This window comes from Siphateles boraxobius, unplaced genomic scaffold (assembly GCF_051911475.1).
Source record: "Siphateles boraxobius isolate OS27281-9 unplaced genomic scaffold, OSU_SipBor_1 189, whole genome shotgun sequence".
Lineage (NCBI taxonomy): Eukaryota > Metazoa > Chordata > Actinopteri > Cypriniformes > Leuciscidae > Siphateles > Siphateles boraxobius.
The window spans coordinates 706,564-771,391 of record NW_027508798.1 but is presented as its reverse complement, the minus strand read 5'-3'; the positions used below and the strand labels follow the sequence as shown (position 1 = coordinate 771,391).

The 64,828-nt window shown below is 40.1% G+C and overlaps 1 protein-coding gene, 1 long non-coding RNA gene, 4 other non-coding genes and 1 pseudogene across 6 annotated transcripts; 6 read left to right on the top strand and 1 right to left on the bottom strand.

The window, feature by feature from the left end:
- Nucleotides 1-15,665: 15,665 nt before the first annotated feature.
- On the top strand, nt 15,666-15,843 carry LOC143741350 (U2 spliceosomal RNA; annotated as a pseudogene).
- A 433-nt stretch (nt 15,844-16,276) lies between these two features.
- LOC143741352 (U1 spliceosomal RNA) lies at nt 16,277-16,440 on the top strand. The gene has a single exon (XR_013205022.1). It is a non-coding gene; the product is annotated as a U1 spliceosomal RNA (small nuclear RNA).
- Nucleotides 16,441-25,602: 9,162 nt separating this feature from the next.
- On the top strand, nt 25,603-25,784 carry LOC143741349 (U2 spliceosomal RNA). Its single transcript, XR_013205019.1, has one exon. It is a non-coding gene; the product is annotated as a U2 spliceosomal RNA (small nuclear RNA).
- A 2,135-nt stretch (nt 25,785-27,919) lies between these two features.
- On the top strand, nt 27,920-28,083 carry LOC143741353 (U1 spliceosomal RNA). The gene has a single exon (XR_013205023.1). It is a non-coding gene; the product is annotated as a U1 spliceosomal RNA (small nuclear RNA).
- Nucleotides 28,084-28,880: 797 nt separating this feature from the next.
- On the top strand, nt 28,881-31,571 carry LOC143741337 (uncharacterized). Its single transcript, XM_077233765.1, has 5 exons — nt 28,881-29,330; nt 29,887-30,511; nt 30,630-31,030; nt 31,126-31,202; nt 31,331-31,571. The coding sequence occupies exons 1-5, from the start codon at nt 28,956-28,958 to the stop codon at nt 31,569-31,571; spliced, it is 1,719 nt and encodes a 572-aa protein (XP_077089880.1). The 5' UTR covers nt 28,881-28,955.
- A 16,655-nt stretch (nt 31,572-48,226) lies between these two features.
- On the top strand, nt 48,227-49,660 carry LOC143741330 (uncharacterized). The gene is made up of 3 exons (XR_013205008.1): nt 48,227-48,514; nt 48,897-49,021; nt 49,248-49,660. It is a non-coding gene; the product is annotated as an uncharacterized LOC143741330 (long non-coding RNA).
- A 12,549-nt stretch (nt 49,661-62,209) lies between these two features.
- On the bottom strand, nt 62,210-62,373 carry LOC143741354 (U1 spliceosomal RNA). The gene has a single exon (XR_013205024.1). It is a non-coding gene; the product is annotated as a U1 spliceosomal RNA (small nuclear RNA).
- Nucleotides 62,374-64,828: the final 2,455 nt, after the last annotated feature.

The window sequence follows — 64,828 nt, the reverse complement described above, 5'->3', positions numbered from 1 at the left end:
CGCTGTATATGGATGACCTCACCCAGCTACTTACAAATAATCATTCAGTAGAAATAGCACTACTGGTATGCGATCGTTTTAGGTTAGCAACGGGTATGAAGATCAAAAGGAAGTAAAAGTGAGACTCTATATTTTAATTGGACAGAACCTCAATACAATTTTGGGTTAAAGAACCGAGACAAAGCCATTAAATTACTAGGAATGGTATGGTGTAAGGATATGGAGGAAAGGAATTGGAATTCTAGATTACATCAAATAGAGTGGAAAATAAACCAGTGGGAAGAAAGAGATCTCACTCTTAGAGGTAAAGTGTTATTAATCAATGCAGAGATCATAGCATCACTTACATATGTAGCGGCAACTTTCCCTGCCCCAAGACGGTTTTTAAACTCCGTAAAGAAAATGATGTTTCGTTTCTTATGGAGTTCTAATCAAGAGAAATTGAAACGCGAAATATTATGTAAAAAATTTGAGAAAGGTGGATTAGCAGTTCCAGATATTGAAACCAAATTGGATGCTATGTTTTCTCTTCCTATAATAAAAGCCTGTTTAAAAGACGAAGAAACAAACCTTAGTAGTTATTTTGCGAAGTTTTGGGTAGGCCAAGAAATAATGAGAATATGGAATAAGAGATCGCCACAAAACACTCCACATGCAGAAACTAGACCAGCTATATACGATAGATTATTATGATTACTTAAAAAATCGTCGTGGTCCAATATTTCAATCGATAATTTAAATAGACGGATAATAGAAGAAAAGTTATCCCCTTTCTTATTTAGAATGACCCCCGTGGGTAGGCTGACGGAAGCAGAATGTGTTGTAAGGGGTGTACAGTTAAAGACCCAGAACCAGATATGAAAAATGAAGACCCAGAGTCAGAATTATAAAAAATTAAAGAAAATATTTACTGAAGATAGTTTGCAGTTTCATCAGCAGTAGTCAGCTTCAATACTCGCACAGGAGTTCGTAGGCCGCCCCGCTTACAGTTACAAAGATCACAGCAGTTATACGATTTCCAAGGTCTAAGCTACGTCATTGCTTACAGGATGAATGATTCTCATTGGCTATGAAATAGATAAACACAGTAATTTTCCACACATATACAGATAGACTGAAGCATATCTCCATCGATTATGCAGCTGAAGTTAGGCACGTCATGACCTTCCAGGTCGCAGATTTGGGTTGCTGGGCGCCAGCATGACCATTACAACAACTCAGTCAATCTCCAATAATGCCAGTGGTTCCTTAACCTGTAACCAAGAAGACTAACAGACACACCGACACACAGCTTTTCCAAGGTTGGATTTGGCCAGGCTCTCACTATAAACAGGAGAGTCCTCTCCAAACATCAAGATAATGCGTTCTTTCTCTGAAGGATAGCTAAACTTTAGTCTAACTGGAAAGAAAGGCTTTAACAAAGAAATGGCCCCTTAAACTATTGGCTTCAATGACCCCTATATGTTTAAACACATTGAAGACCTTTCTCAAACACAAAACAAGTCCCTATTTCATTTCTGGAAGCTGGGTTAAATAAGCAAGCACTGCATTCAGATATCAAATAGATTAGAACATTTCAGTAATCACAATGGTAACTTATATAAATAAAGTAAAACCTCCAGAGAAGTCATTCAACTCATTTGATATTTAGAAGGAAAAATATTGATTAATACCTTAATTATAATCAATCATTACATATACATTGAAGCAGCAGTGGATTCCAATCCACCCCCTTCAGTCCCCCGTTTTAGACCAATGTGGAGTCCTAAACACCAACATCAGGTCTATCCATAAAGAGGCTGCTTCAAAATGTTAGGTTTCTGACCCATGCTCCTCTGTCAGGTTAATTTTTATAAAACAAACAATATATTTTTCCTTCAATGACTTAATATCAACAAAATATCCCACATACTATAATATTGATCTCCAGAACCTTTGGACATAGCTGTCTTTACATGTCTTACACAGCTATTATTCATCTAGGCTAATTTGGTTTCATCATCAAATTAACTGATACAATACAAGTACATATTTATTCTCTGGAAGCCGGCTAAATAAGCAAGCACTGTTGCTGTATTCCTAGCATGGGCTAGACCCGCAGTCACTACTCAGATCCCAAATACAGACATTGTCTATAATCATAAATACCAGGATATATGCACTAGTTTTTATAATTTCCAATTCATTTTATAATAAACTAAGAAGAATAGTTAATCCATTCTTTTCACTACTCCCATTTATAGACCCAAAAGGTTCAAACACTGGTTGAAAACAAAAAGGTTGTCAAACTGAAAATAAACAACAATAAAAAAAATAAGACCCATAATAATCCACTTTAAGTCTCTCCATGAATTCATCCTTCAGTTTACAGTCACCATCTTAATTATATAACATCTTATACTTTTTTTTACTCTTTTCAAAAATAGAAATAAAATAAAACAAATTCACATCATCATTTCGGTCATTATTTTACCACTAAAATATAGGATCGTTCCCCATTCTGCTTAATAAAGCTTTTGTTCATTCCTTATCCTTATATCACTTGAATCCCTGTCAATCATACAATGTCTTATTATTTTTATTTTGAAACTCACCATTTAAACTTAATTTGACTTCCATAAATTCTATCAGAAATTGTATTTTCATAACATACATTTTTTTTTCTACTATATTTCTTCCATCTTGCCCTACATGCCAGTTCCTTCTGCATCCGAGTCTCTCACCACTGTCAGCCTAGTGACACTTAAAGTTCCCTCGTTAGGGAAATCATGGTATTTTATTAATTCTTCAATACTCTTGTTTTCTTATCATTAACTTCAACTTTATTTTTCATTATAACTACTTCTCACAGTATTTGTCTCAGTTCCACTTATCTTTATAGTTTTACAGAAACCAAAATATTATGTTACTCAGATCCCAGCCCACAGCCATATAGCTGCTTTCTCTTTTTACCTTTAGTAAATTGTAGTTTTCTTAGACATCTAATGTCATACATACATTTAATGGATGGAGAAATAAAACCTTTTCTTTTTAGAAGTTATATTCACTCCTCCTTTGTTCGCCCTCCGGCCTTTCAATAAAAATGAGGGAGCTCACTCTGGATAATTTGGATAGTGACTTAGCCAATGTGTCACTTTGTCTCTCTGCCGTCAAGTCTATATATATATATATATTTTTTTTTTCCTACGTTTATCCTTATGATCCCACCTAGTTGTATATTTAAATTTAGACCCTCAGTTGAATTTAGACAAGAGTTTTACCCCAGAATGGACGGCAATCTTCTTTACAATTCCAATTTATATAAAATACTAATCCAGAGAGTAATTCAGTTCAATATCATAAATGACAAAAGCATTCATAATTACCAATAGCAGACAGAGCTGGAGAACCACTCCAATTAAAGCTCGTCCCATGTTCTGCATTGTCTTTTCATCAGATTGACTTAGAATTATCAACTTTTTTAAAGTTGGTCATTTCACTTAACCCATCTGTAATGATAAAACACTAATTCCAGAGGTTAATGACAAAATATCCTCAAAATCAGGAAATAATAGTACCCCAAACTAATACATACATGACATAAAGTGCAGTCACCATCACACACACACATATTAGACACACATATGTTAACTGTTCATTTTCAATGTTCATTTTTCTTTATATTATTGCTAAAATATTTAAATTTTAAATAAGATTTTAACTTCCCATTTTCCTGTAGCTTCTACCTAATTTTACATGGTCTCTTAACCAGTTTCAAAGCATGCCTGTTCATTATTCATTAGAATTTAACGAGGTCAGCTGGGTTGTTTTGTTTCATTATCATTATTTTGCTTCAGCTTGCTCTAGCAGGCCGATAACAGAAAGACAGACACAGTTACCAACCCTTCCTCCACTCAGACAGTCTCTCTCTCTCTAAACAAATAATCTTTTCAACAGCCTCCTAAGACTGTAATTTAGACAAAATGTAATATTAAATCCATTACATTAACCTTTTACCATTCAGCTTTATTATCCAGACTTTTCTCAAATCTACAAAGCTGTCTTCACCTTTAGCCACCACCATGCCTAACGACCTTCAGGAGTTAAAACTATGTTATAGACATATTAGCTCAACATTAACTCTTCTATACATTTTACTTCCCCATATGGCAACCAACATCATGTCCCTCATATAATTAAGTTTTGTTACTGTCTCCGCAGCAAATAATGGCAATCACCTCATGGAATCAGCTGGCTCCTGAAAGCCCTCTCCCGTTATCTCTTTATCTCTAATTTTCTTCTCTTCAGGGTGTCGTCCCCTGGCATAGTTGCAGACACTTGTCACAATGAAAAACAAGCCATACAATCAATGCGGTTTCTGGTGAGTGGTATAGAGGAACTCACATTTCTGGGTCAGACTGCCGTAACATTAATTTTAACCTCACAGCCCATCTCACCTCTCAATGCTCTGCTGACCCCGGTGGCCTCCAGTAATCAGCGCTCAACTCTCATACCTTTCTCACAAATAACACCTGCATCCGGAGGTGCCCAGTGTTCGTGACCCCCTGCGTTGGGCTGTCCCCTGGCCAGGAAGATCATCCCGTCATTGAGTAGCCACTCGTACACACGTACACACTGGTGACCGCTCATTCCCAATACAATCAGTTTTCTTCAACAGAACTCAGCTGTTTTCTGGAGCTTAGGAAAGGCACGTTCAAGAGTCACCAGAGCCATTCCGATTGCCTAATAGTGTTCACAGGGAGACAGGTTAATAACAACAGTATTTAATCACTTAAATCCATTAACTATCTTAAAAGCAGCAACCTAGCTACTTAGACTATACTCAGTGAATTTAGATCACAACCGTACATTCAGTGTACTTCATCTGTAGCCGGAGCCATCGGTCCTGAATGGTGGAGACTAAAATGAGACAAAGTTGTTACTGGTCCTAAAATACGCTGATCAAAATGTCACCTCTATCGTTTAAGGTCTGTATTATTATTTTAAAGACTTCTTTAAAGTCATTCAGTTTTACATTTAAAACATTTTTAACATTTAAATACAAATTGCCCTCTGAATGGTAATGATTTCTTTTAACATCTCTGTGTCTCTGGTTTTCAACTGAAACACTGTGCTTTACTATCAATAACTTATTTTCACTTATGACACAGGCTCAGATAACAGCTTTTAGCTGACATTGAATGAGAGAGAGACTCTGAGGCATTCAAGACTGGTACACTGCTCTCTCATATACTTCTAACATCAAACTTTATCTACCATATTTTAACTCTATCCCAGCGTAAGGCCTCTTTGCCAGAAATTACATGTGTTTTCAAATAAACATAGTTTTACAGTTGTCTTTTGCCCACGTCAGGGAATCTAGACATTACAAATTTCCATTCAGATTGAGTCTCTGTCGCACTGGCTGTTTCAGCCACAGCACACATCAGATTTAGATAAGCGAACTGTTTCATTACAGCCAATAGCAGACTTATCTTTTGAAAGCAAAACATCAGCTTCTAGCTCTTTCATGGTCAACTTTTCAAGCTGTTTGTTTAATCAAATGCCTTTCAACACATTTTACATTTAGCAACTGTTAATTCAGTAGCCTACTACTTCTGCTTATTTGTTCTTACATAAAAATAATTATTCTAGTTCTCAATAACGTTTCATATTTCTCAATCTCAATTTTAATTGTCAAGTTCTCAACCATAGTTTAATATTTGACTTTAGTTTTCTCTTGGAGTTTATCAATCTCCAATTAGGATTCACACTATAAGTTTGACGAGGCAAGCACTCTCTGCTTGTGATACTTTTGCAGTTATTGTAAATCATCTGTGAGATTAGTCTCTCTATATCATCTAAAACCTTTTTAAAATGTTTAATTACAACACAATCATCCTTTTAGTTACTTTGATATATTTTGCAACTCACATCTGTTGGAGTCATTCATTTTACATCAACCTGTATTCATCAATTCACTTATAAAAATTACTATTATAGAAATTACTATTATAGATATTTTCTTCAAAAGGATTCACTTTAAGACTTCAATCTTTTGACCTTTTTATCTCTTATTTCTCAGACGAAAAATGTCACTGTCATCATTTAAACACTGATCTACTTTCAAACCAATATTATTACCAAAAATGTGTTGTCATTTTATCACATTTTAAACACCTTCTCGGTGGGCATTTACAGTTACGTATTAAATGGTCCTGATGACCACCATTAAAACACTCTCGGCTCCAACTTACTGCACACCCTTGAAGCAGTGTGTCCCATTCAGGAATGCAAACCGAGCTGATAAGCAGTTCTTTGTATTCTTTTACAGTCCACCAGTGGCTGATTTAATCATAATAGCCCAATCATAATCTTCATCATTATTATTGGCAGAACATTAATTTTCATAAGCTGCAAAATATTCTAAGTTGTTTTCACAAAGTGTCTGTTTAACTTTAGTCACACTTGTCCAAGGAAATGATCTTCGACCCATAATTTAATATACTTGCTTTTTGTAATCATCGTAAGCAATACAAGGCTAAACATTTTAATTTTTCAGTTTCTTTGTTTGTTTGTAGCCAGTCAAGTTGTTGTTTAAATTTCCAAACAGAAGCAAAACTTATCAAGACAACCATTTACTTAATAATTTCTGCAAATTTCTCTGAAGTGAGGGCTTCAGAGCACAGCTGCTTACAGCGTTCGCTCTTTTCTGTCTCACTATTAGTTTCAGGACTGTTCAGGTTACTGATCAAGTTACTCAGTTTGTCTGCCATATCTTAATAACAGTTCAAACTCACCTGAAGTCATTGCAGAAATGGAGGCGGCGATCTTTGAACAACACAGCTTGGCTTCTCCGTGATGAAACTGCAGAGTATACTCCAAAATCACAGTTCAGGGTTCCCACTCTAAACCAAATGTCAAATTCCCTGACTTTTCCCTGACTTTCACTGACTAAAAAGATGAATTTCCATGACCTATAATATGAAAGTAAAATAATGCCAAATGTTTTTTAAACAAAAAGCCTGTTGAATTGCAGATGGAAATTAGCCTAAGGCTATAATCTGACATATTTACATTTGTGAAAATGTTCATTAATATGTATTGTCCCTTTTGTTTTTTCAAAAAAAAATTAAAAAAAAATTGTACTACTTGAAAAAATATGTATTGCATTAACCCTGCTTGTATTTTAATGCTTTGTATTTTTAGGGTTTGCATTTTTATGGGCTGAAATTTAGCATGGTTGAATATTTAAGCTGTGAATATTTAAATTCAAAACATTTCAAACACACTTTCATTAGTCAAATTTCAATAATCCATATTCACCTTTCATATTTCACTTCCAAAATATTCAAACTGATTATAAATACAACCTATAATATTCAACAGGCGGATTGAACAAATTCAGTGGTTCAAATTCGACAGTAAATTCAACATTGACGTCCAGGAACTGCAGGAAACGCAGTAGATTACTCAGCATAATCTCCTTCTGCTGTCTGTCGACCTCACCAGCAGGGGGTGAAAGCGCGTGTTGTTGACGAAGACCGAGCAACAGTTAGTTAGAGCAAGCCATTCATTCATAAAAACTCATTTACAACAATGTAAGTGTATCTGTGACTATTATGTTTTATGTGAAATTCAGTGTCTTCACGATTACTTTTCCTGTGTAGCCTACATGCATCTCTACCGTGAACGAGATTATAATGTTATTCCACCGATACGGATGTATACAGATCCAATGTTACATTTGAGTTTGACATGTTTAGTTGCCTCAACCTTATATTGCGGCAATTGTGCTTCATGCAGTAGCTACTAGGGTTTCCCTCAATACGTCAGGATTCCCCTGCTGGACATATAAAGCGCTTAACGTAGCTTAATGGACTAATACAGTGATATAAAAGACCAAACTCGCAGGCAAGCAGAAGGACTCAGAATATGAACTTAACGCGCAAAGTTTACATCTGAGCGTTTCTCAGTGATACTGGCATAAGTTGGCTTGACATTGGACATTCGCACATTTAAGGACCGTCTCTAAAGTAACACACGACATTGGTAAACACGTTTCTAACTTCAATAGCATTTGAAGAGAACAACTTGCAGTCATAAAACCAACTGTTAAGTGTTCATGTAGGTGTCAGGCATAATGCGCAATTTATTCAAATAAATTGAAGTTTGCTATTGAAGTTAGAAACGTTTAGGCCTATAGGACTACCAATGTTACTTTAGAGACGGTCCCTACATGTGCGAATGTCAAGCCAATTTTACATTTAGTCTTATACATACATCCCAATAAGGTGCGAGTTTGGTATTTTATATCACTGTATTAATCCATTAAGCTACGTTAAGTGTTTTGTCCTGATGGAATGGGAATCCTTGAGTATGATCAGGTATTGAGGGAAACCGATTATAATCCCGTTCATGTTAGAAAAAGTTGATAACATGTAGTCTAATTCACACCGGACGCGAATAGCGCGTCAAATTCGCGCCTACCACGTCTAGTTATACGCTTGACCACTTTGAATCCATTCACGGGTTTCGATTGTGACGCGCGTAAATTTCGCTTCAAACTTTTGTTTTTTTACGCGCGTCAATTTCGCTCTTGACGCGCGTAAAAAAACAAAAGTTTGAAGCGAAATTTACGCGCGTCACAATCGAAACCCGTTGGCGGCCATCTTTTTTATGTTGATCGAGCATTCACCGAGAGAGTCACAGCTCTGTATTTGCCATGGAGAGCAGAACGGCGGCGTAGGGGTCATCGTCGCCGTATTTGTGTCCACCTGACCCTTTGACCCAGTGTGGCGAGTTTCACCATTTGCTTGCTCCAGGAGCTGCGCCTGGATGACAGCCGCTTTCAGCGGTACTTCCGCCGGTCCCGCACCCAGCTTGATGACCTGTTGTCCCGCATCGGAGCGAGGATCACCCTCGCCCTCATCCACCTAATCTGTCATTTATTTTTGTTTTGATGATGGAGCCAGCCTCCAAAAGTGATTAATCTGTCCTGTGATTTTTTTCTCTCTCACACACAACACTGTCCAGACATGAACGTATAATGCAGTATGTTTGTCTTCACATTATAATAATATTTAATATAATCTAGATATGGAATAAATAGCATTCAATACAAAATGAATGTCTATATATTGAAATCAAGTTTTATGTGATAAAATAGTTGCTTTGTTGTGCATTAGAACCATTACAAAATAATGTATTGAAGCATCCAGATACTTCACCACGTGACAGCAGCAAGCAGCTAGGCTTCTGATTGGTAAACGCGGCGCGAATTGACGCCAAAGTTCAGATTTTTCAACATGGGCGGCAGACGCGAATTCGCGTCAAACGCGTGAATGCACAAAATGCACCATTCGCGCGTAACGCGCCAGACGCTCAATTCGCGCCATTCGCGCGAACTCGACGCGCGAATGAGGCGTATTCGCGTCTACCGCGCCGCGCTACACGCCTCATTCGCGCCGCAGGAATTTTTTACGAGTGTAACGCGTCTTTGCATTGACTTAACATTGAAATCACTCGCGCCTGACGCGCTATTCGCGTCCGGTGTGAACGCAGCATAAGGCTACACAGGGAAAGTAATAATGAAGTTAATGAATGAAACATAAAAAACAGCTTTTGTGCCTTTATCATCTTTTCCGCATATATACTGACCCAGATAATCATCACAAAAAACTTAATGCATGCTCAATTGTTGTAAATGAGTATTTATGAATGAATGTCTTGCTCTAACTGTTGCTATGTTCTTCGTCAACAACACGCGCTTGCACCCCCTGGTGGTGAGAATTGGTATAGAAAAATTACATTTTGATAAATGGAAACTAAAATTTAAAGCAACAAACTAAATTCCCTGATATTCCATGACTTGGACAAAAAATATATAAAATTCCCTGACTTTCAATGTCTGGAATAGACCTTTTAAAATTCCATGACATTCCAGAAATTCCATGACCCGTGGGAACCCTGACAGTTACATATACTGGTCCATGCCAATTTGGGTCACAACTTTTTTTTTTCTCTCTCGGGATCGTTCCTGATGCATCCCTGGCAAACAACCCTATTTTTGTTAGTATCCCTAACTGCCTGATTCACTAAATTCGGGGATCCCCTATCTGAGATGGAAGAGATTGAGCAGGTTTACGGTGCCACTGGACCTCCCGTCCAGGGACGTACTCTGCTGGGGTGGTGCTACACCATTAATGCCCAGCGGGGCCCACACAGAGCACGCTTCGCTTGCGCTGTCTGCTGCCGTTACCCTTAACGACGCTCTCAGCGACTTCTTATCCTCTCAGCAGTAGGCCTACAACTTACTCCTTCACTCGCCTCATCGGAGTGAAGGCTACTTACTCCTTCACTCGCCTCATCGGAGTGAAGGCTCTCCCGCTCTCCTTCAAAATCTCTTCCAGTCAGACAGCCCTAACAATTAATAAAAGCTTACTACCTTGTGTGTTGATTTGCCAGAGATGTCACCACGGAATGATTGCCCGCATTCTCAGCATGTCCAGAACAACAACTCAGTCAATGTCCAATAATGCCAGTGGTTCCTTAACCTGTAACCAAGAAGACTAACACACACACCGACACACAGCTTTTCCAAGGTTGGATTTGGCCAGGCTCTCACTATAAACAGGAGAGTCCTCTCCAAACATCAAGATAATGCGTTCTTTCTCTCAAGGATAGCTAAACTTTAGTCTAACTGGAAAGAAAGGCTTTAACAAAGAAATGGCCCCTTAAACTATTGGCTTCAATGACCCCTATATGTTTAAACACATTGAAGACCTTTCTCAAACACAAAACAAGTCCCTATTTCATTTCTGGAAGCTGGGTTAAATAAGCAAGCACTGCATTCAGATATCAAATACAGACATTAAAGAATACATGAAAAGAACATTTCAGTAATCACAATGGTAACTTATATAAATAAAGTAAAATCTCCAGAGAAGTCATTCAACTCATTTGATATTTAGAAGGAAAAATATTGATTAATACCTTAATTATAATCAATCATTACATATACATTGAAGCAGCAGTGGATTCCAATCCACCCCCTTCAGTGTTAAGGTTTGGAGGAATGTGAATGATGATTTTTTATTTAACTGTCATAAAGATATCGCTTGGCAGGTTGTACAAAATTGTTTACCCACTCGGGTTTTTTTGAAGAAAAGAAACTGTAACCGCACCACGCTGTGTCCTAGAATGAATTGTGGTGAAGAAGAGAAAATTAGACATTGTTTGTGGGAATGTTCATATGCCCAAAATGCATGGAATTTAATTCGTCTATGGTTGTTAAATCTTTATAGAGTGCCAAGTGAGGGAGATATTTGGTATGGAGAGCTAAAGGAGACTCATTTGAATAAATGGATTCGTTGGTGGACAATTTTAAACCTCTTTAAGGAAGCGTTATGGAAATCTAGAAATATTTGTGTTTTCCAGAATTATGAGATCCCGGCTAAATCAGTGGTAAAATCAAGCTTAAGATGTATTGGGGACCATATTTTAAGAGATATGCAGACACTTAAGACCCATGAGACAAAAATGTTATGGAACATTCCAAATGTCCCCCCCTTTGACAAGATATTGAAGATCGGTTGATTTCTTCAATGCTGCATGGAACTTAAACAGTATTTTATTAACATTACAACAGGAATTTGTAGATATTTTGTATTTTGGTTTTGTTTTTTTGTATTTGAACTGTGATGAATTATAAATAAATAAATAAATAAAAAATAAATAAATAAAAAAAGGACTAGGAAGTTTTGCTTCTGCTTCCTTGCTAAGTACTTTTTGGACTCGGTTTGAAATGTGTAAAGCCAATTTCTCCATGTTCACTGTGGAAAAACTGACTGATAATTCACTGAAAGTTGTGATTGTCAGGATGTTTAATGAAACAGTTAGTGGAGAAGATATTTCTGTATGGTTGGCAAGATATTGCTCTATTCGTGGACAACCAGTCAAGGTTTTAGATGAAGACGGTATCTGGAGCTGTGCGTGGAGAGTGCCCATTAAACAATGGGCAGATCCCAACAGCTACCATGGCCTGAGTCAAATACCTTCTATGATTGTGTTGGGAGAGAATAGAGGCTACATCCATTACCAAGGGATGCCCAAGCTATGCCGCAAGTGTGGCAAACTTGGACATCTCGCAGAGGCATGCCAAGAAGTAGTGTGTAGGAAGTGCAGAGAAATTGGGCACATTTTTGAAGAGTGCCAAAATGGCAGAAAGTGCAACCTCTGTGGAGAATCATCCCATCTCTACAGAGACTGCCCTAAAAGTTTTGCCAACAAGTTAAAAAGCAACAAAATGGCCGCCCCACCCAAAGAACAAACAATTGAGGAGGCGGGCCCCGAGGTTTTGGCGGGAAATTCAAACCCCCAGCCAGCCTCAGGGATTGGACAGGAAGGAGGAAGTGGGGCGGCCACAGGGGCGGAGTCAATTCTGGCAGTTGGTGAGGGGGAGGAAGCCAATCCTCAAAATGAAATTGAAAAAGAAGACAGTATGGAGGATGAAGAGGAGGAAATGGCTTCCTCCCTAGTAACCGTGTCTGAGGTTAGTGTGTCCACGAGTGGGAGTGAAACAGATGTTTCGCTCCCCAATGCTCAAGTGCAGAAAAGAACTGTGGAAGCTGAACTGCTCCCTTTTTGAAGATAAAGACGTAGTTAGTGAGTATAGGGAGCAGTTCAGCCAATGGCAGACCCTCCAAGACTTTTACGACTCACGTGCACAGTGTTGGGAGATGGTAAAAGAACGGACGAGACAATTTTTTAGAGAGATAGGGAAAATAAAAAAGAACAGATTAAATCGACGCATGATGGGGCTGCAAAAACGACTACAGAGATATTTGAATCTTTTAAACGATGGGATCGATTTTAGTGAAGAAATTAAAGAAATAAAGCAAGAAATGTCAGTTTTATCCGAAATTCAAAGCAAAGGTGTCATTTTAAGGAGCAGGGAGAGGGAGATTGAGGAAGGTGAAAGGTGTACCAGGTATTTCTTTAAAAAAATTATTTCACGGGGTGGGGCAATCACTGCTTTGAAAAGTGGAGGGAGGGAGGTTTACACCACAAAAGAAATTTTAAAGGAAACTTACTTCAAAGAAGTTCACAATGACACGTTAAGGGAAGTTTTAGAGTTTTTAGAAAAGAAAGTTTATTGCGAATGTAAAATTTTATCTCAAGATTTCAACATTTTAGAAATTCACAAAGCTCTTAAAAGTTTTAAACGAGGAAAGTCCCCTGGCACAGATGGACTTCCTCTGGAGTTTTATTTGACTTTTTGGGATATTTTAGCTTTTGACTTACTGACTGTTTTTAAAGAATGAGACTCTTGAAAGAGTTCCTGACAGCTTTAGAATAGGGATAGTTTCACTTTTACATAAGAAAGGGGACAAGACGGACTTACGGAACTGGCGACCCATTACTCTTTTAAACGTTGACTGTAAACTTTTTAGCAAAAATTTAGCCACACGCATGTCGACAGTTTTAGAGGACGTAATCCACCCGGATCAAGCATGCGCTGTGCCAGGAAGGAAGATCACGGACAGCCTGGTGCTGATCAGAGATGCCATCTGTTATGCGAGAGACAGAAACCTTCGGCTAGTAGTCCTAAATTTAGACTTTGAAAAAGCATTCGACCGCATCTCGCACCAGTTCCTTTTTAAGGTACTGGGTAAAATGGGGTTTCCAGGGCGGTTCATAGCCTGGGTGGGACTGCTGTACAACAGTCTGGTCAGCAGAATTTTAGTTAACGGGCATTTATCCAAAGCTGTCAATATCCACAGCGGCGTCCGTCAGGGGTGTCCCTTATCTCCCCTCCTGTATGTGACTTGCATAGAGCCACTGGCACAAATCTTGAGAAGGGACAAATGGATTAAAGGACTAGGCATTCCAGGGACTAGTGGACTGACGACAACCTGCGTTTTATATATGGACGACGTGACCCTTTTAGCAACGGACGTTTTATCGGTACGAAGAGCAATGGACTTGACTGACTGGTACGGTCGGGCCTCAGGCGCCAAGCTCAATAGGAGCAAGTCTGCGGCCCAGCTCTTCGGGCCGTGGGGGAACGTTGACACAGGTGGACTAGATTTGGATTTTAAAGACAATAATTTGAAAATTTTAGGTGTAAAATTTGACAGAGAGGGTGGAGGACAGGGAAACTGGACTGACATATTAGGGAAAGTTAGGCAAAGACTGGGCTTTTGGGGACTAAGAAATCTGACGTTTGAAGGCAAGATCTTAATTTTTAAAGCCGTGATTTTACCACTGATTTTACTTGTCTGTTCTGTTTTTAGTCCCCCACGAAGTTTCCTGATCTACCTGGAGAGGGCAGTGTTTTATTTCCTGTGGGGGTCCAAGTGGGAGCGACTCAAAAGAGAAGTGGTGAAGAAAAAAAGAGAGAATGGCGGAAAAGGGCTCCCAGACCCCCACCTGTTTTTAGGCAGCCGCTTCACCGCCCTCCACATTAAATACGCCCTGACCCCATCCAGAGAACACAAGTGAGCAGCCATGACCCGATTCTGGATGGGGTCGTACCTAAGATCTTTGAAAATTTTACCAGTTGATCTTAAATGTCCAGTGTCTTTTAATCTGTCAAAAGAACATCTTTTTATTAAGAAATTTTTAAAGAAATATCTTTTAGAAACAAATGATGCCACTATTTTAACTAATCACAAGTCTCTCATCTCTCTTGTGCAGGATCGAGAATCGGTGAGTCCGGTTCCAGGCCTCACACTAGGTGAGGCCAAAGACGTTTGGAGGAACGCAGCCCACCCAGCTCTCCAGAACAGGCTTAAGGACTTGTCGTGGATGGTGGCTCATGAGATCCTCCCGGCCAGGGCGGTTATGCACTCCAGAGGCATGGCCAAAAACTCCACCTGCCCACGGTCCGGATGTGGTTCCCCGGAGACCGTTCAACATCTGCTCTGGGAGTGCGGCGCTGCGCGGGACCTGTGGGCCAAGACCGGCCCCCTGTTTTTCCCGTGCCTGCCAGCGGGTGGGGCCCAGGTGGACTATAAGCTGGGGGTGGGTCAGGAGTTGACACCACCAACATTTGCCTCACTCTGGCTCACCCTAAACGTGATCAAGGATGCCATCTGGGTCACCAGAAACCTGCTGGTGGGGAAACGCGTGACGGTCCCCCTCCACGCGTGCGAGCAGTGAATAAGAACAACGCTGCAGGGTGGGCCGCACGTCGTTATTCGGATGGGGGGGCCGGGGTCACACGGAGAGGGTCCCGGCCGCCACCGTACCTGGCCGCCCGTAGATGCACCCTCACCACTCTGGCTACGGGAACAGCGGGCCAGCGGGCCGGAGGAGAGGGGATCTCCACTGGGCACCAGAAGCGGGGAGTCTGGGGCCTGTTCTGGAGACCTGGAGTGAATGGACAATCTTGATAGGGACTCACCCTCGATCCTTTACAAGAGATGTTTTATTTGGCATGTTTTATTGTTCTATTGTTTTTATGTTTTATTCCTATTTATTTTAATCCATTTACGTTTCCTTTAAAACAACACAAATATTAACATACATAGACTTTTACACAACACACAATCAATAATTGATTTTTAACTATAAATTGTGTCTTTTTTATTTGTTTGTTTTTGTTGTTTTAAGATGTGTAAATAAATACTTGATTTATAAAAAATGTAAATGGAAAACATGGAATGAAAACTTGTGACAATAAAACTTTTTCGAAAGAAAAAAATCTGTTCTTATCAGTTTAATATCTGATACGTGCCCTACCCGGGCACCATATATTAAATTGGTTTTTGGAACTGGGAGATGGAACGGAGGCCTTCTCCCTGTCCACTCCACGCATCGACCCGGTATTGCAGTACTTCTGGGAACGGTGCACCCCCCAAAACTGTGTTCAATGAAAGAGATGTTTTAGTCTTGTGTGGCAGCAGGTGTTAATGGAAGTAACGTATATTGCTGTGTATGGGTGCTTTAAAGGTGTTGTAGGTGATCATATGCTATACAGGTAATGGTGGTGTGAGAGGGAAAAAAAACAACAACTCTGTTCTTATCTCATTTAACATCTGATTCGTCCACTATCCGGTGACCGCGTATGAAATTGATTTTTGGCTCATGGATCCAGAGCATGAAAACAACATCATCCACAACAACAACAGCAAAAGAGCCCGACGCTGCAGATTTTTGATGTCTCTCTCTTATCTCTTGGAGTTTTTACGAATGAGCTGATGAGTTGAATCAGGTGTGTGTTTGATTGTCCGACCGTTGGTGAGGATTGCGGAGAGGGACAGGGTGCCTCTGACGGGAGGCCTGGGAATTCATACTTACCTGGCAGGGGAGACACCATGATCAGGAAGGTGGTTCACCCAGGGCAAGGCTCGGCCATTGCACTCCGGTTGTGCTGACCCCTGCGAATTCCCCAAATGTGGGAATCTCGACTGCATAATTTATGGTAGTGGGGGACTGCGTTCGCGCTCTCCCCTGGACACAGTGGTTAAAAGAGCAGATTGTTCGAGTTCCTCTTCTTCTGGTAGTTAACGACCTAGGAAGTCCAGAGAATTGAACTGCAGTGGTTGATCGAGAGATGTAAAACTCTCAACCTAGGACCAGTCTGCAAAAGTAGGGCTGTTTTTTAGGGTTTTTTTCATCATTCTTCAAATAATCTCCATTATTCAACCAGCGCTTTGATTGGCAGCAGTGGTCCTAGAAGCAAAGTTGTTCCGAATGAGGAGTTCTATCATGTGGTATGAATATCTTGTGCATGTGTGAAAAATCACCTGACATATGGCCGTATTCAAATCAAATCAAATCCTTTTATTGTCACACAACCATATACACAAGTGCAACAGTGGGTGAAATTCTTAGGTGCAGTTCCGAGCAACATAGCAGTATGACACGGTGTGACGAAAACAATTACAGCAAACATCAGATTTACATCGATTACACATCTAATGTGCGCACAATTACTCACAGTACCATATACACTAACAGAACAATAAATAATATACAATGTGCAATATACAACAGTTTACAATATACAACAATATACAATATACAACAGTTTACAATATACAACAGTATACAAAAATACAAAAAGAGGTAATTATACATAGAATAGATACTCGTAAGGTGCAAATATATATATATATATATATATATATATATATATATTATGTAAATGCAGTAGGTTATGTTGTGCTGTGTTGACAGTTAGAATGTTTATGGTTATTGATCATGAGGGATCAAGAGTTTAGAAATCTAATTACTTGTGGGAAGAAGCTGTCATGGAGTCGGCTGGTGTGTGTCCTGATGCTGCGGTACCGCCGGCCTGAGGGTAGCAGTGAGAGCAGCCCATGGCTCGGGTGGCTAGAGTCTCTGATGATCCTCCGAGCTTTCTTCACACACCGCCTGGCATAAATATCCTGGAGGGAGGGAAGCTCACCTCCGATGATACGGCTGGCAGTGCGCACCACCCTTCGCAAGGCTTTGCGGTTACGGCTGGTAGTATTGCCATACCAGGCAGTGATGCAGCCAGTCAGGATGCTCTCGACGGTGCTGGTGTAGAACTGTGTGAGGATGTGGCGGTTCATTCCAAACTTCCTCAGCCGTCTCAGGAAGAAGAGGCGCTGATGAGCCTTCTTCACGACGGCCTCAGTGTGGACGGACCATGTGAGTTCCTCTGTGATGTGGACACCGAGGAACTTGAAGCTGCTGACTCTCTCCACCGGTGCTCCATTGATGGTGATGGGGCTGTGTTCTCTGTCGTTCTTCCTGAAGTCGACCACTAGCTCCTTGGTTTTGCTGATGTTGAGGGAGAGGTTGTTCCTCTGACACCAGTGCGTCAGAGTGAGCACCTCCTCTCTGTAGGCCGTTTCATCGTTGTCGGTGATCAGACCTACGACCGTAGTATCATCAGCAAACTTGATGATGGAATTAGAGCTGTGAGTTGCCACGCAGTCATATGTGTACAAGGAGTACAAGAGTGGGCTGAGAACACAGCCCTGTGGGGCTCCAGTGTTGAGGGTCAGTGATGAGGAGATGTTGCTGCCTATTCTAACCACCTGGCGTCTGTTTGACAGGAAGTCCAGGATCCAGCTGCACAGCAAGCTGTTTAAGCCCAGAGCCCGGAGTTTCACATCAAGCAAGGAGGGCACTATGGTATTGAATGCTGAGCTGTAGTCTACAAATAGCATTCTCACATATGTGTTCCTCTTTTCCAGGTGGGAGAGAGCAGTGTGTATTGTAGATGCAATAGCATCATCAGTGGAGCGGTTATTGCGGTATGCAAACTGCAGTGGGTCCAGTGAGGAAGGTAGAACAGAGCAGATGTAATCTCTGACTAGTCTCTCAAAGCATTTACTGATGATGGGGGTCAGAGCAACAGGGCGCCAGTCATTTAAGCAGGTGATGTTGGGTTGCTTCGGTACAGGTACGATGATGGACGTTTTGAAGCATGTGGGGACTACAGACAAGGAGAGGGACCAATTGAAAATGTCCGTAAAAACACCAGCTAGTTGGTTCGCGCACTTTCTGATGACGCGGCCCGGAATACCGTCTGGACCCGCGGCTTTACGGATGTTCACCCGACGGAAAGATCGGGTTACATCCGCTACAGAGACGGAGAGTGTACTAACCTCTGTAGCTTCAGCCGCGAGAACTCTCTCCGCGAGGGGGATGTTAGTTCCCTCAAATCGAGCATAAAAAGTGTTCAGCTCATCTGGGAGAGAGGCAGTGTTGTTCACTGTGGAGTTTATGTTTCCTTTATAGTCCGTAATGCTATTAATTCCCTTCCACATGCTTCTAGAGTCGGTGGTGTTGAACTGTCCTTCAATCTTGTCCCTGAATTGGCGTTTTGCTGCTCTGATAGTTTTTCGGAGGGCATAACTTGCTTGTTTTTGCTCCTCCGCACTCCCGGAGTTAAAAGCGGAGGTCCGCGCGTTGAGTGCTGCACGAACATCGCCATTAATCCATGGTTTCTGGTTCGGGTAAATCCGTATTGTTTTGATCGGAACAACGTCTTCTACGCACTTCCTGATGAAACAGGTTACGCTATCAGCATAAGCCTCGATGTCGTCATCAGAGGCCGACCGGAACATCTCCCAGTCCGCGTGATCAAAACAGTCCTGAAGCATAGAGTCTGATTGGTCCGACCAGCACTGGATCGTTTTGAGGGCGGGTGTTTCCTGTTTCAGTTTCTGCCTGTAAGCGGGCAGAAGGAGAACGGAAGAGTGATCCGATTTGCCAAAAGGTGGGCGGGGGAGGGATTTGTAGCCATCCCGGAAAGGGGAGTAGCAATGATCCAAAACCCGGTCCCCTCGTGTGTTAAAGTTTATGTGTTGGTGGTATTTAGGTGCTATTTTCTTAAAGTTGGCTTTGTTAAAGTCCCCGGACACAATGAACGCGGCCTCAGGGTACGCGGTTTCCTGCTCGCTTATTTCCCCATACAGTTCCTTTAGTGCCCGGTCTGTGTCGGCTTGTGGGGGAATGTACACAGCCGTGATAATGACCGCTGTGAATTCCCTCGGTAGCCAGAATGGTCGACACAGAAGCATGAGAAATTCCAGATCAGGAGAGCAGAAAGACTTGATAGAATGTACGTGCCTCTGATCACACCAGGATTTGTTGATCATAAAACATACACCCCCACCTCTGCTTTTACCTGAGAGGTCTTTGACTCTATCCGCTCGGTGCACTGAGAACCCCGCGGTTTCGATGGCCGAGTCTGGAATCTCAGCAGACATCCAAGTTTCTGTAAGGCAGATAATGCAGCAGTCCCTCGTCTCCCGTTGGAAAGAGATCCGCGCTCTCAACTCACAGAGCTTGTTGTCTAGAGACTGAACGTTTGCTAGCAGAATACTGGGAAGCGGGGGTCGATTTGCACGCCGTCTTACTCTGACGAGAACGCCGGCTCTTCTTCCCCTTCTCCGGCTGCGTTTCCGCGGCCAAGCTGCCCAGACAAAGGGCTCCGCTGCCGTGTTTGTAAACAGCGGGGCATCACTGAAGAAATGAAAGTCCGGTTTTCGGTGTTCGATTGCGGAACCAATGTCCAAAAGTGTTTGTATGTCGTACTGAATAAGACAGACAACATCCGAGACAAAAAACAAAAGAACTGTAAACAGAACAAACAAAAAACTACCATGTTGTGACGGAGCTCGCAACGCAGCAGCCATACTCGGCGCCATCTTGAACATCTGAGTTCATGTTGTTGTTTTTACTGTTTACAGCGCCACCAAGTGGCCAGTCGCCACATCCCTTTTCACCTGAGCACAGGCTGAGCCCGTGCACAGGTGTACCGACTTGGGTGTAATTGTCTCATTCTGTTGGAGAGTTATGGCCATTTAAGTAAAGCCCCCCTCGCCCACTCCCAACGTTTTGGCGTCCCTTCGCCAACGTGAATCGAAATTCCGACTTTTTTCCCCATCGCTGTCGGCAATCAGACTCCAGGGAATCTTTCTGCACCGGTTTGGGTCAGATCGGGTGAAAGACCTGACTTTTGACCAGATGGCAAAAGTAGCTTTTTCACAAAATCCCAAATACCCGAAAATCTCGCCAGCGCAACCATCGAATCCGAGGCCTGCGTCTTCTTCGGCCCGAGCCAAGGATTCCGGTGATGTAAGACACTTGGGTCTGCGACGGACGGTTCAGGAGTTACGAGGCATTTCGTACTTCTGATCGCTGCAGCGCCACCTTGGGGCCGATTGGGCCGAGCCTTGGTGATGTTGTAGACCGGGCGGGTACTACCATCCCTCAAGAGTTTCAAGTCTCTACGACGTACGCTTTGGTCTGCCCGCTCACTTTTAGGGCAGAATGTTTGTTGGTCCAAAATCCCAGGTTGCACTCCAAAGTGTCGTGTTGTGCGCTTTGCTGTGATCCATTTTCGGTGTCAACAGTCAAGCTGAGCTTGTATTGCTGTGAGCTGAGCTTGTTTGTTGGCGACCTTTAGACCCTCTCGCCACGGCCCAGGTGGGCGTGGCCTTTGACGGCTCCCCCGCCTCTGCGTCATTGTGTCATCGCTTCTCGGCCTTTTGGCTAAGATCAAGTGTGCGATCGACCAGAATGGACGTGTCCAGAGAGGATGCTCCATTGCCGACCATGTTGGTGCGGCTAAAGAACACAGTGCACTTTCAGGTCAAGAAAGATGCACCGATGGATGTTAAGAAACGATTTGGAAGAGATTTTGTGGTGACTGAGCTGTTAAGGGAAGTTTTTGTGATTTCAGCGTCTTTAATTTTCTGTTTGCAAGATTTTTCGACTTCTGGTTTCATGGATTTGACTTTTTTTCAATTGAGAGACTGTGCTGCCTTTTATGAAGCTTGGGAGAAGAAAAAAGATCATCAGCGTTTGAGTGGCATACAGCTTTTCCCGGCTTTTGCTCAAGATTTTCTGCCCTTAACGATCCACCTCTACAATCCTTTTGTGGAAGATGGTGATGTTTTGACCTTCTTGGCCAGGTAGTGTGAGACTGTGAAAGGTGGTGAGCGGTTGAAAGATCGTTTTGGTATATGGACAGGGAAGAGAAGATACCTGGTGAAGTTGCGTGCAGACCCAGCTGTTGAAGGAGGATTAGTGCATCCGCCCGGTTCCTTCTTCATTGGTTCAAACAGGGGCTTTTTGCACTATCCAGCTCAGCCGGTGTACTGTAGGAGGTGTGGCGCACAGGGTCATGTGAAAGCAGAATGCGCAGGCCAGAGATGCCGCTTTTGTGGATCGACAGAGCACATGGCAATAGCTTGTCCGGAACCTAAGAAATGCAGTTTATGTGGAGGATTGGACCACCTGTTCCGGGTATGCCCTAAGCGGAAAAAAACATATGCCAGCCTGTTCAAAGAGGGACAAGATCTACAGGCTGATTTTGATGGTCTATTATCAAGTGTTCCTGTGGCGAGAGACAGCCAGGAGGCGGGCCCTTCAAATGCGGGTGTTGGTGAAGCTACTGTGAGAGTGCAGGCAGCTGAAGTAAGGAATGGAGATGAGGTGGAAAAGAAAAGGATTGAAGAAGAGGTGGAGCTTCAGATTGGTTCTTCGCAAGTATGGTCAGAGTTCGATGTGGCAGAAGTCCTGTGTGGCATTTATGAGGAGAATGGACAGGGGTTGGGGGAGTCAGCGGGGGATGAAAAGGAGCTCCAGCCAATGGAAGTTACTGGACAGGGGCAACAGGACACAATGAAGCTGGGACAAGGCATGAGAAGACGGAAGCTTTTCGGTCACATGACTGGTGATAGAGAGAGAAAATGCAGTAAGGTCCAGGCTCAGGATCTGGAATTCAACCGAGCCCAGGGAGATGAGGGTGGAGGTGAGATGGACATTGTGGAGGGTTTTATAGAAGAAAGTACTGTAAAGGGAAGAAGGGGAAGTGGAGGGGTGTTGGAAAAAGTAATGTCGATTTTGCAGGAGGATGAGGGAAGAGGGAGGGAAGATGTCGATGAGGAAGGTACTGAATGGACTGAAGTTTTTGGGAAGGGGAAAGGTAGGGGGAAAAAATGTTCTGAGCAAAAGGGGAGCTTGTGACATTGGGATGGGAAGCAGTCTGGTTTTCTTTTTTCCTATTAGGTGTTTTTTTAAATGATATGTTTAAAGATGGCTACCTTGAATGTAAGGGGTTTAAAAATGACACAAAGAAGGACTGCAATTTTCCTTTCTTTATAAATGTTACCTCTTGATGTTTGTTTTTTTGCAAGAATGCCATCTAAAGGACAAAAATGATATTACTGTTTTTTCTGCAGAGTGGGATATGGGGCCTTCTTTTTGGGGAGTGGGGAACGTCAATGCGGATTGGGTGGGTATTTTATTTTATTTTATTCATGGGATTTTGTTATTGAGTCTGCTATTGTAATCATCCCAGGGAGGATAGTGGTTGTGGATGTGAGGTGGAGAGGGATTGCTTTTCGCTTTATCAATGTTTATGCACCGAGTAATTTGGGTGACAGGGAGGGGTTTCTAGATAGCTTGAATGCTATTCTGTATACTAACAGGCTGCTAGTTTTGGGAGGGGATTTTAATGTGTCTTTGGACAATGGTTCAGGTAGTTTGCTGGCTCTTTTGACATCAGGGTTCTCGCTACGTGACTCCTTCCGAGGGGCGGGGGGGCGGGATCCCATTTTCACTTGGCAAAACAGCAGACAGGTGGGGGCACGTTTGGATTATATTTTTGTGCCGTCACACATTAAGGTGTTTAATTACACGCAAGCACCCATGTGGTGTTCAGACCACTGTATGGTGGGAGTATGGTTGGAAGTAGGAGGGGAGGAGCGGGGGAGGGGTGTGTGGAGGTTTTAATACTTCCTTTTTGAGTGACAAAGTTTTTTGTACTGCGCTCTTTAATTTGGTGGCTGGATGGAAAAATTTGCAAGGTTTGTTTCAGTCACAAGGGGATTGGTGGGAGGGGTTCAAAGAGAGAGTAGCCTTTTTCTGCCGTAATTGGGGAAGGGAGAAGGCTAGAAGAAAGCGGGGAAAAATAAGCAAGTGGTCAGAAGAGCTTCAAGCTCTTTGGACAGAAGGTGCATTAGGGTCAGCTGAGGGATGGGCCAGGGCTAGAGATTTGCAGGATGACTTAAAAAACATTTTTGGGAAGAGGCTAAGTCTTTCTTGCAATGGTCAAGTGTCCGAAAACGACTCTATGATGAAAAGCCAACCAGTTTTTTCTTTGCCACAGTGCGAGCCAGACAAAGGAAAAGTTACATAGAGGGTCTGAGGGGTCAAGGGGAGGTGCAAACTTCGGTAAAGGGGATGCTGGATGTAGCTGAGGGTTTTTATAGGAATTTATTTAGTAACAGAACTCCTTCAGTTACAGCATATGAGGAGTTTTTTGGAGGTCTTGGAAGGGGGTTTAGAGGAAGAAGAGAGAGCCGCGCTAGAAGGGCCTCTGACTTTACAAGAAGTTGGCTCGGCGGTGTCTTCTCTTAAAAAGGGCACGTCTCCGGGATGTGATGGCCTTCCGGCTGCTTTTTATGAGATGGTTTTGCCGTGGATAGGAAATGAACTTGTGGGATGTGTACGAGGAATGCCTTAGAAGAGGTGAGATGGTAGCGACAATGAGAACAGGGCTGGTGTCGTTACTGTATAAGAAAGGGTTGAAGGAAGAATTGGGGAATTGGAGGCCAATTACCTTACTAACTACTGATTACAAAATTCTGGCCAAAGTTCTGACAGTAAGGTTGAAAAGGGTTATAGGGTCGGTTGTTCAGGCAGATCAGACATGTGGGGTCCCAGGCAGGTCAATATCTTTGAATTTGGCTCTAGTCAGAGACATAATTAGTTGGGCAGAACAACGTCAGCTTCCTTTAGCTATCTTGAGTTTAGACCAGGAGAAGGCTTTTGACAGGGTTAGTCATACCTTCCTTGAAGCCATGTTGAAGCGGTTGGGGTTTGGGACAGTCTTCAGGGCTTGGGTTAGATTGCTCTACAGTAAGGCTTTTAGTAGAATAGGGATAAATGGTCATTTTTCAGAAAAGGTGGAGCAGCTAGGGGGAGTAAGGCAGGGGTGCCCTTTGTCTCCCCTGCTTTATGTTTTGTCTTTGGAACCTCTGCTGGCGGCACTGAGAACAGCGCCTTCTTTCAGAGACATTCATTTGCCTGGAGGAGGGGGAATATGTGCCAAAGTGGCTGCTTATGCAGATGATACAACCCTGTTTCTGTCTTCTGGTTCAGATTTTGAGGTGGTTGGCAGAATTCTAGAGGGGTTTTGCAAGGTGTCTGGGGCACGTGTTAACGTGGGTAAGTCCTCAGTTATGTTTTTTGGACTGTGGGATGATAAAACAAAGGCAAAAGGAGGTTATAATATTTGTGCAGACGGGCTGATAATCCTAGGGGTCAGATTCTTGAGAGGGAATAGTGCAAAGGAGAATTGGGAGGCAAGATTGAAGGTAGTCCAGGCGAAGATAGTGAGGTGGAACTCAAGGGGGCTATCCTTGTGGGGTAGGTTAGAGGTGGTGAAGGCTGACCTTCTCCCTAGCTTGAATTACTTGTGTAGGGTACACCTCTAAAGGTGTAGAGAAATCAGTTTCACCATATGGAGTGAGTTGGACTTTGTTGCAACCATCATATCTAACTGGTTTTTGTAAAGATCTAAACTGGTTAACAGTACTGGGCCGGTTACCAGTAAGAGAAAGATTATATAGACATGGTTCAGGTAGGTCTCCGAAGTGCCCAATTGGTTGTAGTCAAGATGAGACTGTTGAGCACGTCTTTTGGACATGTCCTGGGGCCGGTGCGTTTTGGAGGTTAGTAATGCGATGGTGGGATAGATGGGGAGGGCCGATTGTTTCAAGGAATCTGGTGATATATGGGGTGGGTTTAGAAGGTTTTGTAAAAGAACGTAGGAGAATAATTTGGAGTACGATTTCTGAGGGAAAACAGGTTCTTTGGGAATCGAGAACTGTGTGTTTGAGGAAGCAGATTCCTCGGATGGAGTCAAAGAGGTTATTTTTAAGTTTACTTGGGAAAATGTCAGCAGAGGTTAAAGCTTACAAAGTGTGTTATGGGGAAGAGGAGACTAAGAGGGTATGGAGAGGGTTGCAGAGGGTTGGAGTGGGGTAAAGGGAGAGTTTTTCTGTTTTTTTGTTCTTTGCTTTTCAATAGTCTTTACATCATGGAATGTAAAAAAGAGAAATTATGCTGTATTAATATTGAGTGATATTGCTGTGACATATGGTTTTGGTGTAAAAAAGAAAAAAAAATCTGTTCTTATCAGTTTAATATCTGGTACGTGCCTTACCCGGGCACCATATATTAAATTGATATTTGGAACTGGGAGATGGAACAGGGGCTTGCTCCGTCCACTCCACGCATCGACCCGGTATTGCAGTACTTCTGGGAACGGTGCAACCCCCAAAACTGTGTTCAATGAAAGAGATGTTTTAGTCTTGTGTGGCAGCAGGTGTTAACCTGTTAACCGTTTCCAGAGCGTCGGCGCACTGAAGCGGTTTTTTTTTATTTAGTTCAAATTTACTATCAGATTTAATGTTATACCTTGACAAACTATACATCAGTAAAAAGATATAATACTCAAGATTCAGTATTTGACCACTATTGTATTCTGAGAAACTTATAGTGACAGTTATGTCTTAATTTGTGTCAGGAGTTATGAAATGGAAAAATGAGTCGATACCTTTAATATGAATTATGAGCGTCAGCTGGTCCATTCATAAAAAACACTCCGTGCTGTCGTCATGACAGCGATTCACAAAACATCGTCCCTCAGGGCTTTAGCTCAAAAATGTGCAGACTTGGAGAAATATTGATATATTCTCATAGATTCACATCATATTTATATAGACAGGAATAATATTTGTTGAATTTATACCCAAATGCGTCGATGTAATCATTATGATCGCTTCTTACTGAGATGTGCTGTGTTTTCAATTCATACCAATAGCCTGAGGGCGCTATATGCACAATAACAGTCCATATATGGATCACGAAGAAGACCCATAGTCATGTGACATTCCAGGACGTCACTGATACATAAAGGAGCTGACAGAGATCGCTGTAACATGCAGATAAAGATGTTTTGAAGACAATAAACATGATTGTAATGATATTTGAGTTACCTGTGTTCTTCAAGCCATGCCAGGTATTTCATAATAATAGATTATATTTATAATGTAATGCTAATCGATATAGATTTCATCATCGTGTAGAACACTATAAATAATACATTTTCTGTCGGATTTTTTTTTATCTGAAGCCAAATTAGATCACAGAAGATTATTTAAAACACTCGACTTGCGTTATAAAGTAAGTTTGGAGCACAAACATGGTTTCAATCTCATAAATGGTCGTGTATTGATGGTGTGCTAAGCTAACATGCTAGCTAGCCCAGGTGCACCTGCCACCAGCAGTTATTGTTTTATGATTTTTTTCTAAATAGGAATGCTTACTGAAATGTTTCAGTGCATTTGATACCAGTTTCAAATATTTAGTGAGAACTTTGATAAAAGAAATTAGGGTTTGAAACCCTATGAATAGCCTGTGAATAGCCAGTCGTTAGTAGCTATAATGCAGACAAAAGAAATGCATATTTAGAGCCATAACCAGTCTGGAGAGGTGTAAATGTGTGCAGGGAGAGACTGACTCTGAATGGGGCTCGTTTGCACCACAAAATAATAGAGACAATAGACTGATTAGATGACTCAGAAGATGACTAAACATCAGTTTGCATTTTAGAGTCTAATCAAAATAAAGTAATTTGACATGATCTTGAAAAACATTTAACTAAATACAGAGTTTTAGACTTGTCATTTTCAGATTTTAAATATAAAATGGTCACACATATGGCTTTAGCTGCAGTGCATTTCTAGATTGCTCCAGGGCCAACTTCAATTTTATTTTTATGAAGATGTTTCATAAAAATACATTTCTAATAACTTTACAAAACTTTGAAGCTATTTAAACATTTTTTTTTCATTATGACAATAATTATTTCTACATTTACAATAAACTACTAGGTGTCAGCTTTCAAATGAGATCATACTTGTGCTTTTAGTGCAAAGGGTTCATGAACTGTATCTGTTTAAGTTTGGGTATGCCATTTCTGGGGATTTTTCAAAAGTGGCCTTGAAGGTTAACAGGTTAATGGAAGTAACGTATATTGCTGTGTATGGGTGCTTTAAAGGTGTTGTAGCTGATCATATGCTATACAGGTAATGGTGGTGTGAGAGGGGAAAAAACGGGGAAAAACACAACAACTCTGTTCTTATCTCGTTTAACATCTGATTCGTCCACTATCCGGTGACCGCGTATGAAATTGATTTTTGGCTCATGGATCCGGAGCATGAAAACAACATCATCCACAACAACAACAGCAAAAGAGCCCGATGCTGCAGATTTTTGATGTCTCTCTCTTATCTCTTGGAGTTTTTACGAATGAGCTGATGAGTTGAATCAGGTGTGTGTTTGATTGTCCGACCGTTGGTGAGGATTGCGGAGAGGGACAGGGTGCCTCTGACGGGAGGCCTGGGAATTCATACTTACCTGGCAGGGGAGACACCATGATCAGGAAGAAGGTTCACCCAGGGCGAGGCTCGGCCATTGCACTCCGGTTGTGCTGACCCCTGTGAATTCCCCAAATGTGGGAATCTCGACTGCATAATTTATGGTAGAGGGGGACTGCGTTCGCGCTCTCCCCTGGACACACTGGTTAAAAGAGCAGATTGTTTGAGTTCCTCTTCTTCTGGTAGTTAACGACCTAGGAAGTCCAGAGAATTGAACTGCAGTGGTTGATCGAGAGATGTAAAACTCTCAACCTAGGACCAGTCTGCAAAAGTAGGGCTGTTATTTAGGGTTTTTTTCATCATTCTTCAAATAATCTCCATTATTCAACCAGCGCTTTGATTGGCAGCAGTGGTCCTAGAAGCAAAGTTGTTCCGAATGAGGAGTTCTATCATGTGGTATGAATACCTTGTGCATGTGTGAAAAATCACCTGACATACAGTCGCCTATGGCCGTATTCATGTTGTTGTTTTTACTGTTTACAGCGCCACCAAGTGGCCAGTCGCCACATCCCTTTTCACCTGAGCACAGGCTGAGCCCGTGCACAGGTGTACCGACTTGGGTGTAATTGTCTCATTCCGTTGGAGAGTTATGGCCATTTAAGTAAAGCCCGCCTCGCCCACTCCCAACGTTTTGGCGTTCCGTCGCCAACGTGAATCGAAATTCCGACTTTTTTCCCCATCGCTGTCTGCAATCAGACTCCAGGGAATCTTTCTGCACCGGTTTGGGTCAGATCGGGTGAAAGACCTAGGACTAGTGTGCAAAAGTAGCCTAGCTAACGCCAGACCCAATCTCGTAGAGAATTGGGTCTGGGAACCACATGCGCAATTTCTAGTATTTGAGGCGTGGTTTCAGAATGCCCGTCGCAGTTTATTGGGTGCTAAGAATGTCTATCAAATATGCCTGTACGTAGCTCATAGCCAATCGTTTCGATTATACCAGATGACGTATGTAGAGCGACAGAAATTAGACAAGGAAGAAGACGATGGGAAAGATCTTTTTTGTAAACAATGACGTTAAGCGATTATTGCCGTTTGTGCAAGATAAATATGAGGGTAGAAGGTATATATGGACACTCCACAGACATGTTTTCATCCAAAAAACCACCAAGTTTATCCGAGAGGTTAACAATATTAGGGGTGACAGTCGCACCGGAGTCAGGGGCATCGCGAAGATCCTGCCAGCGTTGCTCAAACAGAATTTCCAGGCTGGAAAGAGACTTGCCCACATTCAGACAATGGGAAGAAGAGTTCCGAAACACGGACAGCAACATAGCCAAAAGGCAACGCGAGCCTACACCATCGAAGACCCCGAGGGCTTTGAAAAAGACCTGCCCAAACCCACCGAGTCCACGAGACATCTCCACCAGGAAAACCACAACCCAGGTATCATACGTTTATTTGTATTTTCAGTCGTTTCAGCTTCTTAAATAACATGCACTTAAATAACTATTGTAACAGCTCATTAAAATCTTACGATAAGCAACCTATTAGTTCTTGCTTGGCGCTGCCTGAACTTTTTTTTTGAATTCAGTAGAAAGGGAAAAAAAATATATGTTTTGTTATTTATTTACTTGTCCCAGACAATCTAGAAAGGGGAGAGTATTTGACTTCCATGTTCCCCAAGCACTGTTAGAAAAGGTTGACAGAGGTTTGCTCCTACTATCTGGTTTATGTATGTTTATTGCCAAATGCGGCCTGGCTCATCTTTAAATCTTCTCTGTAATCTACCTGCAAACAGTCTGCCTGGCTGTGGCTTATCTTAACTTGGCTCTGAGCATATAGTAGTTTCAACAGATGTGTTTGATTACTGATTAGTGAGTATCAAACTATCAAAAATGATTCTAAGATTTGAAATTTATCATTTAAAAAAATATAAAAGCACATCAATGATGAAACTATTGTGTATAACTGATGAAATTAAGTGTACTTTTTATTTCAGGTTACCATCACATATCCGTCGCAAACAGTATCAAGGGTGTGCAATCCTGAGGAAGATCCAATCATAAAATTCATAATTCTAAAAAGATGGAAAGAGGCTGCCAGTCATGCATTAAAACATAAACACCTGCAAGAGGAACTCAAATCTGGAATCATTCAGTTAATTTTTGAAGAATGTGAGAAACTGTGCTCTCAAAGAAATGACTTCATTTTATGGAGGTCTAAACCAGCAGACCTTAAGTCATTCTCTTTCCACAGTTTAAGAGATGACCTCCATCGGCTTGCACCCTTTATGCTATCGATTTTCAATTGCATCACCAACAATAACAACTTGTCAACATGTACTGCTGCAGCAATTGCAATCAGAGGACGACAACCCCGTCTGGCTGCATTATCACATTACATCAACACCATTCTCCAGTATGGTGGAGCAAAAAAGTCAGTTTTCAAACGATTGAGCCAGTTATCAATAACCACATCACACGGCAGAGCCATAAAGAAGCAACATGAGTTGGCACTTGGCTGTGGGGCTGACTTCCAAAAACTCAAACTAAGCTTCAAAGATACAGACAATGATGAAGAATTCCAAGAAGCATTCCGAAGCATGGAGGACCTTCATCTGTCAGGTGAGGGAGAAATGAAACCAAAATAAAACACACTTACAGTTCTTTTTTTTTTTTATTGTTAAGTTCATGATGAGATCAATTTTTTTTTTTTTTTTTTACAAATTATGCTTTTATAAAGATGAAAACAGCGCACCTTCCACCAGACAGAAAGACAGCCGTGTGACCTGCCCATCATCATATTCAATTATCATGGACAATCTGGATCTCTTTGTACACAGACACCACCAGTCAATCGATAACAGCAACAGAAGTCTACACTGGATACACCATATAGCCGTCAAAGACCGAATACCCACCCACCACATCTCCAATATCAAACCCACAACAGACATTCAACGATACAATCTTGCCTTATCACTTCCACAGAGGAACACCCAGGCTTTAATGCGGCGCGAATTAATTGTTCTTGGGACCAGAATGCTGAACAAACACCTGACCGTATTTGAAAGCTTTGGAGACATTGTGGTGCATCACATTCCTCACGAATATTCCAGTGAAATGTCTACACGCTCAACCGATGTAAGATGTTACAATGACATTCTAATGTGGCTATATGTTATAAAAATGTTTGGAATTTAAATACCTTTTTATTTTTACTTTTTCTCGTTCTGGAGTACCCCTTAGGCCTCTATTTCAAGGACGAGAACAAAAGAAATGACTTGGTGGAAGTTATGAGACATATACAACAACAGTGAGTATTGATCATGATATATGTTACAATCTCTTGTGACCAAGTCTATGACAATCATATACCAATTCAGTTACTCTGTAAAATTTTTATTTGCATTCAAGTATGTTATTGTGTCTCTTTTTGCTTAGGTATATGCCCAAGGATCCTGATGGGGCACAACACCTACTAATTGGAGGGGACCGTCTCACAGAGGCTAACTGCCGCAATGTACAATGGGGATTTTCAGATGCAGACACTGAGGAGGAAAGAATGGAGGGGATGCATTTTAAATTCGAGGACTGGCATGCTATTCGAGTTATCTTTGAAGTGAGTTACCATGTGAAAAAGAACAAAAATTGGAATTATTTGTTTATTTTCAATATTCATTAAAAAAAAAATTATTTAAAATTATTAAACTTGTGTATATGTTTGAATGTGTTTTTATTTTGAAATTGTAGATCCATCATAAGATTTTCTTTAAGGAGTCTGCCAAGGACCATGGAACACTCTTTGCAAACATGACCAAGTGGAGGTATGACAATAGTAGTTATAACCATTCGGCTTATGTCAAAATGATTTATGACCCTATGATTGACAGGTGGGCGGGGCTAACCTTTGACCTTCCGGAGGGTGTTCCGGAGGTCCTTTGATGTAGGGATTAACCTTTGACCTTCCGGAGGGGTTGTTCCGGAGGTCGCTTAATTTAGGGATTAACCTTTGACATTCCGGAGGATGTTCCGGAGGTCGCTTAATTTAGGGATTAACCTTTGACCTATCGATCGATCAAGTTGACAGTTGTCTTTGCCCTATTGACCTTTGTATGATATATGAAGTTGCCAGTTGTCTTTGCCAGTTGTCTTTGCCCCATTGATTTTGACCTATTGACCCCGGGGGGAAATAACTTCTTGCTGTGGGAAATCCCCTCCGTGTCGGGGTGAGAAAATAATTGTTCTAATGTCGCATATAGATTAGAATAGATTAGAATTACAAAAGTAAAATCATCTTACCGTTTCACTATGGTGAAGAATTGGATTAAAGTTGACAGTCTCCGCACTGTGTGTGTGTGCGTCTGTCTGTGAGTGTGTGCGTGTCATCCGATATCCTGGCATTCCTGAGCACGCTATATAAATGGGGATATTGAGAAAAAGTTTTTCTAATACTCTCACACTAAAGTTGAAAAGCATGCTGCTCCTTTAAAAGTATATGAATGAAATATTTATAAAATTTAGTCATTTACAATTTTCACACTAACTAAAGTTGAACACATTGATCTTTTAAAAAGTATATAAATGATTATAAAAATCAAAACAAAAATAAATATCTTACTAAAAATCTACTGAAGCAGTCATTTCAGATTAAATAAGTTTAAAGTTTTTAAACACTCTGTGTTTTGACACTCTGTGATTCAGAGTGGTGGAGGAATGTGTTTGTGTGTGTGTGTGTGTGTGTGTGTGTGTGTGTGTGTGTGTGTGTGTGTGTGTGTGTGTGTGTGTGTATGTATGTGTGTGTGCGTGTGTGTTTCATGACACCCTCCTTCCCCTCAGTCTCTCAAACACCAGCGCATGACAGCAATGGTCTCCGCGCTAAGTGTGTGCGTCTGTCTGTGAGTGAGACACCACCCTATTCCTGCACCCCCTGCTGGGGGCTGAAAGTGAGAAAATATCTCCCAGTAACTAAAGTTGAACAACATTGTTCATTTAAAAGTATATAAATAAAATGCTTGCATCATTCATTGTAAATAAAAAATATTCCAATTATAGCAGTCCAAAAATAAAAATCATCTTCCATTTAGACTGTTGAAGAAGCTATACAGTATGAACGGATGATCAGAAATAAAATCATAAAGTATTTCATGCAGTTTACGAACCGATGACAAAAATAAAAATCAGCTTACCGTTTCACTATGGTGAAGAATTGGATTAAAGTTGACAGTCTCCGCACTGTGTGTGTGTGTGCATCTGTCTGTGAGTGACATCCGATATCCTGGCATTCCTGAGCACGCTATATAAATGGGGATAGTGAGAAAAAGTTTTTCTAATAATGCCAAATACCTTACACTAAAGTTGAAAAACATGTAGCCTACATTTAGAAATATAATATTTTTCATACTAACTAAAGTTGAAAAATCATACTGTTCTTTAAAAGTATATAAATGAAATGTACATTTAGTCATTCACAAATATCTTACACTAAAGTTGAAACACATTCTATTCTTTAAAAGTATAGAAAATATTTTTTTTCAAAATAAAAATCATCCTCCATGTTTTAGAGATACATACAGGTTATGAATGGGTTTACAAAAATAAAATCGTCTTACTGTTTCAGAGAATTGGGTTAAAGTTGAAAAGTTCCCCGAGTGATTCCCTCTCACACCCCTTGCATTTTGACAGTCTTTGAGTTAAATGTGTGTCTGTGTGACACCGGATATCCTGGCATTCCTGAGCACGCTATATAAATGGGTATAGTGAGAAAAAGTTTTTCTAATAATTTCACATATTTTACACTAGAGTTGAAAAACATTGATCTTTAAAATGGTTATAAATTTTAGTCATTTACAAATATCTTACACTAAAGTTGAACACATTCTGTTCTTTAAAAAGTATATAAATGATTATAAAAAATCTTTTAAAAACAAAAATAAAATCATCTTACATTTTAGAGAGTTGAAGAAGTAAATCCCAACACATCATTGTCCATATAACGTATGAATGTATTTACAAAGATGCAATAAGTTTAAAGTTTTGATACAAAATATCCCCGAGTGTTTTTCTCCCACACCAGCGTTTTGACACACTGTGATTCAGAGTGGAGGAGGAATGTGTGTGTGTGTGTGTGTGTGTGTGTGTGTGTGTGTGTGTGTGTGTGTGTGTGTGTGTGTGTGTGTGTGTGTGTGTGTGTGTGTGTGTGTGTGTGTGTGTGTTCAGCCAGCAGTATGAGACGTTGAGGATGTTTTGTTAGTGTTAATCTTAAAAGTTAATGTTAAAAATAAAAGATAATTTAAATTCAATGAATTATTTAAAGTCTTAATAAAAACGTTGTAATACAGTCGTATCTTCTATTTATCTTTTGAAGATTACTGTAATGATTTTATTTAACGGTGACCTAAAGTATAATTTTTATTAATATAGCCATAATGATTTTTGTACTGTAACAGCATATTTAATCCCGTACACAAACACGACCATCACAGAAAACAACATCTTTACATTGTTTTTACATACATTGCACTCACACTAACTCAGTTCCATAAATTAACTAATCTCCATATTTAAATTAAATGATTATAAATATAGAATAATAACAAGTATGTTACTAAAATGAATTCAAACAATTTAAACATAGTTTTAGCTAAATGAATTTATATAAAAAAGTATATAAAATTACCTTACATTTTCATAGTGCCGAAGATGTAGTTCTTTATGCAATGATAAAAACAATCCAAAGTCATAAACAAAGCCCTCCTGGTTCCTTCAGTGATAAACTACAGGGTGAAATGAATGCATGACCCCCTCACAGAGACGAGAGGAGTTACAGGACAGATGAGCCTCTGGGACACAATTTCATAGCATATGTAAAGTTAGTCTGCTTTCCAAAGTTTTATTCATACTAAATTCATTTGAAATATTAAAAGCTTAAATTAGATCTTTTAAAATTAAAAGACTGTTTAAATCAAAGCTTTAACGTTTTATTAAAATTGTATCTTCTATTTATTTTCTTAGAAGACTTATGTATGATATAAATGATTTTACATAAATTTAACCTAAGCTATTATTTTTACTAAAGCGTCTGTTCAAAAAATAAAGCAAAAAACCGTACTTTGGTATCTTAGACAAAAATATTTCAAACAGTATTTTTTGTCCATGCCGCATGAAACATGTTGTCACAATGTTTTGTTGTTTTAAAAGAAATCCCAGGACTCTACATTGCTCTTATTTAGATTAAATTGTATCATTTAGAAAATCACCGCACATGTTCAGAGACGCGATGTGCCTCTGTGGTCCATGAGTAATAAGTAAAGTTTGTCTTGAGCGAATATATAATTTTACTCGTCTTAATTCAAAGCATGATCTTACTTTTTCTACGGTAGCTATGATCTATTGTACGTATAAGATCATTTTTACTTTTCTTGTATCTCCCAAACTATCCTTATTCATTGTGGAAACACACAGGGTGAACCCCTTTACTGAGAGTATACTATCGGTTATCTACTCAAAATATATGTAGAATTTTAAAATGTTAGCCTTTGTTGATGCGACAGGCCACATGAACAGACTTTGGAGAGAGCTGATGATACTATAGCGGGAAGCATGCCCCTTTGACCTCCTCCATTTTTGTAGGCTTTTTGTTAAATACCCTATAGCTTAGTCCTTAATGGTACGCTGTGTAGAAATTTCCCCATCTAGCGGTGATATTGTATTTTGCATTCAAACGCATAGTGCTCTCTAGCGCTTCGCTTTTTCAAATGCGTATTGCAACTACGGTAACCGCTATGTGCCAAGAAGCTACGCCCTGTCGTCCAATTGCACTTCATCCAGTTTAACTATACACGTTTTACCGTTATGTTGCCTATGTAATGAATTACACAACCACGGAATGAAAAAGCTTGTAATTTAGACCATAACACTGACTTAACTGTCGAGGAGAAAGCAGGACTTCGGTGTCCCTTTCAAAGTCTTTTCTCCTTCATTAGCTCTATCCACCTGGGAAAAGCCACCCCCATATTTACCCTCGTTTTAAATTTGCCGGTCGCGTTTCCTTTTAGATTAAATTTTTAAGCTTTATCATGGCTACGAGGATTGCATTATGAAGTGCCGTGCAATCTTTCAAGCGCCTCTCACTGACCGCTTCAGTGGTTTCAGTCAGCCGGCTCTGAACGAAAAGGTTGGCTAGTTGAGCTAGGCTAGTGCTTTTTGTCCCTCTCTGCTATTATAGTTTTTCAAGATGGCGGAACGACATGGAGGCCTCCATGGACTTACCCGTACCATGTAAATAAAGATAAGAAATTCTTTGCTTACGAGGATAAGTCAGTTCGTTGGCAAAGGTAATTTTACACCAACGAGAAAATATTTATGAATAAAGACATTGATTTTAGCTAATACAATACTTTATAAAAAAACTACCATAAGTTTAATTTCAGATGTGTAAATTACGAAACTCAATTTTTTAACCGAGTGAATCTACGCATGAGAGATCTTCATAAGTCATAACTTCAAACCAAAAGATTAAAAACCAAAGATTAAGCTAAATGACACTAGGTTCCAGCGTACCTAAAAAGTTAAAAAGTTAAAATCATGCATACGTGTTGTGTTCTGACACAAGGCCATTAGCTGATTCTTTTTGTTTTATAAATTTACTTTACTGATTTCTACAAATATCAGCCTGATAATATGTACTTAATACACGATGAAACAAGATAATCATGCTACCAATTACGTCTGACACAATGTTTTTAAGAAAAGTAGAGTTTTAAAATGCAACTAAACCAGATGATTTTTCTTTTGACAAACCTACAGAAATGCATGTCGATTACTAAGTTTCAGGCATAGTGCAAACATGCAATGTTCGAGAAAGTGTAATCTTTGCGAGGTCTCACCCACAAACGCAAAACTTTGTGTTGGGAAAATATTATGGAAGTAATTTTCAAACCGTAATTATATCATATTTATATTTTATTACTATTATGGTTTCATGTTGATTTAAAGTATTTGTTATTAATTAATACCTTTATTTTTATCTAACAATTCAATATCCAGCTCAAAATTTTGTTCAAAAATTGATCTCTGATCCCAAATAATTAGATAATGTAATGCTCACAAGCCACAGATATTCTCCTGCATAGTATGTGTGTAAATAGTAGTGCTTAAATCTTTGGCTGTATTTTGTCACCCTCATGCTGATCCATGCATAGCTTTTTACTAAAAGAAAATATTATGGAAGTCATTATCAAACTTGAATTAAACCATATTTTATTTATTAATATTAGGCTTTCGTGCTGATTTAAAGTTTTTTATTTGTTATTAACTAATACTTTTTTTTTTTTTTACATCCACCACAAATTTTTTTTCAAAAATTGTTCTCTGACCCCAAATAAACAGATAATGGAATCTTCACAAGCTACAGTTAGATATTATTCTGCTTAGTATGTGTGTAAATAGTTGTGCTTAAATGTTTCGATGTATTTTTACACGCCAACACATTCTGTCACACCGTAGTGATGTAAAGTTCCACACTCTTGTAAAGACTATGGTCTAACTTTAAAACATAATCTTTATACATGAATTCAAAAGACCAAATCACTAAGAAAAGTACCGTTTAAAATAATAAATACACAAAAGTTCACAAATGATGGTTTTATTACTATTACTATTCAGATAGCAGACGACACTGGTTCACATTTTGAATGTGTGTCTGTTTTAGGTGAAGACTTTTCTTTGAGAGCCGTCGACATTCATTGTTTATAGGAATAAATGACCATTGATAATTTAAGTGATTGTACTCTGAAGTATTTCTGTTTGAGAATGTTTGACTAAATTGCAACTTTCCCTCTATCTACGATGTGGAATCACACAAAGTATTAACGCAAAAAGTATGTGCATGCTGTTTTACACGTTACAACAGAATCACATATGACTATTGCACTGAGAGAGGCGTATTCATTAAGACTGTTAAACAAATCGGTTTAAACCTGCAGATAACATTGCACAAAGTAAATTCTAGTGATCAACTTTCTAAAAAGCAAATACAACATGAGCCATACAGAAAAGCCACTTGTGATCAGTTTTGTATGTTTGTAATTGACATCATGTTTCTTTTTGTACAGTTTGCAAAAACTATAGTCTCCGAGCGTGGTCAAACATATAGGAATTTATGAAAAACATGAACAGATATTTCTACATGAGATATTTATTTTAGAACATCTTTCAGCTATGTCTACGAAACATCGACATGAAAGATGAGTATTGCTGTTTTTCTGTTACCTATAAAACTATTATACTTCAAACTCGTCTAGCTATTGCCCATTTCACAGCACAGTCGGTTATTTTTTCTACGTGGCTAAACAACGGTTAAGCTAATGAATTACCGTTGAAAGGCGGGATGATTCATTTTTTATTCCGTCTACACCGATACTTTGACACAAGAGTTTTAGTCAGGGGGTCTTTTAGGCCTGATCCAGAAAACAGACATTGTGTTTTATGTCTTAATAATCGTTCTTCTTTTTATGAAAAGTAAGCAGTTTTTGGCCTCATCATCAAAAATGTTTAAACATATTGTAAATATTAATTGTTATATAAATTATATGTGAAACACGCTCAGTCGCATTAGAGTCGGATTCTTGTTTATATTGAAGTTTGTTATTGAACCGCTAGTGTTCTTAAATTGTTTACCACGGTTTCATTTTTAACAACACAATCGTAACACTTTTCGTATTTTGTACAATGTTTTCTTTACACTCTCACCCCATGGATATCGGTTTCCTACAGTTAGCTGTAATGTTGGTGAACTCTAGGCCTTCTCTTTTTCATATACGACAGTATTTGCATGAATTGGCTTGATTTAATAAAATGATGGTTTAAACCACATTATATTATTATACCATTTTTAAATTGCGCTTAAATGTATATTTTATATTTTAACCCTTTATGCAAATATAGAATAGGCCTACCGCACAAGGATCTCTGAAATATTTTTTTCGTGTAAAACATCTATGTAGATCTATGTTTTTAAAAATACAAAGACATCTTTCTACCAGCGACCCTCAAAATCTGGGCATACAACAAAACACAGTGCATCCGTGTAGCTACGATGATTGATCAGAAAATTACTTTTGTCGCTTTGTTTGAAGAAACACTTTAATCAGCTGGTGCTTGATAACTATTAAACAACCCTCAATTCGGTAATGATGCGATATTGATATCGCGTTTTAATTTCAACTCAATGCGCTAAAGGTCTATAACTGAACTTTAACGTCTTAATATTTGGTAAAAGTTAACTTAAAGCCTTACTTTCTAAACGCTTTTTACGGAACTTGTTGCGAACATTCACTCAGCCATATGTTTAAAAAATATATATATTGGTGTAATTAATAGAATTCCTGAAGACAACCGATCCGAAACCTCTTATCACTTAGTCGAACTCCATTATCCTTTAAGACTGCGTCTTTTAAACGTTTTTAACCGCCTAAAGACTCAGGGTTAGACGGTCTATAATAAGCTTTTTCAAAAGCTCCGACATGTTCTCGTTTTCGACCTCTGTAAAAGAAATAACACACACACACACATGCATAGTGGTTCAACCTTTTTATTAAAATGACACATCTAATATTACAATCAGTAAAAACAGGATAGATAATGACTACATGTTATAAGTAATATAATAAAATAATTAATAAAATAAATAATGGTCGTACAAAACTCTAAATGATATAATGACATTAGAGGCTAGTGAAAAAAGGGGTAACAATAACATCATTGATAGTCTAACCAGTAGATGAAATTTCTGCAATCCATCATGTTACGATCTATGATGTAATTGACAAACATTTCGATAACTCTGGACGTGTCATCCTCGTCATTGTCTTTTAGTTTTGGTATCATTAGCTTACATACATCGGCCACATACGTACACATACAGAGTACATCGGGGATTTCTAACTCACAGCTGCATTCAAGCATCATAACCAGAGCATCTTTTACAAGTACAGACGGCGGCTCAATACCGTTGACACATATGTTTGATAATTCACCCCAAGAATCAGGCGTACCTCTTATCAATCTCATATGTTTCTTGAGATTTCTTACACGCTTGGTTTCAACATTAACGTCGTCATCATCATCATCATCATCATCCGATTCACTTGAATACTCGATGACTCTTTCCATTAATGAAATCAGCTGGGTTCTGTAATGTCCTTTAAACATGAATTCCATGTAACTCTTTCGGCTAAAGGCAGCAGCCATGCTGGTGGGGGTTTGGTCACTCTCCATTCACGATTGAGAAACCTCGCCAGAGGTCGACGACGTCGGAGACGATCTCCTTGCTGGATTTGTCCAAAAGCTCGTCTCTGATTTCTTGTAGTTTAGTACCGATGAATGGCTCGTCTTTTAATTCGCGCAGAATAGCCCCGAGTGTTCCTTGAATAGTCTCAGGCTGTGATTTTAACCCGCACCTGTTTAGGACAAATGCTATGATGAGTCGTAGAAGACTAGTTTGCGGTAGGTTCAAACAAACAGGAATGTCGAAGCAAGCTTTAGCAGGCCAGCCAAATGTTTACCACGGTTCCTTCCAAATGTTCCTTCAGCTTCTGATTAATGAGATGTAGCAGTAGACCCAACAGTCAGCGTTTTTACGATTTTGAATCCATTTGAAGCAACCGTCTGTAGCGTCGAAACCAGGTTTAGCAGCGTTACCACCACACACACACACACAAACAGTTAGGAGAAACCGGCTTGCGTGCGATAACTGAGGCTGGGCTCTGTGTAGAGTTTATCAGAACAACTGATAGTGCTCACCCGCCCGTAGGAGGAGTTGTATAGGGGTGAATGTTCGCAACAAGTTCCGTAAAAAGCGTTTAGAAAGTAAGGCTTTAAGTTAACTTTTACCAAATATTAAGACGTTAAAGTTCAGTTATAGACCTTTAGCGCATTGAGTTGAAATTAAAACGCGATATCAATATCGCATCATTACCGAATTGAGGGTTGTTTAATAGTTATCAAGCACCAGCTGATTAAAGTGTTTCTTCAAACAAAGCGACAAAAGTAATTTTCTGATCAATCATCGTAGCTACACGGATGCACTGTGTTTTGTTGTATGCCCAGATTTTGAGGGTCGCTGGTAGAAAGATGTCTTTGTATTTTTAAAAACATAGATCTACATAGATGTTTTACACGAAAAAAATATTTCAGAGATCCTTGTGCGGTAGGCCTATTCTATATTTGCATAAAGGGTTAAAATATAAAATATACATTTAAGCGCAATTTAAAAATGGTATAATAATATAATGTGGTTTAAACCATCATTTTATTAAATCAAGCCAATTCATGCAAATACTGTCGTATATGAAAAAGAGAAGGCCTAGAGTTAACCAACATTACAGCTAACTGTAGGAAACCGATATCCATGGGGTGAGAGTGTAAAGAAAACATTGTACAAAATACGAAAAGTGTTACGATTGTGTTGTTAAAAATGAAACCGTGGTAAACAATTTAAGAACACTAGCGGTTCAATAACAAACTTCAATATAAACAAGAATCCGACTCTAATGCGACTGAGCGTGTTTCACATATAATTTATATAACAATTAATATTTACAATATGTTTAAACATTTTTGATGATGAGGCCAAAAACTGCTTACTTTTCATAAAAAGAAGAACGATTATTAAGACATAAAACACAATGTCTGTTTTCTGGATCAGGCCTAAAAGACCCCCTGACTAAAACTCTTGTGTCAAAGTATCGGTGTAGACGGAATAAAAAATGAATCATCCCGCCTTTCAACGGTAATTCATTAGCTTAACCGTTGTTTAGCCACGTAGAAAAAATAACCGACTGTGCTGTGAAATGGGCAATAGCTAGACGAGTTTGAAGTATAATAGTTTTATAGGTAACAGAAAAACAGCAATACTCATCTTTCATGTCGATGTTTCGTAGACATAGCTGAAAGATGTTCTAAAATAAATATCTCATGTAGAAATATCTGTTCATGTTTTTCATAAATTCCTATATGTTTGACCACGCTCGGAGACTATAGTTTTTGCAAACTGTACAAAAAGAAACATGATGTCAATTACAAACATACAAAACTGATCACAAGTGGCTTTTCTGTATGGCTCATGTTGTATTTGCTTTTTAGAAAGTTGATCACTAGAATTTACTTTGTGCAATGTTATCTGCAGGTTTAAACCGATTTGTTTAACAGTCTTAATGAATACGCCTCTCTCAGTGCAATAGTCATATGTGATTCTGTTGTAACGTGTAAAACAGCATGCACATACTTTTTGCGTTAATACTTTGTGTGATTCCACATCGTAGATAGAGGGAAAGTTGCAATTTAGTCAAACATTCTCAAACAGAAATACTTCAGAGTACAATCACTTAAATTATCAATGGTCATTTATTCCTATAAACAATGAATGTCGACGGCTCTCAAAGAAAAGTCTTCACCTAAAACAGACACACATTCAAAATGTGAACCAGTGTCGTCTGCTATCTGAATAGTAATAGTAATAAAACCATCATTTGTGAACTTTTGTGTATTTATTATTTTAAACGGTACTTTTCTTAGTGATTTGGTCTTTTGAATTCATGTATAAAGATTATGTTTTAAAGTTAGACCATAGTCTTTACAAGAGTGTGGAACTTTACATCACTACGGTGTGACAGAATGTGTTGGCGTGTAAAAATACATCGAAACATTTAAGCACAACTATTTACACACATACTAAGCAGAATAATATCTAACTGTAGCTTGTGAAGATTCCATTATCTGTTTATTTGGGGTCAGAGAACAATTTTTGAAAAAAAATTTGTGGTGGATGTAAAAAAAAAAAAAAAGTATTAGTTAATAACAAATAAAAAACTTTAAATCAGCACGAAAGCCTAATATTAATAAATAAAATATGGTTTAATTCAAGTTTGATAATGACTTCCATAATATTTTCTTTTAGTAAAAAGCTATGCATGGATCAGCATGAGGGTGACAAAATACAGCCAAAGATTTAAGCACTACTATTTACACACATACTATGCAGGAGAATATCTGTGGCTTGTGAGCATTACATTATCTAATTATTTGGGATCAGAGATCAATTTTTGAACAAAATTTTGAGCTGGATATTGAATTGTTAGATAAAAATAAAGGTATTAATTAATAACAAATACTTTAAATCAACATGAAACCATAATAGTAATAAAATATAAATATGATATAATTACGGTTTGAAAATTACTTCCATAATATTTTCCCAACACAAAGTTTTGCGTTTGTGGGTGAGACCTCGCAAAGATTACACTTTCTCGAACATTGCATGTTTGCACTATGCCTGAAACTTAGTAATCGACATGCATTTCTGTAGGTTTGTCAAAAGAAAAATCATCTGGTTTAGTTGCATTTTAAAACTCTACTTTTCTTAAAAACATTGTGTCAGACGTAATTGGTAGCATGATTATCTTGTTTCATCGTGTATTAAGTACATATTATCAGGCTGATATTTGTAGAAATCAGTAAAGTAAATTTATAAAACAAAAAGAATCAGCTAATGGCCTTGTGTCAGAACACAACACGTATGCATGATTTTAACTTTTTAACTTTTTAGGTACGCTGGAACCTAGTGTCATTTAGCTTAATCTTTGGTTTTTAATCTTTTGGTTTGAAGTTATGACTTATGAAGATCTCTCATGCGTAGATTCACTCGGTTAAAAAATTGAGTTTCGTAATTTACACATCTGAAATTAAACTTATGGTAGTTTTTTTATAAAGTATTGTATTAGCTAAAATCAATGTCTTTATTCATAAATATTTTCTCGTTGGTGTAAAATTACCTTTGCCAACGAACTGACTTATCCTCGTAAGCAAAGAATTTCTTATCTTTATTTACATGGTACGGGTAAGTCCATGGAGGCCTCCATGTCGTTCCGCCATCTTGAAAAACTATAATAGCAGAGAGGGACAAAAAGCACTAGCCTAGCTCAACTAGCCAACCTTTTCGTTCAGAGCCGGCTGACTGAAACCACTGAAGCGGTCAGTGAGAGGCGCTTGAAAGATTGCACGGCACTTCATAATGCAATCCTCGTAGCCATGATAAAGCTTAAAAATTTAATCTAAAAGGAAACGCGACCGGCAAATTTAAAACGAGGGTAAATATGGGGGTGGCTTTTCCCAGGTGGATAGAGCTAATGAAGGAGAAAAGACTTTGAAAGGGACACCGAAGTCCTGCTTTCTCCTCGACAGTTAAGTCAGTGTTATGGTCTAAATTACAAGCTTTTTCATTCCGTGGTTGTGTAATTCATTACATAGGCAACATAACGGTAAAACGTGTATAGTTAAACTGGATGAAGTGCAATTGGACGACAGGGCGTAGCTTCTTGGCACATAGCGGTTACCGTAGTTGCAATAAGCATTTGAAAAAGCGAAGCGCTAGAGAGCACTATGCGTTTGAATGCAAAATACAATATCACCGCTAGATGGGGAAATTTCTACACAGCGTACCATTAAGGACTAAGCTATAGGGTATTTAACAAAAAGCCTACAAAAATGGAGGAGGTCAAAGGGGCATGCTTCCCGCTATAGTATCATCAGCTCTCTCCAAAGTCTGTTCATGTGGCCTGTCGCATCAACAAAGGCTAACATTTTAAAATTCTACATATATTTTGAGTAGATAACCGATAGTATACTCTCAGTAAAGGGGTTCACCCTGTGTGTTTCCACAATGAATAAGGATAGTTTGGGAGATACAAGAAAAGTAAAAATGATCTTATACGTACAATAGATCATAGCTACCGTAGAAAAAGTAAGATCATGCTTTGAATTAAGACGAGTAAAATTATATATTCGCTCAAGACAAACTTTACTTATTACTCATGGACCACAGAGGCACATCGCGTCTCTGAACATGTGCGGTGATTTTCTAAATGATACAATTTAATCTAAATAAGAGCAATGTAGAGTCCTGGGATTTCTTTTAAAACAACAAAACATTGTGACAACATGTTTCATGCGGCATGGACAAAAAATACTGTTTGAAATATTTTTGTCTAAGATACCAAAGTACGGTTTTTTGCTTTATTTTTTGAACAGACGCTTTAGTAAAAATAATAGCTTAGGTTAAATTTATGTAAAATCATTTATATCATACATAAGTCTTCTAAGAAAATAAATAGAAGATACAATTTTAATAAAACGTTAAAGCTTTGATTTAAACAGTCTTTTAATTTTAAAAGATCTAATTTAAGCTTTTAATATTTCAAATGAATTTAGTATGAATAAAACTTTGGAAAGCAGACTAACTTTACATATGCTATGAAATTGTGTCCCAGAGGCTCATCTGTCCTGTAACTCCTCTCGTCTCTGTGAGGGGGTCATGCATTCATTTCACCCTGTAGTTTATCACTGAAGGAACCAGGAGGGCTTTGTTTATGACTTTGGATTGTTTTTATCATTGCATAAAGAACTACATCTTCGGCACTATGAAAATGTAAGGTAATTTTATATACTTTTTTATATAAATTCATTTAGCTAAAACTATGTTTAAATTGTTTGAATTCATTTTAGTAACATACTTGTTATTATTCTATATTTATAATCATTTAATTTAAATATGGAGATTAGTTAATTTATGGAACTGAGTTAGTGTGAGTGCAATGTATGTAAAAACAATGTAAAGATGTTGTTTTCTGTGATGGTCGTGTTTGTGTACGGGATTAAATATGCTGTTACAGTACAAAAATCATTATGGCTATATTAATAAAAATTATACTTTAGGTCACCGTTAAATAAAATCATTACAGTAATCTTCAAAAGATAAATAGAAGATACGACTGTATTACAACGTTTTTATTAAGACTTTAAATAATTCATTGAATTTAAATTATCTTTTATTTTTAACATTAACTTTTAAGATTAACACTAACAAAACATCCTCAACGTCTCATACTGCTGGCTGAACACACACACACACACACACACACACACACACACACACACACACACACACACACACACACACACACACACACACACACACACACACACACACACACACACACACATTCCTCCTCCACTCTGAATCACAGTGTGTCAAAACGCTGGTGTGGGAGAAAAACACTCGGGGATATTTTGTATCAAAACTTTAAACTTATTGCATCTTTGTAAATACATTCATACGTTATATGGACAATGATGTGTTGGGATTTACTTCTTCAACTCTCTAAAATGTAAGATGATTTTATTTTTGTTTTTAAAAGATTTTTTATAATCATTTATATACTTTTTAAAGAACAGAATGTGTTCAACTTTAGTGTAAGATATTTGTAAATGACTAAAATTTATAACCATTTTAAAGATCAATGTTTTTCAACTCTAGTGTAAAATATGTGAAATTATTAGAAAAACTTTTTCTCACTATACCCATTTATATAGCGTGCTCAGGAATGCCAGGATATCCGGTGTCACACAGACACACATTTAACTCAAAGACTGTCAAAATGCAAGGGGTGTGAAAGGGAATCACTCGGGGAACTTTTCAACTTTAACCCAATTCTCTGAAACAGTAAGACGATTTTATTTTTGTAAACCCATTCATAACCTGTATGTATCTCTAAAACATGGAGGATGATTTTTATTTTGAAAAAAAATATTTTCTATACTTTTAAAGAATAGAATGTGTTTCAACTTTAGTGTAAGATATTTGTGAATGACTAAATGTACATTTCATTTATATACTTTTAAAGAACAGTATGATTTTTCAACTTTAGTTAGTATGAAAAATATTATATTTCTAAATGTAGGCTACATGTTTTTCAACTTTAGTGTAAGGTATTTGGCATTATTAGAAAAACTTTTTCTCACTATCCCCATTTATATAGCGTGCTCAGGAATGCCAGGATATCGGATGTCACTCACAGACAGATGCACACACACACACAGTGCGGAGACTGTCAACTTTAATCCAATTCTTCACCATAGTGAAACGGTAAGCTGATTTTTATTTTTGTCATCGGTTCGTAAACTGCATGAAATACTTTATGATTTTATTTCTGATCATCCGTTCATACTGTATAGCTTCTTCAACAGTCTAAATGGAAGATGATTTTTATTTTTGGACTGCTATAATTGGAATATTTTTTATTTACAATGAATGATGCAAGCATTTTATTTATATACTTTTAAATGAACAATGTTGTTCAACTTTAGTTACTGGGAGATATTTTCTCACTTTCAGCCCCCAGCAGGGGGTGCAGGAATAGGGTGGTGTCTCACTCACAGACAGACGCACACACTTAGCGCGGAGACCATTGCTGTCATGCGCTGGTGTTTGAGAGACTGAGGGGAAGGAGGGTGTCATGAAACACACACGCACACACACACACATACACACACACACACACACACACACACACACACACACACACACACACACACACACACACACAAACACATTCCTCCACCACTCTGAATCACAGAGTGTCAAAACACAGAGTGTTTAAAAACTTTAAACTTATTTAATCTGAAATGACTGCTTCAGTAGATTTTTAGTAAGATATTTATTTTTGTTTTGATTTTTATAATCATTTATATACTTTTTAAAAGATCAATGTGTTCAACTTTAGTTAGTGTGAAAATTGTAAATGACTAAATTTTATAAATATTTCATTCATATACTTTTAAAGGAGCAGCATGCTTTTCAACTTTAGTGTGAGAGTATTAGAAAAACTTTTTCTCAATATCCCCATTTATATAGCGTGCTCAGGAATGCCAGGATATCGGATGACACGCACACACTCACAGACAGACGCACACACACACAGTGCGGAGACTGTCAACTTTAATCCAATTCTTCACCATAGTGAAACGGTAAGATGATTTTACTTTTGTAATTCTAATCTATTCTAATCTATATGCGACATTAGAACAATTATTTTCTCACCCCGACACGGAGGGGATTTCCCACAGCAAGAAGTTATTTCCCCCCGGGGTCAATAGGTCAAAATCAATGGGGCAAAGACAACTGGCAAAGACAACTGGCAACTTCATATATCATACAAAGGTCAATAGGGCAAAGACAACTGTCAACTTGATCGATCGATAGGTCAAAGGTTAATCCCTAAATTAAGCGACCTCCGGAACATCCTCCGGAATGTCAAAGGTTAATCCCTAAATTAAGCGACCTCCGGAACAACCCCTCCGGAAGGTCAAAGGTTAATCCCTACATCAAAGGACCTCCGGAACACCCTCCGGAAGGTCAAAGGTTAGCCCCGCCCACCTGTCAATCATAGGGTCATAAATCATTTTGACATAAGCCGAATGGTTATAACTACTGACAATAGAGTTATTATTTGTTAAAATAATAACTAGCATTTAAATTTAAACATTTTCTTTGTGACAGAGGTTATGAATGCTGTTCAGCACCTCGAGTACTTTGACTGCAAAGCCATTGAACTGTATATTGTCTTTGATAAGTTAACGGTCTATAATGCTTCCCACAGTTCATGATGACTCTAAATCCACGGCTAACATGTCTGGATAATGTTCTTTACTGTGGGATGGGAAAAACAGTCCTGACATCATGACCTAAGCTGTGCTATTCCCGGGGAGGTGGTTAATGCAATTGTTATGGTGGTATGATTTCATCTATGAACTGTATGGATGTTTTTTTTTTATTATCTAACATTATAACAAACTATAACATAATAGAGTGAGTGAATGTGAGTTTGTGTTACTGCGCTTCATAGCGATCTGAAAAGACTTCAGAGAGAATAACTGTTGTGAACAGTAATAATAATTTATTATGTCAGTGAGTGAATGAGTCACTTCACTTGCATGGGATGTGAAGTGGCTACAGAGAGACTAACTGTTGTGTGCGGCATAAGTGATTGTGAGTTATTGATGTGTCATATAACTTACAAGTTATGTGAAGCAGCTCCAGAGTGACTGATTGTTTTTTGACACAAGACAATAATGTGTAAGGCCAACACTACATTGAAATATTTTCTCATCCCAGGTGCAGCAATGCCAAGAGTGGACCCCATGCTGCGTTCAATGCTTACAGGGACTTTGTGATAAAGGACACGACTGCTCTATTCCTAGCTGCGGCGATTGAGCATCTTGGTTTTAATCATGTAACAGGTAAACCATCAATTAACATCAACACATTTTGTTGTCACAATAAATGAAACTGATGATTATATATTGTAAAAATTTAGCTGGTGTGTATAACAAACTTTTAACTCGCACATTGGTCTTGATACCTTCGAGATGGCTGATTCAATATTGAAGCTGGCAAATATCTGCATGTGTGGGGTTGGAATACTACCTCTATTAATTGGTCCCTGTTTTGTTTGTCCTTTTACAGATTGTCCTGAGTCCCTTATACCAGAACACATCAAAGAGGCCTCTCCAGAAGCAAGGAGGACATGGTTCAACAACTTAACTGCCTCAATCGTGGACAAATATGTTCTTCTTCCTGACATCACTGATGCTGCAGAGGCTGCAAGTAAAACATCTGCCACACCAATTCAAAAGAATAAGTTCCATTGTCGTATGGAGGGTTGTTCAAGAATGTTCACTTATTGCAAAAGAAGACAAAGCAACGAAATAAAGACACACAACCTGGTTGTGCCAACAGACTCGATACCAATCATCCCCACTCACTGTGACCACAAGTATGAACACACCGTTGCCAGACTGGGCTTCAGCTTTATTCTTTTGGACATTTTAGATGCAGTAAAGGAAGGAGATGGTGAAAGACTGATGCGTCTCTACACAGTAGCTGAATGAGACTTCAGCAGCAAGAATAAGCAGGTCTATAGGAGTCATGAAAGAAATGATGGCAGGCACTGATATTGAGCTGGGCATATCTGGGCAAACGGGTGCTCACCATGTGGACATGACCAAAGACATCCTCACCTTGGTGGACACTGCAAGAGGCAGAGCTTTTTAAACAACAACCAGGTCGAGTGTAGGCTGCCTTCCCTGGCTTCCGAAAAAACCTATTGGCAAAGCTGGATCATAAAGCACTGTGGAAATGGATGATGAGCAAACTAAATGAATGACGCAGTGTCCCTTTGTAAACCTTGAGAACATGACCACATTGTGTTAATTGTGCTGTGTGTTTATGTAAACACATTTTTTTGTTTTTAAACATTTTGATATTTCCTCATGCTCATTGATATTATTAAAGCTGTATGTTTACAAACCTTGTTGTAAATTTGCTTATTCATGAATTTAAACACATTGGACACATTACTGAAGTGTAAATAGAAATATTTATTCAGAATCAAACATATATACAACTGTGTAGTTATTTACAGTGGCTCAGTAATTAGTCTGATATTGGAAGCACAGATAAGCCTGACTCAATGCTGCTTAATGAGTTTTCATCATCCTCATCCTCCAAATTAAAGTCCCCCTTGAAGTTAATATCAGGCTGCAAATATGGTTCTTCTGTAGTCTCTGGGTACTTGCATAAATCAAAGTCTTCAAAAACTTTGTGCACAATTTTTAGGATTTCCAGGCCATGGTTTATGTCTAATACAGGTAGATTCTGCATGACATAGGTGATGTCAAATATTTCACATACATTTTCAACTACTGATTCAATTAGTACATTGCTGAAACCGGTGCAGAATGATGCATGTGTGTACAGGTGTTCATCTGGTGAAATTAGACTTTCTCTATATTTCTCTAAAAGCTCTCTGACCAATCCCTGCTCATCTAATGTGACTTGTCTGCAATTGTCAGGTGATGGAATCTGTTTTGGCATCTCGTAATTTGGTGTTTCTACAGAGCAACTGTCAGAGCTACACTTGCATATTGAATGGCAATAGGTGCAGCAAGAATGTCCAGGCTCAACACTAGACGTGTCTTTCTCAAAATGAGAGTATAGGGCCTTCCTAAAACAGCCATTTAAGCTTTTTTGAAGAACATCCTTTACTGCCTTGTCAGTCTTGGCAAGTTGATTGTTTGCATAGAGAACAGCATGAGTTGGAGAGCCATCTCTGCCTGCTCTTCCAACCTGCTGGAGAGTGGCCTCTGGGTCCTCTGGTAACCCATACATGACCACATGGGAGACCTTTGGGAAATTTAGGCCAACTCCAAGTGCTGTAGTTGCCACAGTCACTCTGCAGCTGCCTTCTCCATTAAATGAAGAAAGTACCCTGCTCTTGTTTACAGGTAGAGTCTGGCTGTGGAACATCCCAATCAATAGGTTTTTACCTATTTACTCTTCACCGACCCAGGCGCTATCCCCAAGTTCAGCCTTGAGGTGGCAGAAAACTCGTGTAACAGTGTTTATTGTCCGGCAGTATATGTAGAACTCCGTGGCTAACATGTCTTGCCACGTTGCGCTCATCCAGGCCTCGGGACTGCCGAACAGAAGTTGGTATCGACCATTTTTAATCGCATTTTCTTTATCAGGACTCAGCTGAGTGGCAGAAATTCCAAGCTTAACAGCCTCCTGTACCTGGTCATCCATTAAGGCGATTAATGGCGAAACAACTATGACGACTGGGGTCTCGCGAAGCCCCATTGCCTTAGCCACTAACGGGGCTAGTTGATATATCAGACTTTTTCCAAAGCCTGTTGGTAGCAGGGCAAAAACATCATTCTTGTTTAAGAAATGGTTTAACGCCGAAAGGTGTTCTTTTTTCAAAATGAACTTGCATTCTAAACTACTTAGACATTGTTCTAAGGCTGCATCAAAGAGTAGCCTCGCGTCTTCAGCCATGTTAAATCGATATAAACAAACTGTTTCCGTGTGTCGCATAGATGTCGTCATCGTCTAGCTGCTCCCTCCCCGTTCTGTGATTGGTTCCCTAAATGAGGCGAAAAATCTGGCCATGGTATCCAGACTGCCTTTCAGCGTGAATTGAATCGCGCTGCGGTAAGGCAGTATGGGAAACCCAGGCTAGTGCAAAAGTAGCTTTTTCACAAAATCCCAAATATCCGAAAATCTCGCAAGCGCAACCATCGAATCCGAGGCCTGCGTCTTGTTCGGCCCGAGCCAAGGATTCCGGTGATGTAAGACACTTGGGTCTGCGACGGACGGTTCAGGAGTTACGAGGCATTTCGTACTTCTGATCGCTGCAGCGCCACCTTGGGGCCGATTGGGCCGAGCCTTGGTGATGTTGTAGACCGGGCGGGTACTACCATCCCTCAAGAGTTTCAAGTCTCTACGACGTACGCTTTGGTCTGCCCGCTCACTTTTAGGGCAGAATGTTTGTTGGTCCAAAATCCCAGGTTGCACTCCAAAGTGTCGTGTTGTGCGCTCTGCTGTGATCCATTTTCGGTGTCAACAGTCAAGCTGAGCTTGTATTGCTGTGAGCTGAGCTTGTTTGTTGGCGACCTTTAGACCCTCTCGCCACGGCCCAGGTGGGCGTGGCCTTTGACGGCTCCCCCGCCTCTGCGTCATTGTGTCATCGCTTCTCGGCCTTTTGGCTAAGATCAAGTGGTCTGGTCAGACGTCTGAGACAGCGATCGCCTCTTGTGGGACCTTGGTCTCGTGTGTTGCTTGTCACACGGGACACACACCCTTCAGGAGGTACATTGACAAGCGGCTTTTATTGACGACTCGTTCTACGAGGAATCTACTTGTTTTAAGGTAAGCAGTTTTTAACTTATTTATTGTATATTTATTCAATTCAATTCAATTCAATTCAAATTTATTTGTATAGCGCTTTTCACAATACACATTGTCTCAAAGCAGCTTTACAGAAATTGCATTTCGGAAATGTACATAGAAAAATACAGTTAGTTAATCAAGTATTAATTTATGGCATAACATATCGCCGGCTTTGAGTCGTCTCTTCACAGGCGTCGAGTCGTCTCTTCACAGGCGTTGGGGCATCTGAAGTCTCCGTGAGAGGCTGGATACAAACTGGAGCTGACGAACGCTATTTACCTCGGGACTAGCGTCCCGAGATAACAGCAGAAAGGCCGATGGGAAATAATTAGCATAGCTGATGTTCATAATGTTAATGCATTCGAACTGATTCAGCAGTAGTATCAAAGGTTAAGCATTAAGTGAATGCTTGGTTAAAGAGATGCGTCTTTAATCTAGTTTTAAACTGGGACAGCGAGTCTGAGTCTCGTACAATATCAGGAAGGCTATTCCAGAGTTTAGGAGCTAAATGCGAGAACGCCCTCCCTCCTTTAGTGGACTTAGATATCCTAGGAATGACCAGAAGCCTCGAATTTAGTGATCTTAAAGAGCGCGATGGATTGTATGGCGATAGAAGGTCTGTTAAATACACAGGAGCTAAACCATTTAGGGCTTTATAGGTCAGTAGGAATACTTTGTAATTGATACGGAACTTGATAGGTAACCAGTGTAGAGATGATAAAATAGGTGTTATATGATCATATTTCCTTGATCTAGTAAGAACTCTAGCAGCTGCATTTTGCACTAACTGTAGCTTGTTGATTGAGGATGCAGGACAGCCAGCTAATAAAGCATTACAGTAATCTAGTCTCGAGGTCATGAATGCATGAACTAACTTTTCTGCATCAGAAACAGATAGCATGTTGCGTAGCTTAGCAATGTTTCTAAGGTGGAAAAAGGCTGTTCTTGTAATATATGAAATATGATTTTCGAAGGTCAAGTTGCGGTCTAGTATAACACCCAGGTCTTTTACTGTAGTGGATAAAGTAACAGGACATCCTTCTAAATTAAAGTTGTATTGTAAGGGATTTTGTGGGTAGTTTTTTGGACCAATAAGTAATACCTCCGTTTTATCTGAATTTAATAGCAGGAAATTACACGTCATCCAGCATTTTATATCATTTAGACACTCTGTCAATTTAGATAAGTTAGTGTTTTCATCTGGTCGTGATGAGATATATAATTGAGTGTCATCAGCATAACAGTGGAAATTAATTCCATGTTTTCTTATAATATTACCAAGTGGCAGCATATATATTGAGAATAGCAGAGGGCCTAACACCGATCCTTGCGGCACTCCATAGTCTACTGACGTTATCTTTGATTTTTCCCCATTTAAACAGACAAAATGGTAACGGTCTGATAAGTACGATCTAAACCAGCTTAATGCCTGTCCCTGAACACCAGTGTAGTTTTGTAGTCGATCCAAGAGTATTTTATGATCGATAGTATCGAACGCAGCACTAAGATCGAGTAGAACTAGTATTGAGATACAGCCTTGGTCAGAAGCTAAAAGTAAATCATTTGTAATTTTAACTAGCGCAGCTTCTGTGCTATGATGCGGTCTGAATCCCGACTGGAATTTTTCATAGATATCATTTTCTTGTAAGAAAGAGCACAATTGAGCGGACACAATTTTTTCTAGTATTTTAGACATAAATGGAAGATTTGAGATGGGTCTGTAATTTGCTAAGTTATTTGGATCTAATTGCGGTTTCTTAATGAGAGGTTTTATTACTGCCAGCTTGAATATTTTTGGAACATGACCTAAAAATAAAGACGAGTTAATAATATTAAGAAGAGGCTCTTCGACTACAGGTAACACTTCTTTCAGTAGTTTAGTGGGTATTGGATCTAATAAACATGTTGTTGGTTTAGATGCAATGATAAGTTTATTTAGCTCTTCTTGTCCTATAGTTGTAAAACGGTGTAGTTGTTCTAGAGGGGCCATAATTGAGGCTGAATCATAAGACATCATAGAGGATTGTATATTTACAATTGTGTTTCGGATGCTTTCTATTTTCTCATTGAAGTAATTCATAAAATCATTACTACTATATTGTAATGGAATATTTTGCTCTGGTGATGTTTGTTTATTTGTTAGTCTAGCCACGGTGTTGAATAAAAACCTTGGATTATTTTGGTTATTTTCTATTAGTTTGCGGAGGTGCTCAGCCCTGGCTGCTTTTAGAGCCTTTTTATAACGTGACATACTGTCTTTCCACGCGATTCTAAAGACCTCTAAATTAGTTTGTTTCCATTTACGCTCTAAGTTACGAGTTTCTCTCTTGATTGCATGCGTAGCACTGTTGTACCATGGTGCTTTAGTTTTCTCTCTAACCTTTTTTAATCTAATTGGTGCAACAATATCTAGTGTACTAGAGAACATGGTGCTCAAACTGCTAGTCATTTCCTCTAGTTCATCTGTTTGTTTGGGTTCACTGAGCAGCTGAGATAGATCAGGTAAGCTATTTGAGAATCTATCTATAGTGGTTGGAAGGATTGTTCTGCCTGGTCTATAACGTGGCGCAACATGACAAATTTCAGCAGTACGTATTATACAAGTTACCATGTAATGATCAGTGAGATCATCACTTTGCGGTATAATATTTATATCAGTTGGATTGGTTCCATATGATAAAATTAAATCTAGTGTATGATTTAGACGATGAGTGGGACCACTGACGTTTTGCGTGACCCCAAAGGAGTTTAATAAATCTGTAAACGCAGTCCCTAACGCATCATTTGTATTATCTACGTGTATGTTAAAGTCTCCAACAATTATTGCTTTATCGACATTGACCAATAGATCTGAGAGAAAGTATGCAAACTCTTTTAGGAAGTCAGCATAGGGCCCTGGAGGTCTATATAGGGTAGCCAAGGCTAGAGATAATATGGATTTGTTTCTTGCATCTAAGAGCGTAACATTTAGCACAAGTACTTCAAACGAATTAAACCTGTGACCTGTTTTCTGAGTAACATTAAGAATATCTCTATAGATTGTTGCAACACCGCCGCCACGACCGATCAGACGGGGCTCATGCTTATAACAGTATCCTGGCGGAGTAGACTCATTTAGACCGAAATAATCATTTGGTTTAAGCCAGGTTTCAGTAAGGCAAAGTACATCGAAACTATTATCTGTGACCATTTCATTTACAATAACCGCCTTAGGTGTGAGCGATCTAATGTTTAGAAGACCTAGCTTTAGAAATTGTTTTTGTTCACTGATATTTAGATTTTCTGGTTTAATTACAATAAGATTTTTGCTAGATCCTACACTAGATTTATTGTTTGGCCTCACTAAGCGAGGAATAGACACAGTTTCTATATAATGTTCTACACTACTTATATCAATTAAGTTGGGACAGCAAAGACTGTGATTTGGACTTTGACTTACTAGTCATATGGTGTGTAACGTCTTGGAGATGTTGTCCGACAGAACAGCCGCTCCGATTCTGCTGGGGTGCAGGCCATCAGCACGGTAGAGCCTAGGTCGCTCCCAGAACAGATTCCAATTATTTACAAAGAGCAGTTTCTGTTCATTACACCATGACATTAACCATTCATTTAGAGCAAATAATCTACTGAACCTTTCTTGTCCTAGTCGGTACGTGGGAAGCGGTCCAGACACGATGATCGTTGCTTCAGGCGATGTGCTGCGAACCGTCTCGATCAGGCTCCTGTAGTCCTTCTTCAGAACCTCCGTCTGCCGCAGCCTGATGTCGTTCGTCCCCGCGTGTAGGACCACAGCTCCGACGCGCTCGTCACCGTTCAGGATCTCGGGAATCTGTGCAGCGACATCAAGAACACGAGCACCAGGAAAGCAGTGAGTGCGCACCTTACGCTTACCTGAGGTAGCACGGACATGACGGACCATGGAAGTGCCGATGATCACGGCGGTGTCACGTTCCGGCTCGCGAAGAGGGGAGAAGCGGTTCCGGGTGGAGATCTCGAAGACCGAGAGGGGCGGGGAAGTCCTTGGTCTGGTCCTGGCTCGTGTCTTCCGCTGTGGGATCACCCAGGGTCCATGGTGTTGCCTCGGTGCCGGAGTGAATGAAGGCAGAGATGATCGCGTCCTTCTGGGCAGAGAAACGCACGGAGTAGACGAAGTCGGAGTCAAAAAGTTACTAACCACTGACTTGTGAGCATCGGCGCGTGATGTTTCAAGCGTTGATCGCCGATCTCGCAGCTCGGCTTGCTTCACCAGCAGAACGCGGATCTGTTTCTCCACCGACTCCAGCTCCAATCGTACCGAAACCAGCTCGAATGTGTCCTCACCTGCACTCAGAGGTAACGTTAGACACACATTCGATATGTTCGCCATTATAACAGATGAACAGTAAATTAGTAGTGATACTACCAATATCACTACTAATTTAGGACTGAAATGATGGATATAACCCGTATCCTTTCAGTCAAACGGGTGTAAAATGAGAGGGTCGATAGGCGCGAGGCCACGCGTGAAATGCTAGCGGGCTAAAGGCTAGTAGCCGAGATTCGGAAAGTTGGATCTAAGTAGCGATATCAAAGCAATCCGATTGTTTTTTATAAGGAATAGTGTCGAGGATAAGTTCACATGATATAAAAATAGAAAGTGCTTGTTTATAAATGAGTGGTAAAGAAGAAAATCAGGGATTAATGAATCAATTCGACGGAGCTCCAAAAAAACTTTTTGTTAGGTTTTAGCCGCAGTGTGCTGGTGGTGCCTCCAACATGTCGGCTGCTCGTGCCGGCACGAGGAGGTACCACAGCGTGCGTTTTAAATTTAAACCAAAAATGGATGGCACTCTCCCGGTCATGTCTATATTGGACTTTTCTAGGAAGTGCATCCAACAGTTACTCGGTTTTAAGGTTGTGGACATAAACTGCCTGTTGACTCTGCCCCTGAATCATGGTTTTGATGTGAGTTTTGCTTCTGCTTCCTTGCTAAGTACTTTTTGGACTCGATTTGAAATGTGTAAAGCCAATTTCTCCATGTTCACTGTGGAAAAACTGACTGATAATTCACTGAAAGTTGTGATTGTCAGGTGGTTTAATGAAACAGTTAGTGGAGAAGATATTTCTGTATGGTTGGCGAGATATTGCTCTATTCTTGGACAACCAGTCAAGGTTTTAGATGAAGACGGTATCTGGAGCTGTGCGTGGAGAGTGCCCATTAAACAATGGGCAGATCCCATTGCCATGGCTGCCATGGCCTGAGTCAAATAACTACTATGATTGTGTTGGGAGAGAATAGAGGCTACATCCATTACCAAGGGATGCCCAAGCTATGCCGCAAGTGTGGCAAACTTGGACATCTCACCGAGGCATGCCAAGAAGTAGTGTGTAGGAAGTGTAGAGAAATTGGGCACATTTTTGAAGAGTGCCAAAATGGCAGAAAGTGCAACCTCTGTGGAGAATCATCCCATCTCTACAGAGACTGCCCTAAAAGCTTTGCCAACAAGTTAAAAAGCAACAAAATGGCCGCCCCACCCAAAGAACAAACAATTGAGGAGACGGGCCCCGAGGTTTTGGCAGGAAATTCAAACCCTCAGCCAGCCTCAGGGATTGGACAGGAAGGAGGAAGTGGGGCGGCCACCGGGGCGGAGTCAATCCTGGCAGTTGGTGAGGGGGAGGAAGCCAATCCTCTAAATGAAATTGAAAAAGAAGACAGTATGGAGGATGAAGAGGAGGAAATGGCTTCCTCCCTAGTAACCGTGTCTGAGGTTAGTGTGTCCACGAGTGGGAGTGAAACAGATGTTTCGCTCCCCAATGCTCAAGTGCAGAAAAGAACTGCGAGATCTCCTCTGGTTCAAACAGAGGAGAAAAAGCTGCAGATAGCGCATCGGCTAGATAGTTCCCCCATGGAAGATCTAGACCGTATTTGGCCCGCAGAATCTCCTAATGAAGTCTCTTTTCTGCATTTCAAGCTAAGAACATCGTCGCCAAAGGATTCGCAAGAGGCCTTCTCTGCGAGCCCTGAAGCGTCAAGCACTTGCCCCCCTGATCCCAGCTCATCTGGGGAAAAGGGAAGGCAAGTGCAACAAGAAATAACATGATTTTAATTATATCTCTGTAGTCCTTTGGTTGCTTTTAAATGTCTCACACCCTTTTAACCATATTGCTCATGGCTCTCACTATTTCCACAATCAATGTGAGAAGTGTGAAGAGCAATATACGAGCACAGAGTGTGTTATTTTTTTTTAAATCCTTTAAGTCAGATGTGTCTTTATTGCAAGAATGAGGTCTGCCTTTTTTAACAAATTTACAGGAAGTGGGAGGAGATTTGGACCCCAGGACTTTCCATCTGGAGTGGGTCCAATTTTAACAAAAATGACGGTGTTGCTATTTTAATAAAAAATCCCCATGTTTTGGTGAAGGGCAGCACTGTGGTGAGGGATGGGAGGGCAATTTTAGCTAATCTGACTTTTTTAGGTAAGGATTTTAACATTTTAAATGTGTATGGCTTTACAGATAAAAACAACAGGTTTGAGCTTTTAGAAGACCTGCAGCCCCACATACTCGGGAGGGCTCCCCTAGTGGTAGCAGGGGATTTTAATTGTGTTTTATCAAGACAGGATAGAAAGAGGGTAGGAGAGGATTTTAAGGTCGACAAGACATCGGTTTTATTACAAAATATAGTCAAAGATTTTAAGTTAGTTGACTGCTTTAAAACAATGCATCAAAGAGAGGAGGGCTTCACCTGGTTCAGTGGTGATGGCTCCAGAGCCTCTCGAATTGACTATGTTTTTACAAGGGACTGCCCGCCAACCGATGCTACATTGAGTCCCCTCTTTTTTTCTGATCACATGATGCTCTCCTGCACCCTTTCACTACCCACGGGTGTGACCGTAGGGGGAGGGCTGTGGAAGCTGAACTGCTCCCTATTAGAGGATGAGGAAGTGATTAGTGAATATAGGGAGCAGTTCAGCCAATGGCAGACTCTCCAAGACTTTTTCGACTCACGTGCACTGTGGTGGGAGATGGTGAAACAAAGGACAGGACGGTTTTTTAAACAAATTGGAAAAGAAAAAAAGAATAAAGAAAAAAGACGCATGATGGGACTGCAAAAAAGACTGCAGAGATATTTTAACCTTTTAAACAGTGGATTGGATTTTACAGAAGAAATTAAAGAAGTAAAGAAAGAAATCTCAGATTTGTCCGAAACAAAGACTAAAGGTGTCATTTTAAGATGTAAGGAGATAGAAATAGAAGAAGGGGAAAAGTGTACTAGATATTTTTTTAAAAAGACAATAGCACGGGGAGGGTCAATTAATACTTTAAAAACTTTTACAGGTGGGGAGGTAAATACAACAGATCTGATTTTAGGGGAAATTGAAAGTTTTTACAATAATTTATACAGCACTAAAGAGGTACACAATGGCATCTTAGAGGAAGTTTTAAGGTTTTTAGACAAAAAGGTAAAGAGTCCAGATGTGCTTTTATCCCAAGATTTTACCATTTTAGAAATGCACAAAGCGCTAAAAAGTTTTAAAAAGGGGAAGTCCCCAGGCTTGGATGGACTCCCCTTTGAGTTTTATCTGACTTTCTGGGACATTTTAGCGCACGACTTATTGACAGTTTTTAAAGAACTTGAGACTCTTGACAGACTTCCAGACAGCTTTAGAGTAGGGATAGTTACATTACTATACACAAAAGGGGACAAGGCTGACTTGAGAAACTGGCGACCAATCACTCTTTTAAATTATGATTGTAAACTTTTTAGTAAGATTCTAGCTACACGTATGTGGACTGTTTTAGAGGACGTAATCCACCTGGATCAAGCATGCGCTGTGCCCGGCAGGAAGATCATGGACAGCCTGGTACTGATCAGAGACGCCATCTGTTTTGCGAGGGACAGAAACATTCGGCTAGTAGTCCTAAATTTAGATTTCGAAAAAGCCTTTGACCGCGTCTCGCACAACTACCTGTTCCAGGTACTGGAAAAAATGGGTTTTCCAGGGAGGTTTATAGCCTGGGTGGGACTGCTGTACAACGATCTGTCTAGCAGAATTTTGGTAAACGGGCATTTATCCAAAGCTGTAAAACTCTACAGCGGCGTCCGTCAGGGGTGTCCTTTATCTCCCCTTCTGTATGTGGCTTGTATTGAGCCACTGGCACAAATCTTGAGAAGGGATAAATGGATTAAAGGACTAGACATCCCAGGGACTAGTGGACTGACGGCGACCTGTGTTTTATATATGGATGACGTGACCCTTTTAGCGACTGACCTTTTATCAGTACGAAGAGCAATGTACTTGACTGACTGGTACGGTCGGGCCTCGGGCGCCAAGCTCAATAGGAGTAAGTCCGAGGCCCAGCTCTTCGGGCCGTGGGGGAACGTAGACACAGTTGGACTAGATTTGGATTTTAAAGACAATGATTTGAAAATTTTAGGTGTAAAATTTGACAGAGAGGGTGGAGGACAAGGAAACTGGACTGACATGTTAGGGAAAGTCAGGCAAAGACTGGGCTTTTGGGGACTGAGACAATTGCAGTGTGGGGGCGCACACTGATAAGAACAGATACTACACTTGAGAAGCGATGACACAATGACGCAGAGGCGGGGGAGCCGTCAAAGGCCACGCCCACCTGGGCCGTGGCGAGAGGGTCTAAAGGTCGCCAACAAACAAGCTCAGCTCACAGCAATACAAGCTCAGCTTGACTGTTGACACCGAAAATGGATCACAGCAGAGCGCACAACACGACACTTTGGAGTGCAACCTGGGATTTTGGACCAACAAACATTCTGCCCTAAAAGTGAGCGGGCAGACCAAAGCGTACGTCGTAGAGACTTGAAACTCTTGAGGGATGGTAGTACCCGCCCGGTCTACAACATCACCAAGGCTCGGCCCAATCGGCCCCAAGGTGGCGCTGCAGCGATCAGAAGTACGAAATGCCTCGTAACTCCTGAACCGTCCGTCGCAGACCCAAGTGTCTTACATCACCGGAATCCTTGGCTCGGGCCGAACAAGACGCAGGCCTCGGATTCGATGGTTGCGCTGGCGAGATTTTCGGGTATTTGGGATTTTGTGAAAAAGCTACTTTTGCACACTAGTCCTAGGTCTTTCGCCCGATCTGACCCAAACCGGTGCAGAAAGATTCCCTGGAGTCTGATTGCCGACAGCGATGGGGAAAAAAGTCGGAATTTCGATTCACGTTGGCGACGGGATGCCAAAACGTTTGGAGTGGGCGAGGCGGGCTTTACTTAAATGGCCATAACTCTCCAACGGAATGAGACAATTACACCCAAGTCGGTACACCTGTGCACGGGCTCAGCCTGTGCTCAGGTGAAAAGGGATGTGGCGACTGGCCACTTGGTGGCGCTGTAAACAGTAAAAACAACAACATGAATACGGCCATAGGCGACTGTATGTCAGGTGATTTTTCACACATGCACAAGATATTCATACCACATGATAGAACTCCTCATTCGGAACAACTTTGCTTCTAGGACCACTGCTGCCAATCAAAGCGCTGGTTGAATAATGGAGATTATTTGAAGAATGATGAAAAAAAAAACTAAAAAACAGCCCTACTTTTGCAGACTGGTCCTAGGTTGAGAGTTTTACATCTCTCGATCAACCACTGCAGTTCAATTCTCTGGACTTCCTAGGTCGTTAACTACCAGAAGAAGAGGAACTCGAACAATCTGCTCTTTTAACCAGTGTGTCCAGGGGAGAGCGCGAACGCAGTCCCCCACTACCATAAATTATGCAGTCGAGATTCCCACATTTGGGGAATTCGCAGGGGTCAGCACAACCGGAGTGCAATGGCCGAGCCTCGCCTTGGGTGAACCACCTTCCTGATCATGGTGTCTCCCCTGCCAGGCAAGTCTGAATTCCCAGGCCTCCCGTCAGAGGCACCGTGTCCCTCTCCGCAATCCTCACCAACGGTCGGACAATCAAACACACATTCGTAAAAACTCCAAGAGATAAGAGAGAGACATCAAAAATCTGCAGGTTGCACTCCAAAGTGTCGTGTTGTGCGCTCTGTGCTGTGATCCATCCAAAAATAGTTTTTTTTGTCAGTTCAGTGTTTTTATTTCGATCGGATTAATGGTTTCGAAGATAATCACAAGTTTTTTAAGCACTAAATGACACCATTACACAAACCATAAGGCGAAACCTGGCATGTTTGGCATCGTTGGACTCGGCAATGATTCAGGAGTCTAAGGAGGTCACTCCCGTGAAAAACGGTGGCTTGAATCTTCTCAGGATCCTTCAGGGCATACTGAGTTTTTTGAGATATGCCAATGTTCTCATAGACTATCATAGCACCCTTGACAAAGACACTGCATGCCAATTTTCATCGGACTAACGGTTGGGTGCGGTTATAGCCATTTTCATGATTTTTTACCCTGTTATAGCACCACCAAGTGGCCAATCGTCGCAATGTTTTTTTTATGTGACCTCAACATTGAGCTCATGAACATGCGTCCTGAGTTTAGAGAAAATATCTCTTTCCGTTCACAAGTTATAGCCGTTCTAGTAAAAGTGGCCCTGGACACATTGAATATTTTGATTCCCCTTAGCGATCGTGAATTGAAATTATTATTTATAGTCACTGTCCAGAGAATATTTCTGCAGTGGTTTGGCTCCGATCAGGCAAAAAAACTAGTAGTTCGCAAAAGTATGTTTTTTGAAAAACCATAATTTTCTCAGAACTGGAGCCTGAAATGCGAGCAAATCCGAGGCACGTGTGTTGTCTGCCTTGAGCCAAGGATTTCAACGATTTAAGACACTTGAGCCTACGCCCAACGGTTTAGGAGTTATGAGCCATTTTATACTTTTGACCGCTGTAGCGCCCCCGTCAGGCCGATCGGGCCTTTGTGACGTTGTAGGCGGATTGAGTACTATCCGCCCTCAAAGTTTCAAGTCTCTACGACTTACTGTTCGGTCTGCCCGATCAGTTTTAGATGGAGAATGTTGCATCATGGGAAAATTAACAATAACAATAGGGTTTCAGCACCACGTGCTTGAACCCCTAAAAATCAGTCAGCAGGGGATGCTGCAAAAATAAATTAACTACATGTCAAAAATTAAGAACTCAAACAAAAACATTGCATTTTTACTAACCAGTCAACTTTGTGACATAGAAGTAAAAGCAGACACGTCCATCTTTTACCATTCCTGTTGTTGCCTTTTTTAAAGTTGCCTGGTCAGTTTCTGTCGGTATTTGACCACGTCACATGGAGACATAACATCGCTAAGTTCCAAACCATCATTGATCATCTTCAACATTTCATACCTTTCCTTACACCTCACCTGCACAATATATATCTCCTTCTCGCTACTGATGCTCAGCCTGGCCTTTTTGCTGTCCTCAGGTAGATGAAGATTAAGATGGAAAAAGATTACGGTTTTTGTATCAGACATGATCACATCGGCGCTGAAAGGCGCCAAAATCATACCTGGTTTCCCTGGGCGAATGGCTTTCCTGGATCATAGGAATTAGTTTACCCTTTTAGCATTTCAAAACGCCCTTTCTGACAGACCTGTACAAAGTAGATCTCATCATAATGAGCCAGTGAGTTTAAAAATAAAAAAAATAATAAGTCATACCTACTTTCCCTGGGCAATTGGCTTTTCTGCCTTCAGGATGTGGCAGCATACCGTAATAAAAACCACAGTGACGGTCCGTCACCATTGAGCAGAGAGTGCTCTCAAATTCCTGTACAAAAACTTTAGCATAAACATATTTGACAATGGTACGTACAGTAAGGGAGGTATCGTCAAAATTTCACCTGTAGTTAGTCAGTCTGGTCACTGGGAAAGCACTACAGCCTTTGGAACACGAAAAAACAGCTTAGGTGAATTACAGTAATTTTTTCATAAACATATTTGACAATTGTACGTACAGTCTCCTCTCCACCAGTAAGCTGGTGTGTGGTGGGCGTTCTGGCGCAATATGGCTGCCGTCGCATCATCCAGGTGGATGCTGCACATTGGTGGTGGTTGAGAGAGATCCCCCCTTCTATGTAAAGTGCTTTGAGTACCCAGAAAAGCGCAATATAAATGTAACGAATTATTATTATTACAGTAAGGGAGGTATTGTCAAGATTTCACCTGTATTAAGTCAGTCTGGTCATTAGTAAAGCACTACAGCCTTTGGAACACAAAAAAATACTTTAGATGAATTACAGTAATTTTTTCATAAACATTTTATTATTGTACGTACAGTAAGGGAGGTATTGTCAAGATTTCACCTGTATTAAGTCAGTCTGGTGAATAGGAACATGCTACAAACTTTGGATAATAAAAAAATCACTTTGGTAAATTGATGTAATTTGA

Excerpts from the sequence above, each read along its gene's own strand:
- LOC143741337 (XM_077233765.1), top strand. The coding sequence starts at position 28,956 with ATGACGTTAAGCGATTATTGCCGTTTGTGCAAGATAAATATGAGGGTA. Across the intron at positions 30,512-30,629 it reads GGAGGACCTTCATCTGTCAG|ATGAAAACAGCGCACCTTCC; the intron begins GTGAGGGAGAAA and ends GCTTTTATAAAG. Across the intron at positions 31,203-31,330 it reads ATGAGACATATACAACAACA|GTATATGCCCAAGGATCCTG; the intron begins GTGAGTATTGAT and ends CTTTTTGCTTAG.